The following is a 67,034-nucleotide window of genomic DNA, read 5'->3' as shown; positions in this document are numbered from 1 at the left end:
TGTGTTTCTTTTACTTATAGGTTTTTCCCTGCTGCATCTCAGCGCTGGGTGAGGATCCCTTGTATAACCAGTCCCCACGACCCACCCCAGAGGAGGCGGCACGTCAGCAGCAGGAGAGAGATCCCTGTATAAGCAGCTCGCACTCCCCATCCAAGAGATGGCTGCATCTTAGCACAGGGCGAGTGGTCCCTCTGTAAACAGCCCCCACACTCCACCCCAGACTTAGCTGCATCCCAGCTCTTCAATGGACAGACAGTAGCTCTGGCTGTCCCTGGAATGCAGCTCCCTCTACTGACACCGGCTGAGCCAGTTCCCATCACCAGGGAATCTCCTTTGTGGGCCAGACTCAGGGTTCCTAGTGATTGTGAGGGCGTTTGAGGAACCGAGAGAGAGAAAACAAACGTCTGTGCTCAGTGACCGGCTGCAGTTTGCAGATGTCTCCCCTGCTGAGACACCCAGGTCCCATTCCCACCCCACAGAGCTAGCCTGTGCCCCACCCTGGGGCATATCACAGCCAGCGTCCCCTAGGGGGCAAAGACTCCGTGCTCCATTCCCCACCCCACAGAGCCAGCCAGTCTCCTGCCCTGAGGCAGCTCGGCACTGTCTCCTCCTAGAGGGGAAAGTCTCCATGCCCAATTCCCACCCCCTGACTAAGTCTCTCCTCAGTGGGGTCGGAAGCCGGCTCTGCATGGGGCATGGCCAGTATCTGTGTGACAATCTCTCTTCTTGGCCACAGAGATTTCCAGCGAACGGAACCGGGGTGGGCAACATGTTCTAGGGCGATATTCACACACTGACTTCCCCTTCCTGTCTTGAAATCTCTCATCTCACCCCAGCCCTCACCCTGATGCTCACGCCCATTCCCTGCCAGGCACGTCTCCTCACACCCAGTACTTGCCATTGGAGCCAGCATTCATCGTCCATCCTAACCGGGCACATGCTGTTCCAGTGCGCTGTTCCCAGCCCACCCGCACCAGAGGGGGACGCATCTCAGCTCCGGGTAAATGTTTAGTGTCTGCAGCTCGTACAAGACGTTCAGAGGTGCCAGTTGCTGGCATTAAAACGTTATCTTGTTACTGGAAGAAGCAGTAGTAAAGGGTTACAGGAGGAGAGGGGAGGAGAGCAGGACTCCTGGGTTCTATCCCAGCTCTGGAAGGGAAGTGGGGTGTAGAGGGGCTCAGAGCCAGGGACTTTGGTTCTGTCCCTGGTTCTGGGTGGGGAGGAGAGTCTACTGGGTTAGAGCTGGGGATGGGGGTGGGAAGCCAGGACTCCTGGGTTCTATATCTAGCCCCAAAAGCAATGTGCCGCCTGCCCGTTTCAGGGATGCCGCGGGCAGCCCCGGGCAGAGGGAGGGGAAGTCGGCAGGAGGCTAGTGCTGAATTTCATTGAGAGCATCTCCCCTCTCAGAGCCCCCACCAGCACCACTTCTGCTTTTGGGTTCCTGTGCACGCCGCTTCTCTGGCTCTGAGTCACAGAGCCAGGGGAGCCAGGGGTGCAGGGGCCGGTGCTGGGTGGCTCTCTGCAGGTCTAGGGGTGAGTAGAACTGGGAGGGAAGGAACTGGATGGTCTGAGAAGACAAGTTTGTGCTCCTCAATCCTGACTCACAGCCCCCCGCACTCCAGCTCTGAGATCCCCACCCCCACAGCTCAGCCAGGGCCCCTTCACGCCCGAGAGGGTCCTACCCCAGGGCTCCCCCACCACTGGGTCACACTGGAGGTGTCAGTTCAGGTGGGGAGGAGGCGTAGAACAGTGAATTCCCCAGCTCTCATCTCTGAGTGTCCTTCCCAAAAACACCTGAGGGCAGCCAGAGATGGTGGGAAATGCAGCTGCTGGGTTCCCTTCCCCAGGAGGCAGGTCTGGAGCGGGGGAGGTGCAGGCAATGTGGAGGGGACAGCTATAGGTACCCCATGGGGAGCACATAGGTGTAAACACCCCGTTGATGTGGGTCAGTTCAAAGGGGGGACTGTTACCATATTTGCCTGTCACCTTGGGGTATGCTCATTTATTAGGGTTACTTTCCTGGAAGGGGGTGTGATTCTAGGGGTGTGATTCTATTAATGTACTGCTTGTGTTACTTGTGTGTTCATATGGCTACAAGTCCCCTCCCAGTGGCGCTATCCTGCAGGACCAAAGGTTTTCAGGGCTTGGTTTCTCCAGTACCAGATTCCACCCCCCCCCCCCCACACACACACACACAGATACACACACACACACTCCAGATTATCCGAGTGCGTCTGAGCAGACCGGGCTATCAGCACTCTCAGCTGATCCCTTATATGTCCCTGCACTCAGCAGGCTGGTGACACAGCACTTTCACTGGCCACCCTTATTTGCCCCTTTGCAACGCACCAGAATAGAGCGCACTTCTGAGCAGGCTGGGTCCAAACAGCACTTTTCGGCTTCTCCCCTTATTTGCCCCTGGACTCAATCAGGCTGGATCAAACAGCACTTTGAGCCACCACCCTTATTTGCCCCTGGACTCTGTAGGCAAGGCAGAGCAGCACTTCTCAGCTGTCCCCTTCCTATGCCCCTTTACACTACAATTCTTCTAGCAGTAACCCCCTTGATGAGCAAACCCCATAGAAGTTTTAGGCACTCCAGGGATCTTTGGCTTAGGTAAGAGAAGCGTTACTGCAGAGCAAGATAGGGACCAAGAACACAAAGGAGTAAATGCAGTTTGGAGAGAGAGAGAAAGTGGCAACCAGCTTGATTATAACAGTTATTTTATTGCTAGGTGTATAAAACTTATGATACTAATAGTAATACCCTACCAGCAGAGAAACACAATCAAATGCTTACAGTACTACACAATTACAGGTGGGTATTGGAGAAAGCTAGCCCAGGTTTGATTACAAAAGTAGAAAGTTACACCTGGACTGAGAGAGAGAGAGAGAGAGTGTTGGGGGAAGAGGAAATGGGGGGTGGGGTGTCTCACCACTCATTGCAGCTCAGAGGTTCCCAAGAGGCAGGCTTGTCACCTTAGGGTCTGGAGCACTTTGAGACAGGAAGAGTCCCCAACGCAATCAGTCACGAAGAAGGGAAGTTACAGTGGAATTGATGCAGAATTTGGATCCAAGCATCAGAAAAGAGGTTTGAACTTTGATAGGGGTTTTTGTAGACACCAGGTTTGTTTATGGATAAACAATGTCTGGACAAAAGGAGCTGATCATTCCTGGCTATGGGCAGTTTTCCTTGAGAGAGCTCACAATACAACCAGGATATAGTATTTTGCATATCAATACCTGGAATGGTCTGATAACTGCGGAGCTGGATGTGTACAGGTGTGAGTTTATTTACATCAAGAGCAGAGATTTCCCAACAGGCAGTGCTTCCCTGCTTCAGCAATCCCAGAGTTCAGTGCGTTCCCTGCTGTACCAATCCCAGAATTCCGTGCATGTTCCATCTTCCATGTAGATGAGGCTTCTCTTCTCCATTCATGTGCTAACTGATATGCCTCCGTGTTACATCTTTGATATAGATAAGGCATGGGGAGCTGTATGGGATGGTTTTAGTTGTGTCCACTGCCTTTTCATATCGAGATGCCTTTGGTTTCTGGTTCAAGCAGGGACTGCGAGGGGAGGTATTCAGGTGAGCCAGAGTGAGTCGGGGGTTATGCCCTGGTTCCCCAAGAGCACAGAGCTGGCAGATAACAGGGACCATACCAGATACAAATCCCTGGGGATCCCAGACCCCACTCAGGGGCAGGGCAGCCCCCCCAGTACAGGGATGGGGGTTGGGTCTCTTGGGGCCACCTGTCCCCTCCTACCCCCAGCCCCAGTCAGAGGGACCCGTCCCACCCTGCTCTGGGCTGCGGGCAAAGCATGGGCCTTTGGGGGAATCCGGGCTGAGACCCGTCCAGCTCGCTGCACCAGTGACCAGCTACAAGGCTGCAGAACTCCAGCCTTGCCCAGAGGAGGAACCCCCTCTGACTGGCTGCCCTGCCCGCTTGCCCCACCTCCTTGGGAAAAGCAGCCAACCAGAATTGTTCCAGGAGGGAAGCTGCTCCTCCTCCACTCAGGAGCTGGGAGGACTTTTCAGGTAGGGGAGAGAAAGCAGAAAGCAGCCTGTACCATTCTCACGGGGGTGCAAGGAGCGATTGCCCTGTACCATTCTCACAGGCGGGGAGTGAAGAGACAGGGAGCAGCCCGTACCATTTTAAGAGGTGAGGAGGGGAGGAGGAAGAACTCGCCCATACCATTCTCAAAGGAGCAAGGTGAGATGTGGCCCTTGCCATTATCACAAGAGCGGGGAGGATGGATTGGCCTGTACCATTTTCACAGGGGAGGAGAGTCCCGGCTGGGAGCAGCAGGCTGTGGGTGGGGCAGTGTGGGGTGGGGGAAGCAACATTATTGCCCAGCCCAGCCTGCAGGGCGTGGGGGCCGTGAGCTCTTTACCACCACCTGCCCTCCGGGGCCACTTTCCCCACACCCAGGCCACCCAGCGCCGCTGGCTCCCTGCAGAACCGAGCCCCTTGCCATGGGGGCGACACCAGCGCCGGGCGGGGAGGAGCCGACGGGCCGCACACAACAGGGTGTCGGAGACGAAGCCCAAACCTGGTGATTGTCACAGCCGATCTCGGGAGTTTCCAGCCTTTTTTAGCCACTCGCACGATTCTCGAGCCAATCTCGGGCGTTTTCAGACAATGTCACGACGTTTAGAGTAAATCTGAGGGTTTTCAGTGAATTTCAGGGGATTTTCTGCCAGTGCTGTGCTGCTCCCTGACATCTCGGGAGTTTTAGCGGACCCCAGAATCCTGGCACCACAGAACCACAGGGCTGGAGGGGACCTCGAGGGGCGTCTGGTCTGAGCCCTGCCTGGATGCAGGGTTTGTTGTGTACAACCCGCCCCAGACAGACGCTGTCCAGCCTCCTCTCCACACCTCCAGTGAAGGAGCTGCCACCATCGCCGAGGCCTCTGCTCTGCTGTCCTGCTGCTCTTACCATCAGGACGTTTTTCCTGAGGTTTCCTCTAACTCTGCTCTGCTCTAGTGTGCTGAGGTTGTGACCCACCCCGACGCCCAGGTCCTTCTCCGCAGGGCTGCTGCCAAACTGTATCTGCGCATTTGGTTTTTCTTCCCTAACTGCAGGACCTTACATTGGAATTTGTTCAATTTCATTTTGTTACCTATAGCCCAGTTCTCCCATTTATCAAGATCCCTCTGAATTTTGGCTCCCTCCTCCAAAGTGCTGGCAGCCCTCCCTGCTTTGTGTCATCAGCAAATGTGATCAGTCTGTTCTCTATGCCTGTGTCCAGGGCAGTAATAAAGCACCAGACCCAGAGCAGATCCCTGTGGAATCCCACTCGAGACCTCCCTCCAATCAGACATCGTTCCACTACTCATTACCCTTTCTTTGCGGTTGTTTAATTATCTGTGTATACACTTAACGGTCGTTCTGCCGAGCCCACATTTCTCCAGCTCACTTAGCGCAATGTCACGTGGGAATGTGTCAAAGCCTTGCTGAAGTCCAGGTATATTATGTCCCCCGCATTCCCCCGTCCACCAAACCAGGTGTCCTGCCAAGGAAGGAAATCAAGCTGGTTCGGCAGGACTTGTTCTTGGTCAGTCCACGCTGGCTGCTAGTGATCACCCGTCACCCTCCAGCTATTGGCAAATCGAATGTTTTATACTTTGCTCTAGCAGCTCCCCAGGTATCAAGAACAGGCTGACTGGTCTGTAGTTCCCGGGATCCTCCTTTACCCTGTCATACATCGGCCCTACACTAGCCCTTCTCCAGTTTTCTGGGACTTCTCCTGTCATCCAGGAGTTTGTAAATATTATTTCCATTGGCTCTGAGATTTCTTCAGCTAATTCCTTCAATGCCCTCGCGTGAATACCACCAAGCCCCGCTGATTTGAATTTGTTCACATTGCTCATAAGATCTCTGACGTGTTTTTTGGTTGTCCCAATCTGCTTCCCTTCCCCTCATTCCCTGCGGTAACTTCGCCGTCCGTCCGGTCACAGGCTGTTTTTGTGAGAAGACTGAAGCAAGGCAGGCACTGAGCAGCTCTGCTGCCGATCAGCTCCCGTTACCAGCTCGTGATTTTCTGCCCAATCACATGATTCCTACACAACATCTCAGGATTTTCATCCAGTTTAAGGATTTCTTTGGCCCAAAATGTCAGGACCGTCTGGTGATTTGGGGATTTTGGGGGGTGACCCAGCTGCCAGCAGCTCCAGGATCAGCCCCTGCAGAGTCCGGCACCACTGATGGCCCCAAGGCCAGATCTGTCCCCCCCAGACAGCCTCTGCTCTGACATTCCCACCACCCGTCTGTCTCTAGGTCTGTCCCAGCTAGATGCCCCAGCCATGGGCCGAGTCCTGCCGCTGTGTCTGGATGCCGGGGAACAAGAGATCGTGGCTCAGGGACCCCCTCAAAGAACAGGGGGTGTGAACCCCGCTGCAGCCATGATGAGGGCCCTGCTCCTCGCCCTGCTCTGGAGGGGTAAGTAAGTGGCGCCTGCAGCCCCAGCGCAGGGAGGAGCAGAGCCCGTGCTGAGCAGGGCCGGGTCTGTGCCACGGCTTGGAAGGGAGACTGGCCAGAGGGGGAGGGGAACCAGTGCCCCAGTGTGGCGCTAGGGGGCTCTGAGCGGCAGGAGGGGGCTTGTTGTATGGAGGGAAACTAAATGTCGTGACATTTGGTGGAGGACCCGTCACCCCGGGCTGGGCTCGCTGGGGCTGCGGGTCGGGAGTGAGGGGCACCGGCAGGGCGGGGCGGGGGGAGCTCAGGGTTGGTCTGTTCTCTCCATCGGTCCCAGTTCGGTCTCTCCGTCCCTGCAGGGTCCCTGGCCCAGGAACCTGGTTATTCCCTGACGGTGCCGCCGTCGGTGTCGGTGCAGGAGGGTCTCTGCGTTCTCGTCCCCTGCACCTTCACGTACCCAGCCCAGTACAACACCGAGAATCCCCAGGACAAACTCTATGGACACTGGTTCAAGGGTTCTGCTAATGTGGGCTGGGATCCACCCGTGGCCAGCAGTGACCCCAGGCGGGGGGTGTCGCAGGAGACCCGGGGCCGGTTCCGGCTGGTGGGGGATCCAGCGCATGGCGACTGCTCCCTGCAAATCGACGACGCCCGACAGACGGACGCAGGGAGCTATTTCCTTAGAGTCGAGAGAGGATCTTTTAAAATCAGCTACCGCATCTTTTCCGGTTTCAATGAGCTTTGGATCTCCGTGCTGAGTAAGTGGAGCCGCACCCACCTCTCCTCACAGCCCCTGAGCCAGCCTTGCCTGGAGCCCGGTTGGGGCCATCCCTGCTGGAGGTGAAGGCCCCGTGCCCCATGGTAATTCTCTCCCCGTGTCTCAGAGCTGACAGAGAAGCCAGAGATCCAGATCTCGCTGGCAGGGGGGCTGCCAGAGATGCTGGTGGCCGGGGAGCCGGTGACTGTGACCTGCACGGCCCCCGGGCGCTGCTCCGGGACCCCTCCCCGAATCAGCTGGACGGGGCCATTCAGCGACACAGCCAGGGACGTCTCGGTCTCACTGGCGAATGTCACCAGGACCCACAGCTCCGAGCTGCGCTTCACACCCACCCTGGGCGATGATGGGAAGAATCTCACCTGCACCGTCACTTACAGCCCAGCACCGGGACCTTCCACCAGCAGAGCCGTCAGCCTCCAAGTCTGCTGTGAGTGACCCCGGCCCCTCCACCCCGGCCGGCCCAGCCCCCTCTGCTGGGATCCCCACCTTTGCGCTACCCCAGACCTGCCCCCAGGCTCCTCCCAACTCACCCTCTGCTGGGATCCCCACCTCCCACCATGCACCCCCAGCTAATTTTACCCCAGCCCCTTCCACTGATATCTTGGAGCCCCTCCTGTCTTGGGGTTATCACCCCTTCCCTCCCCACCCGGCTGTGGCAACCCCCTCCCAGATGCACCCCCAGATCCCTGTCCCTCCCCAGCCCCGGCCTCCCCATCTCCCAGAATCCTCCTCTGCTGGGATCCACCCCCCATTCCAGCCCCCTCTTGCTGGGATTCCCCCCCACACAGACCAGCCACCCCAGTTCCCCTGAGATCCCCCTGGGCTATCCCACCGCGTCTCCTCCACCACCACCACCCGCTGCCAGGAGCTGTGGATGCTCTGTGTGGGGCAGAGTTGTCTGGCACTAACCAGCGTTAAACCCGCGCCGGGCTCCGTGTCCAGAGACCTCAGCCGGCCCCGCCCCAGGCACAGCCCCACTGACGGCCTGTGAGCCCCACGTTGCAGATGCAGGGCAGAGGGAAATGCAGCGGCCGCCCTTGTGATGAGAAGGATCAAGTCTGGCATCGTAGCCACGTCCCTTGTTCCCGTCAGCCCCAGACAGATTTCACAGGGACCCCGTGTGGGAGCCCGGACCCCGTGTGGGAGCCCAGACCCCAGACCCAGCCCGCATGTCTGCACCCGCCTCGCACGACACGCCCAGGCTCCCAGCACAGACCCGCAGCCCGACCCCCACCCAACTGACCCAGGCCCCGGGACTTGGCGCCGTGGGTCTCTGATGGCCGTGCAGACCTGCCCGCCCAGGCCTGGCCCCTGGGTACCAGCTCGGCTATTCCGGGCGTGGCTTTTAGCCGCCCCTCTGGGCGCAGGCTCGCGGCAGTGTTACAAAATACACGGCCTGGCCGGCCACGCCAGGCTCCTGGCAAAAGCCGTGGGACGGGAGAGAGACGAACCAGGGGAGACAGGGGACGCACAAAGGGGTGAGTCTGACACCCCAGGTGGGGGCAGGGATTCAGCCAGAGCCGGCGGGGGGGCCGCAGTCGTTCAGATCTGTCTCTGCTGCCCTCGGGAGGACGTGTTTGGGGAACGGGACGCTGAGCGCCCGGCTCCCAGCAGACGGTGGCACCGAGACGGTGACGCTCGCCCCAGCACCAGGTATTTTTTTCAGGACCCAACAGCGAGCGACAGGCAGAGCAGCCCGGCCCCTCGTTACTGCGTCTGCCAATTAGGCCTCATTTTCGACCCCCTGATTTTGGCCCGTTGAGTTTCGGCCCCACACGGTTCTGGTTCCCAGGCGTGACCCTAACTCGGCCCTGGGGCTACGTCAGGCGCCTTTCGGGCTGGACTCACTTGGGCTTCTCACTTCCGTGTCCCACCCACGGTTCCTGCCCAGGGGATTGTGACACTTCAGGGACGTTCCCGTCTCCCCGCTGGTCTCACAAGGAGGGTCAATGTCCAGGCTCAGTGATGACAAGAGATCCCCCCGCTGCTGTCCAGTCCCCCTGACCTCTCGTCTGGTTTGTGTTGCAGACCCGCCCGGGCCCCCCAACATCACCTGGACCCTGACTAGGAACAAACACCCCGGTGAGAGGCCGTGCTGCGGGTCCCGGGCATGCGGACATGCGTTCTAAGTTCTGCTCTGTTCGCACTCAGGGCCAGGGGCCAGGCTCAGCCGGGCCAGGCTGGTTCGTGCCCAGAGGGGGACCCCGGGGAAAGCCACAGGGCTGCAGGGAGGGTGGTGGGAGGCGCAGGCCTAGACACCTCTGTCTCCAGACCCCAGTGCGGTGCTTGGGGCTTCTAGCCAGAGGGAGGAGATGGGTTAGGAAGCGATCTCTGCAACAGATCGGCTGCTGTGGCGAGGCACCGAGATTGTGTGCCCCACCGCAGAGGGTCTGTGTCTCTGCACCGGGAAAGCGTCCCTGTAGAACCCACACCCCAACCCAGAGATGGCTGCATCTTCACGCTGGGTGAGGGTTTGCTGTATAAACATCCGTCATGCTCCACCCCAGAGGTGGCTGCATCTTGGCTCCTTGACAGGGGATGCCTGGAGAGACCTAACACGCCTGCTGATCTCTTCCAGTGCTGGGCCCGGTCATGTGGAGAGCTGAGGGCGATGGTCTGTCTCTGAAGGCCCAGGAGGGCGACTCGCTGACCCTGATCTGTGAGGCTGGGAGCAAACCCGTGGCCACCCTGAGCTGGACCAAAACCAACGAGTCCCTGAGTCCCGGCCCGGGAGGGGTCGGGCACCTGGAGCTGTGGAATCTCAGCAGAGGGGACGCTGGGGAGTATCGTTGCTGGGCGAAGAATCCCTACGGGTCGGCCAGCCGGGCCCTGCGTGTGCACGTGCAGGGTGAGGTGCTGGGGGGCCGGGCTGAAGGAGTGGGGCGGGAGGGAGGGTCAATAGGGGTGCTTGGCTGCAGGAGTAGGGTCTGCGGTCCCTGGGGAGTGTTGGGCTGCTGGGGCCCACGGTGGCCAGTAGGGGGTGCCATGCTGCCAGGAGCAGGCTGATGTTCATTGGGGAGCCCTGGGCTGCAGACAGTGGGGCAGGGGTCTGTAAAGGGAGTCTGGCTGCAGGGAACAGGGCAGGGCTCCAGGGGACAGGGTGGGGGGTCCGTCGGGGTGTGGGGCTGGGGTAAGTGGGGGTCGCTCTCCAATCTAATACGTTGCCGTGGGTATTTCAGCCCCAGAGAGCACTCTGCAAATCACCATCTCCAGAGCTGACAGGAGCGACCCCCAGCTATTCCCAGGTATTGCTAGAGGGCAGGGTGTGGGGCTAGGGGCCTTTCCCCTCCAAGGGCTGGCTGGCTCAGAGGGGTGCGAGTGGCTCCGTGTTATTCCTGTCCCCAGAGCTCTCCACCCCGGTGGCGAACGGCTCGCAGCTCACGGCCCGGGAGGGCGACTCCCTGCGGTTCCTCTGCTCCATCGCAAGCAGGTCCCCGGCCACGCTGGCCTGGGTGTGGGGGAGCCGAGCCATCAAGGACACGCCCTCAGTGGGGGAGAATCGGCTGCAGCTGGAGCTGCGCAACGTGACGGCCGAGGACGGGGGGCTGTACGGGTGCCAGGCCCGGAGCCAGGAGAGCTCTGCCCAGGGGACGTTCCAGCTGCTCATCGAGTGTGAGTGGGGTTAACCCGCACGACTCCCTGATCCAGGGTATTAGCAGGTTAATCTGTGGGACTCTCTGCCCCTGGGTATCAGCTGGATCAGCTCACAGCATTGCCCCAACTGGGCATTAGCGGGGTTACCCCGTGGGACTCCTCACGATTGGGTGTGAGTAGAGCTAACACCTGAGACGCTGACGCTGGAGAGCAGTGGTGTTAACCCATGGGACTTCTCGCCCCTGAGTACTAGCAGGTGTCAAACGGTGCCTGAGCCCTTTAAATGGAGGCAGGGCCAGCCTTGCCGAGCCCATAAATAGTTAGCTGAGGGGAAGCTAGGGACTATCTGTACTGAGCGAAAAATCCCTATGGGTCAGCCAGCCAGGCCCTGAGTGTGTGTGTGCAGTGTAAGGTGCTAGGAGGTCGTGGGGGGCCGTGCTGCAAGGGAACTAGAGAGCACTGTGCAAATCACTGTCTGCAGAGCTAGCAGGAGCGACCCCCAGCTATTCCAGGTATCACTACAGGGCAGGGAGTGGGGCACGGGGCCTTTCTCCTCTAAGGGACAAAAACTCTGACCCGGCCCCAGGGTGGAGCTGGCTGGGTCGGGGCAGGGGTTGCAGGATCTATCCCAGGCTCTTGCTCTGTTCCAGCTCCCAGAGGCGGCCGCACTCGAGCATTTATTGAAATCAGCTGCAAACTCGTGTTCGTTGCAACTGGATTCTTGCTGGCCTATTACCTCACCCTGCTCTATTACAGACGGTAAATCAGCCAGCGACCCCCACCATCCATCCACCCACCAACCCACCCATCTACCCATGGATCTATCCATCCCCATACACCCCAGCGATCCATCTATCTATCTATCTATCTATGTATCTATCTATCTACATAGCCCAGTATCTGTTTCTCTTCCAGGATTCCCTGCTGCTGTCCTGGAAGGAGAAAGAAGGACAGGCCAGAGACCTTGGTGGCAACCGCCTGCCTCCCAGCCAGCCCTACTCCCGGCTGGGAGGTGGACTGAAGCCACCTGCATCCCAGTCAGTCCTGGCGCGAAGCACGGGGCCCCCCATAAGCCGGGGCCCAGAACAGTCACCCCAAATTACTGTACTCTGGAGACCCACCGTACCCCACTGCCGGCTGTGACAGGTTGTGGCAGGTGTAAAGAAGGAGGGGTGGCCATTCTGCGCCAGGATCCTGACAACGAATGAACCCTTCTGCCTCCCACACGGGCCGTGAATCGCTTCTGACTGCAGGGCGGGCGCTCGGCCCCTTTGGGGGCGTGTCACAGCTCTCCAGGGCCCCGTCCAGGAGCACTCACTGCGGGGAGCTCACGGCGGAGCAGGGGGCCAAACGCTCCGAGGGCAGATTCAGGAGCTTCCCGACAGCTTCCCCAGCAGCGTCCCCGTGGGACTCCGGCACAGCTGAGCCATGTCTTTTGCCTCCCTTCCTGCTTCCCCACACCCCGCTCACAGCTGTCCTTGGTTCGTTATGGCCTAGGGCTCGGGGGTGCCTCTGAGTCAGTTCCCCTCCCGCCGTGCTGGGCTGGGGGAGACACCTTACTTGGCCTGCCAGCCTCACCGGCTGCCCCTCTGTTGGCCGTGCTCTGCCTGCCGGCCGCTTCACCAGCCGCCCGACCACACACCGTCACCTCCCACGGCCCCTGCTCCTGCTATGACCCCGGCGGGTCGCTCTGTCGAGGTCCCACCCAGCTCTCTGATTCCCAGCTCGCAGTGATTGTCGCTGGTGCAGGGCGGTTGAAGAGAGATCGAGCCGGGTGCCGTGATAAGCAGCGTTTGTTCGGTTACAGCTTCTCATTCCCTCGTTCCCTTTGCCTCACGCCCAACGACGTGAGCCCCGAGTTCAGGACTTCACAGCTTGTTACCTACAATACCATGTAAACACACCCGCCTACAGCGCCCCAGAACATCCCTGTGGGTGATATAAATGGTGATAAAATGAATATTAAAGGCTCGGGAAGGCGAATCATTAAACCTGCCCCTGTTTGTTAGTTCCCACGCGACCTGCGGAGCAGATACATTGATCTGAACAGCAGGAATGACCATGAAGCCCCTTAACAAACTAGCAACCAGGGAAGCACTAGGGGGAGATCCCGAGCCGTCCCTAACAGACACGCTGCCTGGAAAGAAGAGAGAACAGCCTTTTACCCCAGTCTTTGTCCAGGTGGTGGGGGGAGGAATGGTCGGGGGTGGGGGGGACATAGCCTGCCCCTGTTACGATCCCGTTACCATGGTGCCATTGGGCAGGTTTGCCCTGGTCTGGACACGGCTGGACAGTTGCTCTGATTCGCTCCCTCCTTCCCTAACTTCAGGGCTAGAAAATTGCTGTGGTTTGCACATGGTTATTGCTTGTGTCGGATGTGGCCTTTTTAGCCCAGGTCAGGGGTCCCGCGGAGGACAATTTGTGTCCAAAGCCTGGGCCCAACTTCCAGCCCCCCAGGACTGTGACCCAGCGCTGACACCCTTTGTCCCCGCACCCACATTCCCCCCTTTTTACTCTGCTAGACCTAGGGCTGCACGGCACATACCGCACACTGCAGGGCCGTGACCTGGGGTCGCAGAGCCCTACTGGCAGCACCTTGCACGACCCAAGAAAGCATCCACAGCCCAGCACAAGCAATGGAATTGCTGCAGTAATTCCTAACCCTGAGAAGACGTCCTTTGTCACTCCTTCCAAGGCGTCCATTACCCCTAAATGACAAAGCAAGTCCCAGGTGGAGCATTCTTTTTGACCGATGTTTAAATGGCATAATAGGTTATACCAGGTGTGACCCGTCCGTGTCTAGGGCAGCCACCTGAAAATGCCAAGGTCAGGGCAGGCTGTATAAAGAGAGCAGATTCTCCCAGCATTGGTGGGTGACACTGAAGTCAGGCTTCCCAACCAGCCACAAACAGAGCTTCTGATTCCGATCACCGGTTATCAAGAAGCCAGTACACAAATGCACACAGCCCCTTTACTGCATTCCAGTCTCTGGCTCCCAATCGGCCACTAGGTCCAGTAAAGGGACCAGTTATTTAACTCTCTGCTCTTTACTAAAAAGGTTTCTCCTGATCCCAAAGTGTCAGGCACAGCACCAGATCAATATATGTTCGGATCTTACCCAAAATATCACGCTGCCAGCCAATCCTTTAGTAACTAAAACTAAAGGTTTATTATAAAAAGAAAGGAATAAACCATAAGAGAAATGTTAAAGGATTAAAGCAATCAGATACATACAAATGATTTGAAAGTCCATAGACATCAGGTTTCTAGAAGAATTGTGGAGTTGCAAGCTTGCACAGTTCCTCTGGTCTCCATAAGACCTGAGACATAGGTAGAGGGGAGAAAATTACCGCATTACACAGAGCCCTTCCCTCCCAGGGTGGGCCAGTACTGATCCAGCCCCAGGGCTCTGGGTATGGTGATGAAGACTATGTGGAGCACAGGATCTGACCCTAAAGGTGAATATAGCTGAACTGCTTGGTAATAGTGACCATAAAATAATAACATATAACATCGCTGTGGGAGGGGAAAACACAAAAGCAGCCCACCAGAGCATTTAATTTAGAAAAGGGGAATGACACAAAAATGAGGAAGTTAGTTAAATAGAAATTAAAAGGTACAGTGCCAAAAGAGAAATCCCTGCAAACTGCACAGAAACTTTTTAAAGACACCATAATAGAGGCTCAATTTAAATGTATACCCCAAATTAAAAGAACAGAGTAAGAAGACCAAAAAAGTGCCACCGTGTCTAAACAACAAAGTGAAAGAAGCAGTTAGCGGTAAAAAGGCATCCTTTAAAAAGTGGAAGTTAAATCCTATTGAGGGAAATAGAAAGGAGCATAAACTCTGACAGGTGAAATGTAAACATATGTAAGCAAGGTCTGAGTGTCTGAGTAAAGGGGGGCATTTTATCTGCATGGGCTTTGTATCTGCAGGAGTACAATGAAGTATTTAGCATAATTTACCCAGGTGCTGAGCATGATGGGAAATGGTTGGCAGGGCTGGTTTTGGGCTACAAACCACTTTTGTGTTAACTGCTGGGGTAATGAAATGTTGTCCTTCGATTGTATGAACAGATATCAGCAAAACTGTGCTTAGTCTGTTATGATAGAATCTGCACCCTCAACTAACCAGAGCTCCACAAGGGTGGCAGACAGATGTTTCAGCAGGATAAAGTGGGAGAAGTCTCTTGCTGGGGTTGCAGTGGACTGGACGAAGGTACAGAAAAGGGTAACACAAATGAATAGGGATATGGAATAGTTTCTATATGAGGAGAGATTAAAAAGACTGGGGCTTTTCAGCTTGGGAAAGAGATGAGTAAGAGAAAACATGAAATTGGTCTATAAAATTGTGACTGGTGTGGAGAAAGTAAATTAGGAAGTGTTATTTACTCCTTCTCATAACACTAGAACTAGGGGTCACCATGTGAAATTAGTAGGCAGCAGGTTGAAAGCAAACAAAAGGAAGTATTTCCTCACACAACGCACAGCCAACCTGTGGAACTCCTTGCCAGAGGATGTTGTGAAGGTCAAGACCATAGCGGCGTTCAAAAAAGAACTAGGTCAGTTCATGGCAGATAAGTCCATCAGTGGCTATTAGCCAGCATGAGCAGGGAGGCAAAACCATGCTTTGAGTGTCCCTGGCCTTTTTTTGCCAGAAGCTGGGAATGGCCGACGGGATGGATCACTTGATAATTGCTCTGGACTGTTCATTCCCTCTGAGGCACATGGCACTGGCCACTGGCGGCAGACAGGACGCTGGGCTAGAGGGACCATTGCTCTGGCCCCGTCTGGCCATTCTTATGAAGGGAGGGGAAATAACCGGGATTGTGGTGAAAGGTGGGCAGCGGCATGGTGCACCGTGGGTCTCGGGCGCCTGGGGTCCGTACTTACATTGGCGGGGCGGCAGTGCACCACGGGGGGGAGGGGGTCTGTGGGTCTGTGTCCTGCTCCTCTCTTCCCCCCCGTTGGCAGCAGCGTTGACAGCACCCCGTGGGAGGGGTCTGCGGGCCCGTTTCCTGCTCTCCCCCCACTGTGGGGATGGTGGGGGCTGCCTGGCCCTCCCCGGTACTGCATGGCTCTCCCCGGTACGCCCCTGGAGGTGAGCACCACTGCTCTTACATGGCATGGAGCTCTCCAGCTGAGGCTGCGTGTGATGGTGACTGGAGCGGGAGCTGTATTTCAATGTTCCTCTTTCAACTCCAAGGAAATAGCTCCCTCCAGCCGTCCGTCGGGCGTCGTCAATTTGCAGGGAGCAGACGCTACGCACCGGATCTCCCGCCAGTCGGAACCGGCCCCGGGTCTCCTGCGACACCCCCCGGCTGGGGTCACTGCTGGCCGTGGGCAAATCCTGGCCCAGATGAGCAGGATCCTTGCAGCAGTGTCCATGGAGCTGGGCCTGGGGAGTCTGGATGTCGTAGCGGGCTGGGTACGTGAAGGTGCAGGGGACGAGAACGCAGAGACCCTCCTGCACCGACACCGACCGCGGCACCGTCAGGGTAAATCCGGGAGGATGGGCCAGGGACCCTGCGGGGGATGGAGAGAAATCGAACCAGGACAGATAAAGAGTGGAGACCAACCCTGAACTCCTCCCACCTCCAGCTGTGCCGATGCCCCTCACTCCCGACCCACAGTCCCCTGCTCTCCCCACCCTGGATCATCCAGCAAAACTCATTTAGCCCTCCCCGCCCCTCCCCACACACCACAGCACCCCTGGGCCCTGCTGGAGCATTTGTGCCAGCACCGCCAGGGAGGGCAGAGCACCCCCTACTGCCCCCCACCTTCTGGCTGCACGCCCCTCCAAGCCCTGGGCTAGCCCTGCTTAGCGTGGGTTCCGCCCTCCCCCCAGCTGGCGCTCCCCCACTTACCCTTCCAGAGAAAGGTGCGGATCAGGGTTTTCAGCATCACCATAGGTGAGGCCAGACTCCCTGCCGTTTCGGGGGACCCCTGAGCCGCGGGTTCCCCTTCCCCAGCATCCTGCTCTAGTGTCAGACCTCTGCCCGTGGCTGGGGGGTCTGGCTGGGAGAGACCTGGCAGCCACTGTCCCAGCAGGTGTCTGCCCCGGGCTCCCTCCCTCCAGCACTCATTGGGGACAGGCTTTCAAGTGGCTGCACCCCAGTGTTGGATGGGACCCGCTCACCTGCTCTCCGCGGCTCTCGCCCAGCCCCAGCTGGGGCTCTCAGGCTGGAAGTGGAACAAACTCCCCTGTTGTGCAGGAACAGCTCAGCAACCAGCTCCCAGCACCGCCGCGGTGCCCACACGCAGAGTGTTAGAGCTGATGTGCCGATGGCGGGGGGCAGAGTGGGCCGGGGACTGGCTGGGAGGACAAGCTGGGCTGGGATATTTTTCCGGGCCTGGCCTTCAGGGCTGGCCACAGTACCCGGAGGGGGCTGTGTTTCTTTTAGGTATAGGTTTTTCTCTAATGCATCTCAGCGCTGGGTGAGGGGCCCTTGTATAACCAGTCCCCATGCCCCACCCCAGAGGTGGCTGCACGTCAGCAGTGGGAGAGGGATCCCTGTATAAGCAGCTCCCACTCCCCATCCAAGCGATGTCTACATCTTAACACAGGGTGAGTGGTCCCTCTGTAAACAGCCCCCACACTCCACCCCAGACTCAGCTGCATCCCAGCTCTTCAATCGAAGGACAGTAGCTGTGGCTGTCCCTGGAATGCAGCTCCCTCTATTGACACCGGCTGAGCCGGATCCCATCACCAGGGAATCTCCTTTGTGGGGCGGCCCCAGACTCAGGGTTCCTAGTCGCTGTGAGGGCGTTTGAGGAACCGAGAGAGAGAAAACAAACGTCTGTGCTCAGTGACCGGCTGCGGTTTGCAGATGTCTCCACTGCTGAGACACCCAGGTCCCATTCCCACCCCACAGAGCCAGCCTGTCCCCCACCCTGGGGCATATCACAGCCAGCATCACCTAGGGGGCAAAGGCTCCGTGCTCCATTCCCCGCCCCATGATTAAGTCCACCCTCAGTGGGGCCGGAAGCCGGCTCTGCTGGGGACATGGCCAGTATCTGTGTGACAATCTCTCTTCTTGGCCACAGAGATTTCCAGCGACTGCAAGCGGGTTGGATAAGACGTTCTAGGGCAATATTCAGACACTGACTTCCCCTTCCTGTCTTGAAATCTCTCATCTCACCCCAGCCCTCGCCCTGATGCTCACACCCGCTCCCTGCCAGGCACGTCTCCTCACACCCAGTACTGGCCATTGGAGCCGGGATTCACCGTCCATCCTAACCGGGCACCTGCTGTTCCAGTGCGCTGTTCCCAGCCCACCCACACCAGAGGCAGACGCATCTCAGCTCCGGGTAAGTGTTTAGTGTCTGCAGCTCGTACAATACGTTCAGAGGTGCCAGTTGCTGATGTTAAAACATTATCTTGTTACTGGAAGAAGCAGTAATAAAGGGTCACAGGGGGAGAGGGGAGGAGAGCAGGACTCCTGGGTTCTATCCCAGCTCTGGGAGGGGAGAGGGGTTCAGAGGGGCTCAGAGCCAGGAACCTTGCTTCTATCGCTGAATCTGGGAGGGGAGGAGAGTCTACTGGGTTAGAGCTGGGGATGGGGGCGGGGAGCCAGGACTCCTGGGTTCTCTATCCAGCCCCAAAAAGAATATGACACCTGCCCCTGTTGCAGGGAGGCCATGGGCAGCCCCGGGCAGCGGGAGGGCAAATCATCTGGAGGCTGGTGCTGAATTTTTGTGAGAGAATCTCCCCCACACCTGCCCCACGGTCCCCACCAGAGCCACTTCTGCTTTTGGGCTCCTGTGCATGACACTTCCCTGGCTCCGAGTCCCAGACCAAGGGGAACCAGGGCTGCAGGGGCAGGCGCTGGGCCCCTCTCTGCAGGTCTAGGGGGCAACTGAACTGGTGGGAGGGAACTGGATGGTCTGCGGAGACCCCTCCTACCCCAGCTCTGAGATCCCCCGCGCACAGCTCCACCAGGGTCCCTCATGCCCGAGAGGGTCCTATCCCAGGGCTCCCCCACCGCAGGGGTCACACTGGAGCCGTCAGCATGGGCGGGGGGAAGGGGAGCATGTAGAGCAGAGACTTCCCCAGCTCTCATCTCTGAGCGTTCTTCCCCAAAACGCCTGAGGGCAGCCGGGGACAGTGGGAAATGAGGGGCCTAGGTGCCGTATTTTGATAAGGTTACCAGGGATAAACGGCCCCCCGAATTACGGGAGTGGTTTGAAGGGTGCTGTGAGACACTAAGCCGGTTCGTGTATATATTCCCTTTCAAGACAGAGTGTGGGGCTTGGAAAAACGGTAACTTAGAAAACCTTGGCAAACTTCCTAGAAAAATTTGGCAAACTACTAAATTCTTAACCACTTAATAGTCTTTATTCAACAACTTACTAATACAACAACTTGGATCAACCTTTTCTCTTACTGATTTACTTCTTTATATATAACTACAAAGAACAAAAATTGATTACAATGATTAAATATTAGATACAAACTTACTAATACAATGACTAAAAACTGAAGCAATTTGTTTTACCACAAATCTTGTTCCCGTATTCTGTTACAAATTCTTAAAACACAAACAAAACTAGAAAAAAGAACTAACAAGTACAAAACAAATACAAAAAACAAAAATTTCAACAGTTACAGTCACAATCACTCCTGGAATACAAGTAGAATTATTGCTAGTTTTACTTTCACTTTCACTACTCACCACATACAGAGACGAACTCAGCTGCAGCAAAGTTAACAGATGTTTTATGACCTGGTCTTTCTATTTAGGGCTCTATTTTTTTATCCAGGTGGGACCTCTATCGTATCCGCACCTAGGGTATTTTCCTCCAGGCAGAACCTCTATCGTATTCACGCCCAGGGTATTTTCCTTCACAGGACAAGTCCCAACGGTTATCAGCTCAGTTACCTGACTATTCTAAGGTAATGTAGGCAACGAGCTGGAGAGAGGCCGGAGGGGTGATCAGACCCTCTCGCAGGCACGATTCAGGTGTACCCCTTGGGGAGGCTCGGTGGTCCTCACGACAAGGCTGTCTGATTTTTGCTTTGTCTGATAACCCTTTTATCTTCACTCCAGCCTATACGTCCATCAAACAAATTATGGGCATTTTCTACGTCACTTTGTCGGTCCCTCCTTGGGAAGTCCCCAGGCCAGAAGTTTATCCTTCACCAGGTGTAACTCACCAAATAAAAGTTGCAGCAACTGTAAACTTCCAAATTTGGACCTAGGAACTGCTGTGCTCACAAGTTACCCCTATTTCAAGTTCAACTGGTTACTTTTAGTTAGGGTTTTTGCTGCCTCTGAGCTCCTCTCCCATGGGGTTACAACTTGTATCTCTTTGTCCATTCTCAAGGCCAACAACTTCTCCTTATCTCCTACAAAAAATAACTAGGAACAATTATAAGAACAGATGGTTACTAAACCTTGAAATATAATGAACAATCTTCAATGAACTTTTCCATTCATCACATATAAATCAATTACTTGTTCCTTTCTCAACATGGACTCGGGGCACACACGCAGTTCGATGGATTTAACCCGTTATGACAGGAAATGCAGCTGCTGGGTTTCCCTTCCCCTGGAGGTGGGTCTGGAGTGGGGGAGGTGCAGGCACTGTGGAGGGGGCAGGTATAGGTACCCCACGGGGATCACGTAGGTGTAAACACCCCATTGCCCCTGGGGATGTGGGTCTGTTCAAAGGGGGGCCATACCGGACACAAACCCCTGGGGATCCCAGACCCCGCTCAGGGCAGGGTAGCCCCCTCAGGACAGGGATGGGGGTTGGGTCTGTTGGGGCCACCAATCCCCTGCTCCCCCCAGAGGGACCCATCCCACCCTGCTCTGGGTGGGGGGCAGGGCATGGGCCATTGGAGGAATCCGGGCTGAGACCCGCCCAGCTCGCTGCACCAATGACCAGCCTTGCCCAGAGGGGAAAACTCCCTCTGATTGGCTGCCCTGCCCGCTTGTCCCACCTCCTGGGAAATAGCAGCCAATCAGGATTGTTGCAGGAGGGAAGCTGGGAGGAGTTTTCAGGTAGGGGAGGGAAATCGGGGAGCGGCCTGTACCATTATCCTGGGGGTGCAATGAGCTATTGCCCTGTACCATTGTCACAGGAGGGCAGGGGTGGCTCCTTGCTCCTCTGAATGCCGCTCTTTGTGGCTCTTTGCTCTGAAATCGACAAGTAGCTGCGGAGGGGAAAGTGCCAGTTGTCTGCGGAGGGGAAGGAAAATGTGGCTCTTGGTCTCTGACTGGTTGGCCACCACTGTACCATTGTCATAGGAGGGGATCGAAGAGACAGGGATCAGCCCGTACCATTTCAAGAGGGGAGGAGGAGGAGGAACTGGCCCATACCATTGTCACAGGAGGAGGGTGAGAAGTGGACCCCTGCCATTCTCACAAGAGGAGGGAGGAGGGATTGGCCAGTACCACTTTTTTGGGGGGAGGAGACTCCTGGCTGGGAGGGTGCGGGCAGGGCAATGTGGGGTGCAAAGAGCAGCATTACAGCCCAGCCCAGCCTGCTGCGGGAGCCGTAAGCTCTTTACTCCCCCTGCCCTCCGGGGTTACTTTCCCCACATCCAGCCCACCCAGCCCCGCTGGTTCCCTGCAGAACCAAGCCACTCGCCGCGGGGGCAACACCAGCGCTGGGCGGGCAGGAGCCCACGCACCGCACACAACAGGGTGTCGGAGACGAAGCCCAAACCTGGCGATTGTCACAGCCGATCTCGGGAGTTTCCAGCCTTTTTTAGCCACTCGCGTGATTCTCGAGCCATTCTCGGGCGTTTTCAGACAATGTCACGACGTTTACAGTAAATCTGAGGGTTTTCAATGAATTTCAGGGGATTTTCTGCCAGTGCCGTGCTGCTCCCTGACATCTCGGGAGTTTTAGCGGATCCCAGAATCCTGGCACCACAGAACCACAGGGCTGGAGGGGACCTCGAGGGGCGTCTGGTCTGAGCCCTGCCTGGATGCAGGGTTTGTTGTGTTTGTTGTGTTTGTTCTGACATCCTTCCATGAATCGTTACTCTTCGTTTGTGGTTCTTTAACCATCCGTGTATCCACTTAACGGTCATTCTGCCGAGCCCACATTTCTCCAGCTCTCTTAACGCAATGTCAGGTGGGAATGTGTCAAAGCCTTGCTGAAGTCCAGGTATATTATGTCCCCCGCATTCCCCCGTCCACCAAACCAGGTGTCCTGCCAAGGAAGGAAGTCAGGCTGGTTTGGCAGGACTTGTTCTTGGTCAGTCCTTGCTGGCTGCTAGTGATCACACGTCACCCTCCAGCTATTGGCAAATCGAGTGTTTTATACTTTGCTCTAGCAGCTCCCCAGGTATCTAGAACAGGCTGACTGGTCTGTAGTTCCCTGCATCCTCCTTTACCCTGTCATACATCGGCCCTACACTAACCCTTCTCCAGTTTTCTGGGACTTCTCCTGTCATCCAGGAGTTTGTAAAGATTATTTCCAGTGGCTCTGAGATTTCTTCAGCTAACTCCTTCAGCACCCTCGTGTGAATAGCACCCGGCCCCGCTGATTTGAATTTATTCAAATTGCTCAGAAGGTCTCTGACGTGTTTTTTGCCTGTCCCGCTCTGCTTCCCTTCCCCCCATTGCCTGCGGTAACTTCGCCGTCCCTCCGGTCACGGGCTGTTTTTTGTGAGAAGACTGAAGCAAGGCCGGCACTGAGCAGCTCTGCTGCCGATCAGCTCCTGTTACCAGCTCGTGATTGTCTGCCCAATCACATGATTCCTAGAGAAAATCTCAGGATTTTTACCCAATTTAAGGATATCTTTGGCCCAACATGTCAGAACCGTCTGGTGATTTAGGGATTTTGGGGGTGACCCAGCTGCCAGCAGCTCCAGGATCAGCCCCTGCAGAGCCTGGCAACACTGATGGACCCAAGGCCAGATCTGTCCCCTCCAGACTGCCTCTGCTCTGACATTCCCACCACCCGTCTGTCTCTAGGTCTGTCCCAGCTGGACGCCCCAGCCATGGGCCGAGCCCTTCTGCCATGTCTGGATGCCGGGGAAGAGGAGATGGTGACTCAAGGGCCCCCTCATAGAACAGGGGACGTGAACCCCGCTGCAGCCATGCTGAGGGCCCTGCTCCTCGCCCTGCTCTGGAGGGGTAAGTAAGCGGCGCCTGCAGCCCCAGCGCAGGGAGGAGCAGAGCCCGTGCTGAGCAGGGCCGGGTCTGTGCCACGGCTTGGAAGGGAGACTGGCCAGAGGGGGAGGGGAACCAGTGCCCCAGTGCGGCGCTAGGGGCTCTGAGCGGCAGGAGGGGACTTGTTGTATGGATGGAAACTAAATGTCGTGACATTTGGTGGAGGACCCGTCACCCCGGGCTGGGCTCGCTGGGGCTGCGGGTCGGGAGTGAGGGGCACCGGCAGGGCGGGGCGGGGGGAGCTCAGGGTTGGTCTGTTCTCTCCATCGGTCCCAGTTCGGTCTCTCCGTCCCTGCAGGGTCCCTGGCCCAGGAACCTGGTTATTCCCTGACGGTGCCGCAGTCGGTGTCGGTGCAGGAGGGTCTCTGCGTTCTCATCCCCTGCAACTTCACGTACCCAGCCCGGTACAAGAGGGAGAAACCCAAGGCCAAACTCTATGGACACTGGTACAAGGACCCTGCTAATGTGGACTGGAGTTGGCTCGTGGCCAGCAGTGACCCCAGCCGGGGGGTGTCGCAGGAGACCCGGGGCCGGTTCCGGCTGGTGGGGGATCCAGCGCGTGGCGACTGCTCCCTGCAAATCGACAACGCCCGACAGACGGATACAGGGAGCTATTTCCTTAGAGTCGAGAGAGGAACATTTAAATACAGCTACCTCGTCCGTTCCGGTTACACTGAGCCTTGGATCTCCGTGCTGGGTAAGTGCAGCCGCATCCACCTCTCCTCACAGCCCCTGAGCCAGCCCTGCCTGGGGCCCGGTCAGTGCCAGCCCCACTGGAGGCAAAGGCCCCGTGCCCCATGGTAATTCTCTCCCCATGTCTCAGGGCTGACGGAGAAGCCAGAGATGCAGACCTCGCCGGCACTGATGCTGCCAGAGACGCTGGTGGCCGGGGAGCCGGTGACCATGACCTGCATGGTCCCTGGGCTCTGCTCCAGGACCCCTCCCCGAATCAGCTGGACGGGGCCATTCAGCGACACAGCCAGGGATGTCTGGGTCTCACCGGCGAATGGCACCAGGGCCCACAGCTCTGAGCTGCGCTTCACACCCGCCCTGGGCGATGATGGGAAGAATCTCACATGCACCGTCACTTACAGCCGAGCACCGGGACCTTCCACCAGCAGAGCCGTCAGCCTCCAAGTCTTCTGTGAGTGACCCCGGCCCCTCCACCCCGACCGCCCCAGCCCCCTCTGCTGGGATCCCCACCCCTGCGCTACCCCCGGCCTGCCTCCAGCCTCCTCCCAACTCACCCTCTGCTGGGATCCCCACCCCCCACCATGCACCCCCAGCCAATTTTACCCCAGCACCTCCCCCTGATATCATGGAACCCCTCCTCTCTTGGGATTATCACCCCTTCCCTCCGCACTTGGCTGTGACAACCCCCTCCCAGACCCATCCCCAGATCCCTGTTCCTCTTCTGCTGGGATCCACCCCCCATTCCAGCCCCCTCTTGCTGGGATTCCCCCCCACACAGACCAGCCACCCCAGTTCCCCTGAGATCCCCCTGGGCTATCCCACCGCGTCTCCTTCACCACCACCACCCGCTGCCAGGATCTATGAATGTTCTGTGTGGGGCAGAGTGTGAACGCGACCCCGTCGCTGTCCGGCACTAACCAGTGTTAAACCCGCGCTGGGCTCCATGTCCAGAGACCTCAGCCGGCCCCGCCCCAGGCACAGCCCCACTGACGGCCTGTGAGCCCCACGTTGCAGACCCAGGGCAGAGGGAAACGCAGCGGCCGCCCTTGTGATGAGAAGGATCAAGTCTGGCATCGTAGCCACGTCCCTTGTTCCCGTCAGCCCCAGACAGATTTCACAGGGACCCCGTGTGGGAGCCCAGACCCCAGCCCCAGCCCGCACGTCTGCACCCACCTCGCACGACACGTCCAGGCTGCCAGTACAGACCCGCAGCCTGACCCCCACCCAACTGACTCAGGCCCCGGGACTTGGCACCGTGGGTCTCTGATGGCCGTGCGGACCTGCCCGCCCAGGCCTGGCCCACAGGTATCAGCTCGGCTGTTCCAGGCGTGGCTTTTAGCCGCCCCTCTGGGCGCAGGCTCGCGGCAGCGTTACAAAATACACGGCCTGGCCGGCCACGCCAGGCTCCTGGCAAAAGCCGAGGGACGGGAGAGAGTCGAACCGGGGGAGGCAGGGGACCCACAAAGGGGCAAGTCTGACGTCCCGGGTGGGGGCGGGGATTCAGCCGGAGCCGGCGGAGGGGCCGGAGTGGTTCAGATCTGTCTCTGCCGCCCTCGGGAGGACGTGTTTGGGGACCGGGACGCTGAGCGCCCGGCTCCAGCAGACGGTGGCACCGAGACGGTGAAGCTCGCCCCAGCACCAGGTATTTTTTTCAGGACCCAACAGTGAGCGACAGGCAGAGCAGCCCGGCCCCTCGTTACTGCGTCCGCCAATTAGGCCTCATTTTGGACCCCCCAATTTTGGCCCGTTGGGTTTCGACCCCACATGGTTCTGGTTCCCAGGAGTGACCCTAACTCGGCCCTGGGGCTACGTCAGGCGCCTTTTGGGCTGGATTCACTTGGGCCTCTCGCTTCCGTGTCCCACCCACGGTTCCTGCCCAGGGGATTATGACACTTCAGGGACGTTCCCATTTCCCCGCTGGTCTCACAAGGAGGGTCAATGTCCAGGCTCAGTGATGACGAGATCCCCCCGCTGCTGTCCAGCCCCCTGACCTCACGTCTGGTTTGTGTTGCAGACCCGCCCGGGCCCCCCAACATCACCTGGACCCTGACCAGGAACAAACACCCCGGTGAGAGGCCGCGCTGCGAGTCCCGGGCGTCAGCGAGCGCGTCCTAGGTCCTGCTCTGCCCGCGCTCAGGGCCAGGGGCCAGGCTCAGCCGGGCTAGGCCGTTTCGGGCCCAGAGGGGGTCCCCGGGGAAAGCCGCAGGGCTGCAGGGAGGGTGGTGGGGGGCGCGGGCCCGGGTCCCTCTGTCTCTGAACCCCAATGCAGTCCTAGGGGCCACTGGCCAGTGGAAGGAGATGGGTTAGGAAGTGATCTCTGCAACGGAGACCTGCTGCCATGGAGAGGCACCGGGATTGTGGGCCCCACCGCAGAGGGGTCGTGCCTCTACAACGAGGGAGAGTCCCTTTATAACTCGCATCCCACCCCAGATGTGGCTGCATCTTGGCTCTTTCATAGGGGATGCCTGGCGGGACCTAACCTGCCTGCTTATCTCCTCCAGTACCAGGTCCGGTCGTGCGGGGAGCTGAGGGCGATGACCTGTCTCTGGAAACCCAGGAGGGTGACTCGCTGACCCTGATCTGTGAGGCTGGGAGCAAACCCATGGCCACCCTGCGCTGGGCGAAAGACAACGAGTCCCTGAGTCCAGGCCCGGGAGGGGTCGGGCGCCTGGAGCTGTCGAATCTCAGCAGAGGGGACGCTGGGGAGTATCGGTGCTGGGCGAAGAATCCCTACGGGTCGGCCAGCCGGGCCCTGCGTGTGCACGTGCAGGGTGAGGTGCTGGGGGGCCGTGCTGCAGGGAGTGGGGTTAGGGGGGAAATCCTGGGTTCTGTACCGGGCTCAGGAAGAGGAGTGGTGGCTAGTGGTTAGAGCAGGGGGCTGGGGTCCAGGACTCCTGGGTTCTCTCCCCAGCCGTGCCTCATGCTGTGTGATTTTTGCAGTTGCGGAGGAGCCTGCCAGCCTGCTGGGCCTTGGGGTGGCCTGTGGGCTGCTGGTCGCTGTCAGCTGCTGCCTTCTCGGGTGCTGTGTGATCAAGTGAGTCTGACGCCTCCCTCCCCGACCCCCAGCTGCTCCCCCGCGATCCCTCGGAGATCCCCTGCCATCCCCCCGGGCTATGCCAGCCCTCTCCCACAGTGAGACCCCCCCAGCCCCTCTCCCAGGCTATCCCAGTCCTTCCCTCTAGCTTCCCCCAGTGGGTGCCTCCCCCCCATAGCTATTCTACCCCTCCCCTTCCCGCTTGCACCTCATGGGTCCATCCTTGATCCATTTCCTTGTAGGCTGCGGAGCCGGGGGCCGGCACCCCCCAGCACAGCGGCTACAGAGACAGCTAACGGGACCCAGGGGGAGCACCCGGCTGACGACGCCGGCCTGATCTATAGTAACATCAGCAGCCTCCCCATGGTAGGTACCTGGGACTCCCCTTCCCACCCCGCCCCATCTCTGCCCCCCACTTCTTCTCTTCCCCCCTGCTTCCAACCCTCTTCACTAATGCACAAATATCAACCAGCCTTTCACCGGAGAATCCAACCCTTCAGGCCTGTCCGGTGCAAGAAATGCACAAATTCTCCCCTCACCAACGTGGGTTCCCCAAACTGCGTGGGATCCGCTCCGACGTGCAGCCTGCAGAAAATGCATCTCATCCCAGGGGTCTTGCTCAGACAGGCGGAAAGGTAGCGAATGCATTCATGTGCTTGCATGACGTGCACGGGACTAGATTGTGGCTGAAATGCTGCGAACTCCTGGGCATCACCCGAATGCACCAACTGGGCAAGAAATGCATTTCTGCAGCTGTCTGCTACGATGTGAGGTGCCTGTGATCAGCCAATGCATGCACAGTGCATTGGGCATGTTGCAAATACATGCAACATGCAGGAATTGCAATGGATGCATCAGAGTAGATTATGCAGCTACAAGATGCATGGGATGAAATACTCCATTCACGGTGCATAAAATGCACAGACTCATGCAACTTGCTAATGCATGGCGCATGCAGGCAATGCAGAGAATGCAATAACTGAACTGGTGCTGACATAGGGTGCAGGGGATCAGCTCGTGCCTGCAGCGTGTGTAAAACACACTCAATCCTGTGTGTCGTGCTAGTCCACTCCAGGGGTAGGAAATATATTTGCATAGAGGGAGGGGGAAATAATGCTCAGGGAACCCCGTGCAATCAGCTCATCAGGATGGATCCAAGTCTCCTGCACTGCCTGGTGTCTCTACCTTGCTTCTCGCTCAGGATGGCACGACTCTGGCAGCTTGCCGGACCAAAGGCATCCAGGACGGGGCCGCAGCAGCGCAGGGCCCGTCAGGCCCCGGGGAGCTGGCGGATCTGCACTACGCCTCCGTCGACTTCTCCAAGGAGCAGCACAAAGGGGGGCAACCCCCGGAGGAACCTGCCACGGAATACTCCGAGATCCGGCTGAAATAGCCCCGTTGCGCCATAAGCCCAGACTGGGATGTCCGGCCCAGTGTGTGCGGGGGGCAGATGGTCACAGCGAGGAGGGAAGGGGGACGGGATCGGGTTCGGGATGTGAGAAACCTGGGTGCAAATCCCTGCTCCTTCCGGGACTCAGGGCAGACTAGGACTTGGAGGTGCTGGAGCGCTGCACTGTTGGGAGGCATCCCAGAGTCCTCTGCAGCTGGGTCCGAAAAGTCTGCTCCCAACGCACAATATCCAACCCTCCAAAACCCCACCAGGGGGAAAGAGACCCTCTCACCCTCAGCCACAGAGCGTCTCCCGTATACCCTGCCTGAGCCCTCACCAACTCATTTCATGGATGGACAGGATTTTCAAGCTCGGGGCAGCAACTGGCTGGAGCGCAGGGTTGGGTTCGTGGCTAAGGTGCTGGCCTGGAACTCAGGCTTCCTGCTTCTAGTACCTGCGCCACCAAAGACGCCATAGACAAGGTTAGGCCTGTCACTGCATCTGTCTGGCCTCAGTTTCCCCCCTTGAATATGGGGATAATAATCCCGCCCTGGCCTACTTAGGTTATAAACTCTTCGGGGCAGGGACGGTCTCTCGCTGTGTGTCCATGCAGCTCCCGGCACAACGGGACCCTGATCTCAGTGGCAGGGTGGGTGCAGCAGGCAATTGGCTGGAGATCCAATCTCAGCCAGGGTTTCGAAAGCACGATAGCAGCACAAATACCAAGCAGGCCTAGGACCTTGCAGGTCGTCCGTCCAGGTTTTCACACTGTTGATAAAGGTAATAGCGGTGATGCAATATACGTTGCCGTCTGTGAGACGTTTGACTTGGTACCGCACGTCACTGAGATTAAAAAGCTAGATGGATATAAAACTACCGTGGCCAGATTCAACGGCTTCAAAACTGGCTAACTGATAGATCTCAGCATGTAATTGTAAATGAGGGATCACCATCGAGGGAGGGTGTTTCCAGTTGTATCCCGCAAGGGGTCTGTTCTTGACCCTGCTCTGTTTAACACCTTTATTAAAGACCTGGAAGGCAACATCAAATCATCCGTGATCAAGTTTGTAGATGACACAAAAACTGGGGGATGGTAAATAAGGAAGAGGACAGGTCGGTGATATTTGCAGGCTGGGGGACTCTCCTGGGGTGGCAGCGACTGAAAACGATTTGGGGGATAATCGGCTGAACACGAGCTGAAAATGACTCTGCCAATCACTGTCTGCAGAGCTAACAGGAGCGACCCCCAGCTATTCCAGGTATTGCGACAGGGCAGGGAGTGGGGCACGGGGCCTTTCCCCTCTAGGGGGCGCTAGCTCCGACCCGGCCCCAGGGTGGGGCTGGCTGGGTCAGGGCAGGGGTTGCAGGATCTATCCCAGGCTCTTGCTGTTTTCCAGCTCCCAGAGGCGGCCGCACTCGAGCACTTATTGAAATCAGCTGCAAACTCGTGTTCGTGGCGACTGGATTCTTGCTGGCCTATTACCTCACCCTGCTCTATCACAGACGGTAAATCAGCCATATGTCTTGGTCCACCAGTCATGCTACAGGGAGACGAGGGAGGCGGGTTGCTGACTGGACAATACGCCTAAAAAAAACAGGAATGGCTTTTAGGGGGAGGCTAGGACGGTGCAAAGTTTTAAACATCCCATAAACATAATTAAAAAAACAACGAATACAACACGAGTAATACGACCGAGGAGCAAAGGAGAGTCTGTTAAGCCTGTTCGAACGGCACAGGCTGCATCAGTCCAAGCACAGTCAGTGGGCAGTTCGGTAGCTAGTTGGAACGCAGTGGTTCCTCGGAGGGCCTGGGTTTCAAAAAGAAGCATTCTGCGTTGCTCGACTCGGAGTTGTTTTAAAAGCTGTGTCAGGCGGTCCCGATTGACCCAGGAGGGTTCTGGTACAGCCTCAGTCCAGTTCATTGGGATTGCTGGGTGTCCTGTTATATTGAGCTGTTTTATGGCTGGTATGCGGATTTGATAGGTGGAGTTTCCTAGTTGCAGGGAAGTGTTTCCTGGTCCAAACCCCACCCGTTCCACACACCTTCCATCCTTTATCTCCTGGCCATTGAGCATGGCTGATCCCTCCCAGCAGATTTTATTTCCCTGTTCCACCCAATGCTGAGGGGACACCGGTTCTATACATCGTGAGGGTGGTGGTTCTTGTGACCATCCCTCCCATGTGTTACCTTGTCCTGCCCATATTAGTCCCATCCGTGGATAGTATACCTCTGGCCCAACCAGAAACCGTGTGTCATTTGTTCCAACCCGCACCTGACACACCGGATCTCAGGACCATCCCCATTTACACCCACCCCCGAAACCTGCTTGCAATAGGGTGGCAGAGGTCCAACTCCCTCTAGCCACTCCTTTGACAGACAGTGTGCACTGGGCTGGTGTACATCCCCGAGGGTTGTTCACCAGGTAGCTGTGAAAGGCCAGTAGCATTGAATTGCTTTGCTACATTGGTACCCTCTAGTCCAGAAGGCCATACCCCCAGACAGGCATCCCGTAAGAGGTTTACAAAATGACCCCTTCGAGTTTGCTGGACCTGGACACAAGCTTCTCCCCAAATCTGTCATAAGGCTTTCGATGAGGTTTCCAAGGGTTAAAATAACCATTCCCAACAGGTGGTCCGTGGAGCTCAGGGCAGATCCCTGCCATATCCCCCTTTGTCCAGCAATCCCAGGGCAAGTTCCAGGTGTTGGACTCGAGCTGCTGAGTCAGATTCCTGTACAGAGTTCCACCCTTCCCACAAATACTTAACAACATCGCCTTGTGTGCGGAGATTAACCCCTGCTGAGTTTGTAATTGCCCACAGCAGCATTTGCTCCCCTACTTTGGTAAACTGGGCACAATTAGCACAGGTGTTACCCAGAAACCAATCAGTGGGGAACAAGGTGATAGATACTGGCAGTCCCGATGCATTAAAAGAACTATTGCCCTTTGGAGGGGTGCAGACCACCAGGGGGATGGTTTGGTAACTGATATTTTGGAAGCAGGGGGAGATGCAGGGGAAGGGAGAGGGCCAATCATGGTGCATTTTCTTTTCATCTGGGAGTGGGTCGTACAACAGATCCAGTTAAAGGCTGGTACCTGCCTGAGGAGTTTAATGGAATCCAAAGGGGGGTGACCCTCCTGTCAGATGCCCAGACACCCCAGACCATGGAATCATTTGTGTGCTTGGTTAGAGCAGGGGAAAGGTACATTGTCCAGCAGAAATGATGGCTCGGACTGTCTGTGTCAAACGCTCTGACTGAATACTTGGCCCCCCCCACTTGAACTGTCCGTATTATTCCTTTGCCTGCTACAGTATAATGAGTGACATTATGCATTTCTAAGCAGCCATTACTGAACCACTCAGTGATTCGATGAGTCAGCTCACATCTGTTCCATGTGTAGATCTGACACCATTTTCCGAGGATCTCTGGGTCTGGGAATGGTGGGCTGCGAGGGGAAGAGAGGAATGCAGCTTGGCCAGGGACGTTGGTGGATAACCTGAAGCTGAGGTACTTTGCTGCTCCAGGAACCTGTGTTCAGGGTTGGGCCATTCGGGTAAGGGCGAACACCCCCACGCCCGCCCGAATCTACAGCCCCGGGAACAGGGAACAAATCCCAGATAAACTCCCACGTCGTAGCCTGCAGTTCCACAGGTTCCTCCCTGCCACCAGGGAATGGATCGCCTCCAGTACCAAGGCCACTGGCAGACTTCCTCTGGGGTGTAGTATTTTGGCTCCTGCTTTATCTCTGGCCTTGGTTCCAGTTTTGGTTTCTGCTTCGGTTCTTGCTGCTCCCCAAGGTCCACTGGATCGAGCAGTGGATAGTGAGGTCAGTCGTATCCCACCCAAGCAGCCATGGAATGCACCCACAGGAACATCCACAGTTCTGAAAAACAAACACACGTCATTCCTTTTGGCCTTTGGCTAATGAACTGTAACGCTTCACCTGAGAAATGTGAGCCCACCAGTGCTGGCCTTCATCGGATAAGCAAACCAGAGATGGCCAGATCATGTCAGCAACCAAATAGGAGCCCTTCCATAGAGGCACTGGGAAGGGATGGCCAGGAAGGGAGGAAAAGAAGAGAGATAACAGACTCTACCTAGAATTCACACCAATTTAGCAGAAACAAGGTTTCCCCGTGCCTTCACCCCGTTCCCTCTAATTTAGGCCTGACCATTTGTCCAACTCTTAACTCTTTACTCTCCTACAAAGATCTCTTGGTTTTTAAAAACGTTTCACAGAGATGTTGGCTATTTAAAACAAAGGGTCACAGGAAAAAATTTCAGTTCCCCTGCCTCACACCCATCTGTCATGCTCTGAAATATCTTCAGGATACAGAAAACACTGGACTTTTTCATTATTAACATTACATAGAGAGATAGTGACTGGGGATAATGACTGGTAATTAACTCTTGCCCTCCCAGAGCAGTAAGTGACAGACCCCAGTCACCAGGATCCCATGTCACCAGCCATGTCTGGTTCCGATCTCAACCTTGGGGCTCCAAGTTTTCCAAGCAAATCTAATTTCTCCACAGTCTGAACCTGGTGATTCCCCAGACCAGGAAAAACACACGAGTCAAACGCTGAGCTCAATACAACACACAGGGATCCCTCGGCCAGCACTGAGATGCGGCCACCTCTGGGGTGGGGAGTCTGTTTAACAGCAACCCAGGGACACCTCACAGGCAGATAATTAAAAAAGAGTCCGAAACCAAGTGGGGATTAACCAGAGGCAGAATGTAACTCACCAAACCAGGGGCCAGCCCCAGTGGCCCAGACACCAGGGTTCCTGCCCTGGATCTCAGCCAACGACCAGGGGACTGCCCTGGCCTACATGGCTCCAACGCGGCAAGTTATAACCACTACACCTGGCAGCCATCGGCCCAGCAGGAGTTTGCCCCAGGCTCCCTCCCTGCACAGCCGGCTGGGGACAGGAGTTCAAGTGGCCGCACCCCAGCCTTGGATGGGACCCGCTCACCTGCTCTCTGCGGCTCTCGCCCGGCCCCAGCTGGGGCTCTCAGGCTGGAAGTGGAACAAACTCCCCGACTGGAAACTTTCTGTTGTGGAAGAACAGCTCAGCAACCAGCTCCCAGCACAGCCGCGGCACCCACACGCAGAGGGGCAGAGCTGACGTGACAGTAGCGGGGGGCAGAGTGGGCCGGGGTCTGATTGGGAGGACAAGATGGGCTGGGAGATTTGTTTGGGCCCAGCCATCGGTGCTAGCCCCAATACCCCTGGGATGCTCTGTTTCTTTTCAGTGTTTTCTTTTCTTCTCAGTGCTAGGTGAGGTGCCTTTCTATAAGCAGCCCCAACGCCCATATAAGAGATGGCTGCATCTTAGCACAGGACGAGTGGTCCCTCTGTAAAGAGCCCCCACACTCCACCCCAGACTCAGCTGCATCCCAGCTCTTCAATGGACAGACAGTAGCTCTGGCTATCCCTGGAATGCAGCTTCCTCTACTGACACCGGCTGAGCCGGTTCCCATCACCAGGGAATCTCCTGGGGCTGGGGCTGCCAGAGACGCTGGTGGCCGGGGAGCCGGTGACTATGACCTGCACGGCCCCCGGGCGCTGCTCCGGGACCCCTCCCCAAATCAGCTGGACGGGGCCATTCAGCGACACAGCCAGGGACGTCTCGGTCTCACTGGCGAATGGCACCAGGGCCCACAGCTCCGAGCTGCGCTTCACACCCGCCCGGGGCGATGATGGGAAGAATCTCACCTGCACCGTCACTTACAGCCCAGCACCGGGACCTTCCACCAGCAGAGCCGTCAGCCTCCAAGTCGGCTGTGAGTGACCCCGGCCCCTCCACCCCGGCCGCCCCAGCCCCCTCTGCTGGGATCCCCACCCCTGCGCTACCCCAGACCTGCCCCCATCCCCCTCCAACCTCACCCTCTGCTGGGATCCCCACCCCACCCTTCACCAGTCCTACCCAGCCCACATCTACACAAACCCGCAGGTCCCCAGTACCGTCCTCTGCTGGGATCCCTGCGAACCCACCTCACCTGCACCCCCCCATATCACCCCCGTGGGGGTTGCTGCATTAATAATGATGCAGCATGGGGGGGCACAGTGTGAACGTGACCCTGTCGCTGTCCGGCACTAATCAGCGTTAAATCCGCGCCAGGCTCTGTGTTCAGAGACCTCAGCTGGTCCCGCCCCAGGCACAGCCCCACTGACAGCCCGTGAGCCCCACGTTGCCCGCCCAGGCCTGGCCTCTGGGTACCAGCTATTCCTGGTATCACTACAGGGCAGGGAGTGGGGAATGGGCCTTTCCCCTCTAGGGGGCGCTAGCTCCGACCTGGCCCCAGGGTGGAGCTGGCTGGGTCGGGGCAGGGGTTGCAGGATCTATCCCAGGCTCTTGCTGTGTTCCAGCTCCCAGAGGCGGCCGCACTCGAGCATTTATTGAAATCAGCTGCAAATTTGTGTTCATGGCGACTGGATTCTTGCTGGCCTATTACCTCACCCTGCTCTATTACAGACGGTAAATCAGCCAGCGACCCCCCTAACATCCCACCCACCTACCCACCCATGGATCTATCCATTCCCATAAACCCCAGCGATCGAGCTATCTATCTGTCTATCTATCTGTCTATCCAGCCGCCTCCATAGCCCACTATCTGTTTCTCTCCCAGGACTCCCTGCTGCTGTCCTGGAAGCAGAAGGAAGGACAGACCAGAGACCCTGGCAGCAGCTGCCCGCCTCCCGGCCAGCCCCACTCTCGACTGGGAGGTGGACTGAAGCCACCCGCCTCCCAGCCAGTCCTGGGGCGAGGCGTGAGGCCCCCCCATAAGCCGGGGCCCGGGGCAGTCGCCCCAATTCACCGTACCCTAGGGATGGCTCTGCTGGAGACCCACCGTACCCACTGCCAGCTGTGACAGGTTGCAGGAGGTGGATACAAGTAGGGGTGGCCACTGGGGGGTCGAGGGGGCATGGCTGGGGGTGGCCGGCCGGAAGGGCCAGTCCCCTGGGGGATCTGAGGGGGCTGAGCCGTGTCTTCCCCACACCCCACTCACAGCTGTCCTTGGTTCGTGATGGCCTAGGGCTCAGGGGTGCCTCTGAGTCAGTTCCCCTCCCGCCGTGCTGGGCTGGGGGAGACACCTTGCCTGGCCTGCCAGCCTCACCGGCTGCCCCTCTGTCGGCCATGCTCCGCCGGCCGCTTCACCAGCCGCCCCATCACACACCGTCACCTCCCACAGCCCCTGCTCCTGCTATGACCCCGGCGGGTCGCTCTGTCGAGGTCCCACCCAGCTCTCTGATTCCCAGCTCGCAGTGATTGTCGCTGGTGCAGGGGCGGTTGAAGAGAGATCGAGCCGGGTGCCGTGATAAGCAGCGTTTGTTCGGTTACAGCTTCTCGTTCCCTCGTTCCCTTTGCCTCGCGCCCAACGACGTGAGCCCCGAGTTCAGGACTTCACAGCTTGTTACCTACAATAACATGTAAACACACCCGCCTACAGCGCCCCAGAACATCCCTATGGGTGATATAAATGGTGATAAAATGAATATTGAAGGCTCGGGAAGGCGTATAATTAAACCTGCCCCTGTCTGTTAGTTCCCACGCGACCTGCGGAGCAGATACATTGATCTGAACAGCAGGAATGACCATGAAGCCCCTTAACAAACTAGCAACCAGGGAAGCACTAGGGGGAGATCCCGAGCCGTCCCTAACCGACACGCTGCCTGGAAAAAAGAGAGAACAGCCTTTTACCCCAGTCTTTGTCCAGGTGGTGGGGGGAGGAATGGTCGGGTGTGGGGGGGGCATAGCCTGCCCCTGTTACGATCCCGTTACCATGGTGCCATTGGGCAGGTTTGCCCTGGTCTGGACACGGCTGGACAGTTGCTCTGATTCACTCCCTCCTTCCCTAACTTCAGGGCTAGAAAGTTGCTGTGGTTTGCACATGGTTATTGCTTGTGTCGGACGTGGCCTTTTTAGCCCAGGTCAGGGGTCCCGCGGAGGACAACTTGTGTCCAGAGCCTGGGCCCAACTCCCAGCCTCCCAGGACTGTGGCCCAGCACTGACACCCTTTGTCCCCGCGCCCACATTCCCCCCTTTTTACTCTGCTAGACCTAGGGCTGCACGGCACATACCTCACACTGCAGGGCCGTGACCTGGGATCGCAGAGTCCTACTGGCAGCACCTTGCACGACCCAAGAAAGCATCCACAGCCCAGCACAAGCAATGGAATTGCTGCAGTAATTCCTAACCCTGACAAGACGTCCTTTGTCACTCCTGCCAAGGCGTCCATTACCCCTAAACGACAAAGCAAGTCCCAGGTGGAGCATGCTTTTTGACCAATATTTACATGGCATAATAGGGTGTACCAGGCACATGAGCTCTCCCATTGGGTGCTCGCTTGCTGCCTATTCGCTCCCGGGAGAAAGGAGATATTCTTAGACCAAAGTGAAATGTGTGTGGCTAGGCTGTGGCCATCTTGGAGCAGGTCACGCACTCGGCTGTTGTTACCGAAGGCTATTACAGCCGCTTTAAGGGCATCCTGTATTTTGTTTACAGTCCGAACTGTAGCTGCAATTTGTTGGGCCGGGTGCCCCAGAGATCCCACTGGGATATATACGTGTTTTTGACAATTTGTCCCAAAATACTGAGGGTCTCCCGGGTTCCTGTGCACCACCTGTTATCTATAGCAGCGGCTCTCAACCTTTCTTTTCCCAAGTACCAGTCCGGTCAGGTAAAGTACTGCTGGTCCTGACCCAAGTGGTACTCGAGTAAAAAAAGGGGGGGACTACCCTCCGCCGAATCCTACTGACCGTTGACCACATTTCGGCGGCAAGGTTTCTAGCATGTGGAGCCGGCAGGGTTGCTTTTCGGCGGCAGGGTTTGTGGCGGGACGGATTTCGGCAGCAGCACGGGGGGAAGCTGGCGGTAGGCTGCGAGGCTTCGGTGGCGGGGATGGATTTAGGCGGCAGCAGGGGTGCAGCCGGCGATAGGCTGCACTTCTTCGGCGGGGGGAGGGGTTTCGGCGGTGGCAGGGGGAATTCGGCGGCGACAGCAGGGTACGTCTCGCGTACCACCAAGCCGTCCTCCGCGTACCACCTGTGGTACGCGTACCACTGGTTGAGAACCCCTGATCTATAGTCCCTTGGTCCCTGGATCCAGGATCCAACACGTGTCACTTCCCACTTCTGGCTTTTCCCTTTAACAATGGTTATGTTGCACCCTCCCCTTACACATCATACCCCTCCCTGCTGCAGCCATATGCCCTGTGGGGCTTTATACTTTATTTTTGAGGGGTTGGAGAGCAGCATTTGGGTAACCCCTCCCCTTAACCACCACTGCCCCCCACTTCTGTGGAACTGTGATTCCCAACACCAAGCAAAACCGAGTGTATTATTACCTGAATTACCACCCCCAGCCTGCCCGATGATTTCCAATGTCCTCACCAGCCCTTTCCTTCCACGGCAATAACTGGGCAAATAGACACCTTCGCCCCTCCAACAACTTGTGAGAATTTCCATCACAAACAGACATATCACATCCCCTGCCACATGGTGCATTTTGTTCCGTGTGAGTCTGTGATAGTTAGTCCATGGGAAGCTGAGTTCATGCGTATGAGAAAAGCATTCAATGTGGCCTGCACCAAGTGACAGTGGGAAGTGTTTGTGCCGTCACAGCGAGCTGTCCCACTCCGATGACTCCGCGTGGGTTTCCACGGTCAGGCTGAAGATTGCTTGGTGAAGTTGGTTGGCCGTGTTGGTAGTACTCTGAACAGCTTTACCTTGGAGATACAGCGATGAGTTTAGTGCTTGCATCAGAATCGGGGGTAGAAATCCAGACACACGGACACTGAGCGCTTGGTACGAAACGGGGTGTTTACAATAAACGTCCAAAGGCCTTCAGAGTATTGGGGTTCCCAGGGTGCACAGAGCAGCACGGTACGACCCACGTTCCAGTCCTGGAGATCTGAGCAGAAATTTGTTACTTGCTCCCTTCCCTCCATCTTCCCAGGTTCACATTGTGAGCGCTCAATTACCTAGGGACCATTCCCATTCCCGGGTTGTGTAACCACAGACGACTATTAGCCATATTAATTGTACAGCCCTGGAGGATCATAGAATATTGGAGTTGGAAGGGACCCAGGAGGTATCTAGTCTAACCCCCTGCTAAAAGCAGGACTAACCTCAGCTAAATTATTCCCAACCAGGGCTTTGTGAAGCCACAGCTTAAAAACTTCTGAAGATGGAGACTCCACCACCTCCCTAGGTAACCCATTCCAGTGCTTCACCACCCTCCTAGGGAAAAACTTTTTGCTAATATCCAACCTAGACCTCCCCTACTGCAACCTGAGACCGTTGCTCCTTGTTCTGTCATCTGCTATCATTGAGAACAGCCTAGCCCCATCCTCCCTGGAACCCCCTTTCAGGTAGTTGAAGGCTGCTATCAAATCCCCCCTCACTCTTCTCTTTTACAGACTAAACAAGCCTAGTTCCCTCAGCCTCTCCTCATAAGTCCTGTGCTCCAGCCTCCTCATCATTTTTGTTGCCCTCCACTGGACTCTCTCCAACTTGTCCACATCCTTTTTGTAGTGGGGGGCCCAAAACTGGACACAATACTCCAAATGCGGCCTCACGAAAGCCAAATAGAGGGGAATGATCACTTCCCTCGATCTGCTGCAATGCTTCCCACAATGTTAATAGTTAAATGGGGACCCACTGCCCAGGTACCATGGACACGGTGGCCCGAGAAAGCCGCCTTGAACCATGCCGGTATTAGCGTAGCACTTTGAGAAGACCCTGCTAAAATTATGTCCTATTGTCATTGAGGTACCCAGAAAAATTGAATATTTAATAACAAAGCCATGCACCCCTAGCTGTCCGTGTTCGCTTCACATCCCTTACACTACTTGAATTTTTTTTTTACACACCTGGACCCAGATTCCCATCTCGTACATTTAGAGACAGTCGAGTTTTAATGGAAACCCCTTATTTCCTTTTGTACATTTGACCAACGGTTTAGTAATCAAATGAGTTAAATCAGATTGTTCCTTTGCCGGCTGCGTACAGCAGCTATTTACAATTCATTGTTTACAGACGATTCCTTCAGTAAAGGGCCCATTTCCCTTCAGAATAGCTGTAAAGGCTCCTGGGGACAAAAACATGGTAGTAGCCACTACCTGACCCCTTTGTGTCATTTGTTTAACTGTCAGGTGTGACTGTACCAAATTATACATAGATTTACCATACTGAACATTATTAAACCAAAGAGTTTTTATAACACTGTTTCCCTTATACCAGTGCCATGACTATCACCCTCCAGCAATTCCACAACTTCCAACTCTTCAATTGTCCTCAACCCTTGTAGGATCCAGTTTTACAAAAACAACCTTTAACCCCTCTCCTTTCCCTAAAACACCTACCCCTGCATTCATCTAACCATATTTCAGCTTCATTTCATTCGTTTTTGCTGCCACAGCTTTAACACTTCACCGGCAACAGAGTCCTGTGACTTCAAACTTGCCATTTCTTCACTTAGAGTGCTGGGCTTTTTTTTTTTACTCAGCCACCATTTTTACTGAGCTGCAGTTTTAAGGTGGCGTATTGTGGCTTGTAAAAACCGGAACCACCAAATAAAATCTTTACAACACAGATCCCTGAGATTGTGCTTTGTCAAAAACATTTCACAGCCAAAGTGTATCCAAATTTCCCTCCATTCAAATGTCAGAAGTGGGGCGCCTTGGAAACTCGCACCCCTAAGCCTTCATCCTGGCTCTGAGAGAAGAGTGGGAGTTGCTGCCACAGCCACCGCAGTGACACGGGGGTGTCAGCAATCCTTGCCAGCCATCCCAAGGCTGCGCTCCAGGATTTTTCTGCTAACATTCTTGGCTGATTCACTAGCTCCTGCAGATGAGATTGGCTGTCCCCGTTTTGACGGACAGTGGGGCCCTCTTCTCCGTCCGATTGGGGACCAGTGGGAATTTGGATACCAGACCAGCGGAGAAGATCCGCGTTAGCGGGGGGCATTGGGAACAGCCACGATAGGACAAACAGGGTTACTGTGACTGAGTTTATCCCCATAGGATGGGGGGCAGAGGGACTAGACGGAAGGGCAGGATAAAAAGGTGACGGGGTAACAGAAGTTTGCTTTAAGGTGTCTGCTTGACCCTTCAGGACCAGATTCTCTAATTTAACACAGTTTAAATCTTCCATATGGCTCTCAGACATGCTAACCGCAAGCACACTGTGATGATTAACTGTGCGCTGCTCCTCCGTGATTTCTGAAAGATTTTAACCGGGCTTCTAGGACTTATAACTTCGTTCCATAGCCCAGACAAGCTCTCCCAGAGAGCTGGTACCAAAATAATCTTTTCCTTATCCTGGGAAAACCTGAACATGAGGAAGGCTTCCACCCACCCCTGGATGGCTGACCAGTCCTGACATCCCCCGCGAAGCACCCCATCCGGCCCCCCAAACTTCCCTACCAACTTAATATATTCCCTAACCATGGTTACTATAAAGGGCCCGTCCAAAATACCCATATGCATGGTGAGTAGTGGTGATCAGGCATTTCTCTACCGTGGGATCCTGTTCGTGATGCCAGATAATAGAAATAACCAAACAGCTTGTCCCGGGGGTGGATTGGGGAGACAGAACCCTTTATTGCCTGCTTGTTCCACCTCGACGCTGTGAGTGAGCAACAAGGGGGTTACTTTACAATTCTTTTATCCATACCGGTCTGTACATGTATACATTTCCAGCAACGCCCCGTAGACCCTGATTTGGTTACACTGACCCTATAAAATGAATATTAACAACTACACGATGAATACAATTATACCACCCCTGTTTGTTGTTTGCAGGATCATTGCACAGAGCGCAGGCACATCAGCTTGAAACTTACTAACATTCTTTAAAATATACAAGATGCCAGGGAGGGAAAGAAGATAATGCTCTGTTCCCACCAAAGACCTTGAGCGGGAGGCAGAACAGTTATTTGTTAGCCTCATCCCCTGCGCAGATGGCCAGGAAGGGAGGGAAAGAAAGAGAGAACAGACTCTAGCTAGAATTCACAGCAAGTAACACAAACAAGGTCTGCCTGTGCCATGACCCCACTCCCTGTAATTTAAGCCTGATCACCTGTCCAGCTTTTAACTCTTTACTCTCCTACACTCCCCCACTCACTCCAGCTCTCGGGAGGAGACCCTCTCTCCCGGCTGAAACGCTTCCCGAGTTCCCACGTTGTCCTTGTGCAGGTGCCAGCCTGATCGGCTCCGTCTCCTTCCCCTTTCAGTCACTGTGCGGCCGAAGCGCGGCGGGAGCAGGTCGCAGCCTCCCTCTGCCATGAGAGTCGATGTCAGCATCTGGAAAACACGTAACAAAACAAAACACTGCTCCTGGCATCTTGCTTGGCTGCACAGCTCAGTCTGAGCAGTGGGAGGAGATGGTTAAACCACAGCTGGGACTCTGGAGCCCTCTCTATTGTTCCCTGCCCCCCACCCACCCCATTGTCCCCACACACACACCTTCATGGTGCTCTGGCATCTCATCTCCTTACGTAGCCAGTTCTGTTCAGATGACAGCGACCCTTCCCACAGCTCAGGCTAGGCACGGTTCTGCTGCCATTTGTTCATACAGAAGGCAGAAACATTTAGGTACCCTGCACTGAAGGGATTTGTAACCCAGCACCAGAAAAGGGGATTGATTGGGGCAAAGAAGCCAGTCACGCTGCGCACCTAGGCAGGGGTCTGCTCATGCCAATACAGGACGGTCCTGAAGCCCCCCCTGGCCACACCCAGCCAGTTCAGCGGGGCAGAGCTCATTCAGACCCTGCTTACAAAGATGTTTGGTTGGTGGTATTAACATTACAGCACTGCATTTTGGTTGTGTTTTAAAAGAAAGGTTTTTTGCAAATCTTCCATTTCCTAATAAACAATCACAACAAGATCTTTTGTTTTAAAAAATGTTTCACAGAGATGTTGGCTATTTAAAGCAAATGGTCACTGGAAAACATTCACTGGACAGGAATTTTTCACAAAAAAAAGCACAAGTTCCCCAGATTCATGCCCATTTCTCGTGCATTAAAATAACTTGAAGATACAAAATGTTTTGTTTCATTATTAACATTTGAGAGATAGATAGATAGTGACTGGGGATAATGACTGGTAACTAACTCTTGCCCTCCCAGAGCAGTAAGAGACGGACCCAGTCACCAGGATCCCATGTCACCAGCCATGTCTGGTTCCGATCTCAACCTTGGGGCTCCAAGTTTTCCGAGCGAATCTTGTTTTTTCCACAGTCTGAACCTGGAGATTCCCCAGACCAGGAAAAACACACGAGTCAAATGCTGAGCTCAATACAACACACAGGGATCCCTCGGCCAGCACTGAGATGTGGCCACCTCTGGGGTGGAGCGTCTGTTTAACAGCAACCCAGGGACACCTCACAGGCAGATAATTAAAAAAGAGTCTGAAACCAAGTGGGGATTAACCAGAGGCAGAATATAACTCACCAAACTAGGGACCATCCCCTGTGGCCTGGACACCAGGATTCCTGCCCTGGATCTCACCCAGCGACCAGGGGACTGCCCTGGCTTACAAGGCTCCAATGCGCCAAGTTATAACCACTACACCTGGCAGCCACCGTCCCAGCTGGAGTTTGCCCCGCGCTCCCTCCCTGGCAGGACAAGCTGGGATGGGAGATTTGTTCGGGCCCAAACATCAGGGCTGCCCCAATGCCCTGAGGGGGCTGTGTTTCTTTTACTTTTAGGTTTTTCCTTTCTGAATCTCAGCACTGGATGAGGAGCTGTAGTGTTTGGTATTTTTACCTCGGTGGCGGAATGGAAGCACACTGGCAAAAGGATGTCAAAAGTGCTTATTTATTACCTGAGATAGCATAAGAAAGACAGACAGGAGCGGGCAATATACTCCTGGGGGCCCATCGATGTAAAAAGCTAGCCTTATTTAAGCATGTGCAGGGACGCTTATCACCAAGAACGAGGGAGACCCATACTTCGCTCTGATAAGCGGGTGACGTACGGGAACCGTCCTGGCCGAGGCATCCGCTGTGGCTTCCACGGAGTCTCGGGGAGTCTCCCCTTGGGAAGGCTCTCGGGGGATTGATATACCCTTTCCCCCCTCACCTTGCAGCAAGCTTTACCCAGTAATACATGACGTATATCTCAATCCCAGTAGGAATTGGGCCTTAACACTTAGTCGCTAGTAGTCTATTGGTAGTTAGCTAGGGACCTTCTGGAATAAGGTGACGTTAGTTGTTTACTTCAAAGAGAACTCAGCCATAGTCTTACTTCTCCTTTATTATTACTAAAATAGGGACCTTTTAGCTTATCAAGCATTAGCAAATGTCTGTGGCCGTCTCAGGATGCTCCAGACCCCAAGGCACTTCCTCCTCTGGCCTAAGGCCGGGCAGAGGGCAGCGTCTGGGCTTTGCTCCTGAGAGATCTTAACTCCTGCTTTTCTGGCTTAGCATTGCTTTTAGGGCCTTGCTCTTGTCAAACTATACTGATTTCGCGTTACAAAATCTTGCGCGCCCTAACAGGAGCCCTTCTATAACCAGCCCCCATGCCCCACCCCAGAGGTGGCTGCACGTCATCAGCGGGAGAGGGATGCCTCTATAAGTAGCTCGCACTCCCCATCCAAGAGATGCTGCATCTTAGCACAGGGCAAGTGGTCCCTCTGTAAACAAGCCCCACACTCCAGCCCAGACTCAGCTGCATCCCAGCTCTTCAATCGACAGACAGTAGCTGTGGCTGTCGCTGGAATGCAGCTCCCTCTACTGACACCGGCTGAGCCGGATCCTATCACCAGGGATTCTCCTTTGTGGGGCAACCCCAGACTCAGGGTTCCTAGTCGCTGTGAGGGCATTTGAGGAACCGAGAGAGAGAAAACAAACGTCTGTGCTCATTGGACCAGCTGAGGTTTGCAGATGTCTCCTCTGCTGAGATGCCCAGGTCCCATTCCCACCCCACAGAGCCAGCCTGTCCCCCACCTTGGGGCGTATCACAGCCAGCGTCCCCTATGGGGCAAATGCTCCGTGCTCCATTCCCTGCCCCACAGACCCAGCCAGTCCCCTGCCCTGAGGCAGATCGGCGCTGTCTCCTCCTAGAGGGAAAAGTCCCTGTGCCCCATTCCCACCCCCTGACTAAGTCCCCCTTGGTGGGGCCGGAAGCCGGCTCTGCGTGGAGCATGGCCTGTATCTGTGTGACAATCTCTCTTCTTGCCCACAGAGATTTCCAGCGACTGGAACCGGGTTGGACAAGACGTTCTAGGGTCAGATTCACACACAGACTTCCCCTTCCTGCCTTGAAATCTCTCATCTCACCCCAGCCCTCGCCCTGACACTCGCACCCGCTCCATGCCAGGCACGTCTCCTCACACCCAGTACTGGCCATTGGAGCCGGGATTCACCGTCCATCCTATCTGGGCACCTGCTGTTCCAGTGCGCTGTTCCCAGCCCACCCGCACCAGAGACAGACGCATCTCAGCTCCGGGTAAGTGTTTAGTGTCTGCAGCACGTACAATGCGTTCAGAGGTGTGAGTTGCTAGCGTTAAAACATTATCTTGTTACTGGAAGAAGCAGTAATAAAGGGTTACAGGGGGAGAGGGGAGGAGAGCAGGACTCCTGGGTTCTATCCCAGCTCTGGGAGTGGAGTGGAGTGTAGAGGGGCTCAGAGCCAGGAACCTTGCTCCTGTCCCTGGCTCTGGGAGGGGAGGAGAGTCTACTGGGTTAGGGCTGGGGATGGGGGCTGGGAACCAGGACTCCTGGGTTCTATATTGAACCCCAAAAGCAATGTGCCGCCTGCCCCTGTTGCAGGGAGGCCACGGGCAGCCCTGGGCAGAGGGAGGGGAAGTCGGCAGGAGGCTGGTGCTGACTTTCTGTGAGAGCAACCCCACCAGTGCCACTTCTGCTTTTGGGTTCCTGTGCACGCCGCTTCTCCGGCTCCAAGTCACAGACCCAGAGGAGCCAGGGCTGCAGTTGTGTCATCTGTAAATGTGATCAGTCAGTTCCTATGCCTGTATCCAGGGCATTAATAAAGCACCGGGCCCAGAGCAGATCCCTGTGGAATCCCACTCGAGACCTCCGTCCAATCTGACATCCTTCCATGAATCGTTACTCTTCGTTTGCGGTTCTTTAACCATCCATGTATCCACTTAACGGTCGTTCTGCCGAGCCCACATTTCTCCAGCTCACGTAGCGCAATGTCACGTGGGAATGTGTCAAAGCCTTGCTGAAGTCCAGGTATATTATGTCCCCCGCATTCCCCCATCCACCAAACCAGGTGTCCTGCCGAGGAAGGAAGTCAGGCTGGTTCGGCAGGACTTGTTCTTGGTCAGTCCATGCTGGCTGCTAGTGATCACCCGTCACCCTCCAGGAATTGGCAAATCGAATGTTTTATACTTTTCTTTAGCAGCTCCCCAGGTATCAAGAACAGGCTGACTGGTCTGTAGTTCCCTGCATCCTCCTTTACCCTGTCATACATCGGCCCTACACTAGCCCTTCTCCAGTTTTCTGGGACTTCTCCTGTCATCCAGGAGTTTGTAAATCTTATTTCCAGTGGCTCTGAGATTTCTTCAGCTAATTCCTTCAGTGCCCTCACGTGAATAGCACCCGGCCCCGCTGATTTGAATTTATTCACATTGCTCAGAAGGTCTCTGACGTATTCTTTGCCTGTCCCGATCTGCTTCCCTTCCCCCCATTCCCTGCGGTAACTTCGCCGTCCCTCCGGTCACGGGCTTTTTTTGTGAGAAGACTGAAGCAAGGCCGGCACTGAGCAGCTCTGCTGCCAATCAGTTCCCGTTACCAGCTCGTGATTGTCTGCCCAATCGCATGATTCCTAGAGAAAATCTCAGGATTTTTACCCAATTTAAGGATTTCTTTGGCCCAACATGTCAGAACCATCTGGTGATTTGGGGATTTTGGGGGTGACCCAGCTGCCAGCAGCTCCAGGATCAGCCCCTGCAGAGCAAGGCAACACTGATGGACCCAAGTCCAGATCTGTCCGCCCCAGACGGCCTCTGCTCTCACATTCCCACCACCCGTCTGTCTCTAGGTCTGTCCCAGCCGGACACCCCAGCCAGGGGCCGAGCCCTGCCGCCGTGTCAGGACGCCGGGGAACAGGAGATCGTGGCTCAGGGGCCCTCGCACGGGACAGGGGGTGTGAACCCCGCTGCAGCCATGCTGAGGGCCCTGCTCCTCGCCCTGCTCTGGAGGGGTAAGTAAGCGGCACCTGCAGCCCCAGCGCAGGGAGAAGCAGAGCCCGTGCTGAGCAGGGCCGGGTCTGTGCCACGGCTTGGAAGGGAGACAGCCAGAGGGGGAAGGGAACCAGTGCCCCAGTGCGGCGCTAGGGGCTCTGAGCGGCAGGAGGGGGCTTGTTGTATGGATGGAAACTAAATGTGGTGACATTTGGTGGAGGACCCGTCACCCCGGGCTGGGCTCGCTGGGGCTGCAGCTCGGGAGTGAGGGGCACCGGCAGGACGGGGAGGGGGGAGCTCAGGGTTGGTCTGTTCTCTCCATCGGTCCCAGTTCGGTCTCTCCGTCCCTGCAGGGTCCCTGGCCCAGGAACCTGGTTATTCCCTGACGGTGCCGCGGTCGGTGTCGGTGCAGGAGGGTCTCTGTGTTCTCGTCCCCTGCACCTTCACGTACCCAGCCCGGTACGACAGCGAGAATCCCCAGGACAAACTCTATGTACGCTGGTTCAAGGGTTCTGCTGATATTTACCGGGATCTGCCCATGGCCAGCAGTGATCCCAGCCGGGGGGTGTCACAGGAGACCCGGGGCCGGTTCCGGCTGGTGGGGGATCCAGCGCGTGGTGACTGCTCCCTGCAAATCGAGAACGCCCGACAGACGGACGCAGGGAGCTATTTCCTTAAAGTCGAGAGAGGAACTTTTAAATACACCTACCGCGTCTCTACCGGTTACACTGAGCCTTGGATCTCCGTGCTGAGTAAGTGGAGCCGCATCCACCTCTCCTCACAGCCCCTGAGCCAGCACTACCTGGGGCCCGGTTGGCACCAGCCTCACTGGAGGTGAAGGCCCCGTGCCCCATGGTCATTCTCTCCCCGTGTCTTAGGGCTGACGGAGAAGCCAGAGATCCAGATCTCGCTGGCGCAGGGGCTGCCAGAGACGCTGGTGACCGGGGAGCCGGTGACTGTGACCTGCACGGCCCCTGGGCTTTGTTCCGGGACCTCACCCAAAATCACCTGGACGGTGCCGTTCAGCGACACAGCCAGGGACGTCTCGGTCTCACCGGCGAATGGCACCAGGGCCCACAGCTCCGAGCTGCGCTTCACACCCACCCGGGGCGATGATGGGAAGAATCTCACTTGCACCGTCACTTACAGCCCAGCACCGGGACCTTCCACCAGCAGAGCCGTCAGCCTCCAAGTCGGCTGTGAGTGACCCCGGCCCCTCCACCCCAGCCGGCCCAGCCCCCTCTGCTGGGATCCCCACCCCTGCGCTACCCCAGACCTGCCTCCAGCCCCCTCCCAACTCACCCTCTGCTGGGATCCTCACCCCCCACCATACACCCCCAGCCAATATTACCCCGGCCCCTCCCCCTGATATCTTGGAGCCCCTCCTCTCTTGGGATTATCACCCCTTCCCTCCCCACTTGGCTGTGGCAACCCCCTCCCAGCTGCACCCCCAGATCCCCGTCCCTCCTCTGCTGGGATCCTCCCCATCCCCGGCCTCCCCATCTCCCAGAATCCTCCTCTGCATGGATCCACCCCCCATTCCAGCCCCCTCTTGCTGGGATTCCACCCACACAGACCAGCCACCCCAGTTCCCCTGAGATCCCCCTGGGCTATCCCACCGCGTCTCCTTCATCATCACCACCCGCTGCCAGGAGCTGTGGATGTTCTGTGTGGGGCAGAGTGTGAACGTGACCCCGTCGCTGTCCGGCACTAACCAGCGTTAAACCCGCTCCGGGCTCCGTGTCCAGAGACCTCAGCCGGCCCCGCCCCAGGCACAGCCCCACTGACGGCCTGTGAGCCCCACGTTGCAGATCCAGGGCAGAGGGAAACGCAGCAACTGCCCTTGTGATGAGAAGGATCAAGTCTGGCATTGTAGCCACGTCCCTTGTTCCCGTCAGCCCCAGACAGATTTCACAGGGACCCCATGTGGGAGCCCAGACCCCAGCCCCAGCCCGCACGTCTGCACCCGCCTCACACGACACGCCCAGGCTGCCAGCACAGACCCGCAGCCTGACCCCCACCCAACCGACCCAGACCCAGGGACTCGGCGCCGTGGGTCTCTGATGGCCGTGTGAACCTGCCCGCCCAGGCCTGGCCCCTGGGTACCAGGTCGGCTGTCCCGGGCGTGGCTTTTAGCCGCCCCTCTGGGCGCAGACACGCGGCAGGGTTACAAAATACACGGCCTGGCCGGCCACGCCAGGCTCCTGGCAAAAGCCAAGGGACAGGAGAGAGGCGAACTGGGGGGAGGCCGGGGGCACACCAAGCGGTGAGTCTGACACCCCAGGTGGGGGCAAGGATTCAGCCAGAGCCGGCGGAGGGGCCGGAGTGGTTCAGATCTGTCTCTGCCACCCTCGGGAGGACGTGTTTGGGGACCGGGACACTGAGCGCCTGGCTCCCAGCAGACGGTGGCACCGAGACGGTGACGCTCGCCCCAGCACCAGGTATTTTTTTCAGGACCCAACAGCGAGCGACGGGCAGAGCAGCCCGGCCCCTCGTTACTGCGTCTGCCAATTAGGCCTCTTTTTGGACCCCCCAATTTTGGCCCGTTGGGTTTCAACCCCACACGGTTCTGGTTCCCAGGCGTGACCCTAACTCGGCCCTGGGGCTACGTCAGGCACCTTTCGGGCCGGATTCACTTGGGCCTCGCACTTCCATGTCCCACCCACGGTTCCTGCCCAGGGGATTGTGACACTTCAGGGACGTTCCCGTCTCCCCGCTGGTCTCACAAGGAGAGTCAATGTCCAGGCTCAGTGATGACGAGATCCCCCCGCTGCTGTCCAGCCCCCTGACCCCACGTCTGGTTTGTGTTGCAGACCCGCCCGGGCCCCCCAACATCACCTGGACCCTGACCAGGAACAAACTCCCCGGTGAGAGGCCGCGCTGCGAGTCCCAGGTGTCAGCGAGCGCGTCCTAGGTCCTGCTCTGCCTGCGCTCAGGGCCAGGGGCCAGGCTCAGCCGGGCCAGGCCGGTTCGTGCCCAGAGCGGGACCCCGGGGAAAGCTGCAGGGCTGCAGGGAGGGTGATGGGAGGCACAGGCCTGGGTCCCTCTGTCTCCGGACCCCAGTGCGGTGCTAGGAGTCACTGACCAGCAGGAGAAGATGGGTTAGGAAGTGATCTCTGCAACGGAGACCTGCTGCCATGGAGAGACACCGTATTGTGGGCCCCACTGCAAGGAGCTGTGTCTCTGCACCGGTGGAGAGTCCATGGATAACTTGCACCCCACCCCAGAGTTGGCTGCATCTTGGCTCCTCGACAGGGGATAACTGGAGAGACCTAACCCACTTGCTGATCTCTTCCAGTGCTGGGCCCGGTCGTGCAGGGAGCTGAGGGCAATGGCCTGTCTCTGGAGACCCAGGAGGGTGACTCGCTGACACTGATCTGTGTGGCTGGGAGCAAACCCGTGGCCACCCTACGCTGGGCGAAAGACAACGAGTCCCTGAGTCCCGGCCCGGGAGGGGTCGGGCGCCTGGAGCTGTTGAATCTCAGCAGAGGGGATGCTGGGGAGTATCGGTGCTGGGCGGAGAATCCCTACGGGTCGGCCAGCCAGGCCCTGCGTGTGCACGTGCAGGGTGAGTTGCTGGAGTCGTGGGGGGCTGTGCTGCAAGGGGCAGGGCGGGGGCTCCGGCACGGATACGGGACAGAGGGTCTATGGGGGCGCTCTCCAATCTAATACGTTGCCGTGGGTATTTCAGCCCCAGAGAGCACTCTGCAAATCACTGTCTGCAGAGCTGACAGGAGCGACCCCCAGCTATTCCTGGTATCACTACAGGGCAGGGAGTGGGGAATGGGCCTTTCCCCTCTAGGGGGCGCTAGCTCTGACCCGGCCCCAGGGTGGAGCTGGCTGGGTCAGGGCAGGCGTTGCAGGATCTATCCCCGGCTCTTGCTGTGTTCCAGCTCCCAGAGGCGGCCGCACTCGAGCATTTATTGAAATCAGCTGCAAACTCGTGTTCATGGCAACTGGATTCGTGCTGGCCTATTACCTCACCCTGCTCTATTACAGACGGTAAATCAGCCACCGACCCCCCTAACATCCCACCCACCGACCCACCCATCTACCCATGGATCTATCCATCCCCATAAACCCCAGCGATCCATCTATCTATCTGTCTATCTGTCTATCCAGCCAGCTGCCTCCATAGCCCAGTATCTGTTTCTCTCCCAGGACTCCCTGCTGCTGTTGCGGAAGGAGAAGGAAGGACACGCCAGAGACCCTGGTGGCAGCCGCCTGCCTCCCGGCCAGCCCCTCCCGGCTGGAATAGGACTGAACCACCCGCCTCCCGGGCAGTATTGGCACAAAGCGCGGGGCCCCCCATGGGCCAGGGCCTGGGGCAATCACCCCAATTCACTATACCCTAGGGGCGGCTCTGCTGGAGACCCACCGTACCCCACTGCCAGCTGCAACAGGTGGAAACAAGGAGGGGTGGCCACTCTGCCTGGGAAAGAGACAAAGGACGGGGGAGGGGTGAGGAGGCGTGGCTGGGGGTGGCCGGCTGGAAGGGCCAGTCCTCTGGGGGATCTCAGGGGGCAGAGCAGAATCCGAGAAAGGGGCTCTGGGGCTGCCCAGTTGGTCGTTGGTGTCACTTTCTGATCCATCTGCTAACAAAGTCATTCTGCGCCGGGATCCTGACAACGAATGAACCCTTCTGTCCCTCACGCGGGCTGTGAATCGCTTCTGACTGCAGGGCGGGTGCTCGGCCCCTTCGGGGGGTGTCACAGCTCCCCAGGGCCCTGTCCAGGGGCACTCACTGCAGGGAGCTCACGGCAGAGCAGGGGGGGTCGAACGCTCCGAGGCAGATTCAGGAGGCGGCTGCCCTGGTGAGCAGGGACCCGAGGGGAGACCCCGTCCACAGGGGTCCGGCCTGGCTTCACCCCGACAGCTTCCCCAGCAGCGTCCCCGTGGGACTCCAGCACAGCTGAGCCGTGTCCTTTGCCTCCCTTCTGCTTCCCCACACCCCACTCACAGCTGTCCTGGATTCGTGATGGCCTGGGGCTCGGGGGTGCCTCTGAGTCAGTTCTCCTCCCGCCGGGCTGGGCTGGGGGAGACACTTTACTTGGCCTGCCAGCCTCACCGGCTGCCCCTCTGTCGGCCGTGCTCTGCCGGCCACCCTGCCGACCACTTCACCAGCCGCCCTGCTGCACGCCGTCACCTCCCACAGCCCCTGCTCCTACTGAGACCCTGGCCGGTCGCTCTCTCAAGGTCTCACTTGTGACCTGTCTGTACCCAGGGTAGCCAACTGAGAATGCCAAGGTCAGGGCAGGCTGCAAAAGAAGACCAGATTCTCCCAGCACTGGCGGGTGATACTGAAGCCCGGCTTCCCAACCAGCCACGAACTGCTTCTGCTTTCCCCCACACTGGATATCAAGAAGCCAGTCCACAAATACACACAGCCCCTTTACTGCATTCCAGTTCCTGGCTCCCAAATTAGCACCAGGTCCAGTGAAGAGACCAGCTGTTTAAACTCTCTGCTCTTTACTGAAAAGGTTCCCTCTGACCCCACAGCACCAGACCAATAAGTTTGGATCTTACCTAAAATACCACGCTGCTGGCCAATCCTTTAGTAACTAAAACTGAAGGTTTATTGTAAAAAGAAAGAAATAAACCATAAGAGAAATGTTAAAGGGTTAGAGTAAATCAAATACATACACATTATTGAAAGTACATCAGGTTTCTGGAAGAAATATGGAGTTGCAGCTTGTATACTTCCCCCTGGTTCACATCCAGTACCTGGATGGGTCTAAGTCTTTGGTTCAGTTGGAAGATGAATTGATCCAGAGGTAGGTGTGTGTCTGAAGCTGTACAGGAACACAGATAAAGTGGTTTTTGTGGTTTGATTTTATAGACCCTCTGTCCCTGGCCATGATGCCTGTGGAAATTCACAAGAACTAAAATGGAGTCCAGAGTCACATGGGCCAATCCTGGTAACTCTTCAGGTGTGCCTGGGGTCTCTTCCTGGGCCCCTTGCATCTGTGAGTTTCTTAATGGGCCATTAAGTAGCCTATTGTCCTGCTGCCTCTGTGTCTGGGGTGTGTCCCAGCCAGCCCAAACTGACATGCAGAAATATCAAATACATCCGTAACTTTCATTTCACATATACTACATGAACATGAGTATTGTTATCTTACTCATTGCGATATATCCCTCCTATCAGTCCCTGACATGATGTATCACACACGCATTATCATGATTCTGCCTTACTGATGTCACACAATATACTAAATGCCCCCCTCCCCACTCAAGCCAGCCCGCGTGACACCACCCAGCTCTCTGATTCCCAGCTCTCAGTGATTGCCGCCAGCTCTCGGGAGGAGACCCTCTCTCCCGGCTGAAACGCTTCCCGAGTTCCCACCTCCTCCTTGCGCAGGTGCTAGGCTGATCGGCTCCGTCTCCTTCCCCTTCAGTCACTGTGAGGCCGAAGCGCGGCGGGAGCAGGTCGCAGCCGCCCTCTGCCACGAGAGACGATGTCGGCATCTGGAAAACACGTAACAAAACAAAACACTGCTCCTGGCATCTTGCTTGGCTGCACAGCTCAGTCTGAGCAGTGGGAGGAGATGGTTAAACCACAGCTGGGGCTCTGAAGCCCTCCCTGTTGTTCCCTGCCCACAACCCACCCCATTGTCCCCCCACACACACCTTCATGGTGCTCTGGCATCTCATCCCCTTGCATAGCCAGTTCTGTTCAGATGACAGTGACCCTTCCCACAGCCCAGGCTAGGCACGGTTCTGCTGCCATTTGTTCATACAGAAGGCGGAAACATTTTGGTACCCTGCACTGAAGGGATTTGTAACCCAGCATCAGCAAAGGGGATCATTGGGGCAAAGAAGCCAGTCATGCTGTGCACCTAGGCAGGGGTCTGCTCATGCCAATACAGCACGGTCCTGAAGCCCTCCCCGGCCACACCCAGCCAGTTCAGCAGGGCAGAGCTCATTCAGACCCTGCTTACAATGAGGTTTGGTTGGTGGTATTAACATCACAGCACTGCATTTTGGTTGTGTTTTAAAAGAAAGGTTTTTTGCAAATCTTCCATTTCCTAATAAACAATCACAACAAGATCTTTTGTTTTAAAAAATCTTTCACAGCGATGTTGGCTATTTAAAGCAGATGGTCACTGGAAAAAAATCACTGGACAGGAATTTTTCACAGAAAAAAGCACAAGTTCCCCAGATTCACGCCCATTTCTTGTGCATTAAAATAATTTGAAGATACGGAGTGTTTTGTTTCATTATTAACATTAGAGAGATAGTGACTGGGGATAATGACTGGTAATTAACTCTTGCCCTCCCAGAGCAGTAAGAGACGGACCAAAGTCACCAGGATCCCATGTCACCAGCCGTGTCTGGTTCTGATCACAACCTTGGGACTCCAAATTTTCCGAGTGAATCTCGTTTTTTCCACATTCTGAACCTGGTGATTCCCAAGACCAGGAAAAACACACGAGTCAAATGCTGAGCTCAATACAACACACAGGGATCCCTCAGCCAGCGCTGAGATGGACAGCTTTTCAATGGACAGATAGCAGCTGTGGCTGTCCCTGGAATGCCGCTCCCTCTACTGACACCAGCTGAGCCGGATCCCATCACCAGAAAATCTCCTTTATGGGGCAGCCCCAGACTCAGGGTTCCTAGTCGCTGTGAGGGCATTTGAGGAACCGAGAGAGAGAAAACAAACGTCTGTGCTCAGTGACCGGCTGCGGTTTGCAGATGTCTCCCCTTCTGAGACACCCAGGTCCCATTCCCACCTAACAGAGCCAGCCTGTCCCCCACCCTGGGGCATATCACAGCCAGCATCCCCTGCCCTGAGGCAGATCGGCGCTGTCTCCTCCTAGAGGGAAAAGTCCCTGTGCCCCATTTCCACCCCCTGAGTAAGTCCCCCTCGGTGGGGCCGGAAGCCGGCTCTGCGTGAGACATGGCCAGTATCTGTGTGACAATCTCTCTTCGTGGCCACAGAGATTTCCAGCGACTGGAACCGGGTTGGACAAGACATTCTAGGGTCAGATTCACATGCTGACTTCCCCTTCCTGCCTTGAAATCTCTCATCTCACCCAGCCCTAGCCCTGACACTCGCACCCGCTCCCTGCCAGGCACGTCTCCTCACACCCAGCACTGGCCATTGGAGCCGGGATTCACCGTCCATCCTAACCGGGCACCTGCTGTTCTAGTGCGCTGTTCCCAGCCCACCCGCACCAGAGACGGACGCATCTCAGCTCCGGGTAAGTGTTTAGTGTCTGCAGCACGTACAATACGTTCAGAGGTGCCAGTTGCTGACATTAAAACATTATCTTGTTACTGGAAGAAGCAGTAATAAAGGGTCACAGGGGGAGAGGGGAGGAGAGCAGGACTCCTGGGTTCTATCCCAGCTCTGGGGGGGAGTGGGGTGCAGAGGGGCTCAGAGCCAGGAACCTTGCATCTGTCCCTGGCTCTGGGAGGGGAGGAGAGTCTACTGGGTTAGTGCTGGGGATGGGGGCGGGGAGCCAGGATTGCTGGGTTCTATATCGAACCCCAAAAGCAATGTGCCGCCTGCCCCTGTTGCAGGGAGGCGACGGGCAGCCCCAGGCAGAGGGAGGGGAAGTCGGCAGGAAGCTGGTGCTGAATTTCTATGAAAAAGTCTCTCCACTACTTCCCCCACCAGCCCCACTTCTGCTTTTGGGTTCCTGTGCACACCGCTTCCCTGGCTCCAAGTCACAGACCCAGACGAGCCAGGGCTGCAGGTGTGTCATCAGCAAATGTGATCAGTCTGTTCTCTATGCCTGCGTCCAGGGCAGTAATAAAGCACCGGACCCAGAGCAGATCCCTGTGGAATTCCACTCGAGACCTCCCTCCAATCTGACATCCTTCCATGAATCGTTACTCTTCGTTTGTGGTTCTTTAACCATCCGTGTATCCACTTAACGGTCGTTCTGCCCAGCCCACATTTCTCCAGCTCTCTTAGCGCAATGTCAGGTGGGAATGTGTCAAAGCCTTGCTGAAGTCCAGGTATATTATGTCCCCCGCATTCCCCCGTCCACCAAACCAGGTGTCCAGCCAAGGAAGGAAATCAGGCTGGTTCGGCAGGACGTGGTCTTGGTCAGTCCACGGTGGCTGCTGGTGATCACCCATCACCCTCCAGCTATTGGCAAATCGAATGTTTTATACTTTGCTCTACTAGCTCCCCAGGTATCAAGAACAGGCTGACTGGTCTGTAGTTCCCTGCATCCTCCTTTACCCTGTCATACATCGGCCCTACACTAGCCCTTCTCCAGTTTTCTGCGACTTCTCCTGTCATCCAGGAGTTTGTAAATATTATTTCCAGTGGCTCTGAGATTTCTTCAGCTAATTCCTTCAGTGCCCTCGTGTGAATAGCACCCGGCCCCACTGATTTGAATTTATTCACATTGCTCAGAAGGTCTCTGACGTGTTTTTTGGTTGTCCCAATCTGCTTCCCTTCCCCCCATTGCCTGCGGTAACTTCGCCGTCCGTCCGGTCACGGGCTGTTTTTGTGAGAAGACTGAAGCAAGGCCGGCACTGAGCAGCTCTGCTGCCGATCAGCTCCCGTTACCAGCTCGTCATTGTCTGCCCAATCGCAGGATTCCTACACAAAATCTCAGGATTTTTACCCAATTTAAGGATTTCTTTGGCCCAACATGTCAGGACCGTCTGGTGATTTGGGGATTTTGGGGGGTGACCCAGCTGCCAGCAGCTCCAGTATCAGCCCCTGCAGAGCCCAGCAAGACTGATATCCCCAAGGCCAGATCTGTCCCCTCCAAACTGCCTCTGCTCTGACATTCCCACCACCCGTCTGTCTCTAGGTCTGTCCCAGACGGACACCCCAGCCATGGGCCGAGCCCTGCCGCTGTGTCAGGATGCCGGGGAACAGGAGATCGTGGCTCAGGGGCCATCCAACGGGACAGGGGGTGCGGCTCCTCCGGGAGCCATGCTGAGGGCCCTGCTCCTCGCCCTGCTCTGGAGGGGTAAGTAAGCGGCGCCTGCAGCCCCAGCGCAGGGAGGAGAAGAGCCCGTGCTGAGCAGGGCCGGGTCTGTGCCACGGCTTGGAAGGGAGACTGGCCAGAGGGGGAAGGGAACCAGTGCCCAGTGCGGCGCTAGGGGGCTCTGAGCGGCAGGAGGGGGCTTGTTGTAGGGATGGAAACTAAATGTCGTGACATTTGGTGGAGGACCCGTCACCCCGGGCTGGGCTCGCTGGGGCTGCGGGTCGGGAGTGAGGGGCACCGGCAGGGCGGGGCGGGGGGAGCTCAGGGTTGGTCTGTTCTCTCCATCGGTCCCAGTTCGGTCTCTCCGTCCCTGCAGGGTCCCTGGCCCAGGAACCTGGTTATTCTCTGGCGGTGCCGCCGTCGGTGTCGGTGCAGGAGGGTCTCTGCGTTCTCGTCCCCTGCAACTTCACGTACCCAGCCCGCTACGACACCGAGAATCCCCAGGACAAACTCTATGGACACTGGTTCAAGGGTTCTGCTAATGTGCACTTGGATCTGCCTGTGGCCAGCAGTGACCCCAGCCGGGGGGTGTCACAGGAGACCCGGGGCCGGTTCCGGCTGGTGGGGGATCCAGCGCGTGGCGACTGCTCCCTGCAAATTGACAACGCCCGAAAGACGGACGCAGGGAGCTATTTCCTTAGAGTCGAGAGAGGATCTTTTAAATACAGTTATGTTAAAAATCCCGGTTACAATGAGCCTCGGATCTCTGTGCCAAGTAAGTGGAGCCGCATCCACCTCTCCTCACAGCCCCTGAGCCAGCCCTGCCTGGGGCCCGGTCGGGGCCAGCCCCGCTGGAGGTGAAGGCCCCGTGCCCCATGGTAATTCTCTCCCCGTGTCTCAGGGCTGACGGAGAAGCCAGAGATCCAGATCTCACCAGCTCTGATGCTGCCAGAGATGCTGGTGGCCGGGGAGCCGGTGACTGTGACCTGCATGGTCCCCGGGCACTGCTCCGGGACCCCTCCCCAAATCAGCTGGACGGGGCCGTTCAGCGACACAGCCAGGGACGTCTCGGTCTCACTGGCGAATGGCACCAGGGCTCACAGCTCCGAGCTGCGCTTCACACCCGCCCGGGGCGATGATGGGAAGAATCTCACCTGCACCGTCACTTACAGCCCAGCACCGGGACCTTCCACCAGCAGAGCCGTCAGCCTCCAAGTCAGCTGTGAGTGACCCCGGCCTCTCCACCCTGGCAGCCCCAGCCCCCTCTGCTGGAATCCCCACCCCTGCGCTACCCCAGACCTGCCCCCAGCCCCCTCCCAACTCACCCTCTGCTGGGATCTCCACCCTCCACCATGCACCCCCAGCCAATATTATCCCGGCCCCTCCCCCTGATATCTTGCAGCCCCTCCTCTCTTGGGATTATCACCCCTTCCCTCCCCACTTCGCTGTGGAAACCCCTCCCAGTTGCACCCCCAGATCCCTGTCCCTCCTCTGCTGGGATCCCCTCGAGCCCCGGCCTCCCCGTCTCCCAGAATCCTCCTCTGCTGGGATCCACCCGACATTCCAGCCCCCTCTTGCTGGGATTCCCCCCCACACAGTCCAGCCACCCCAGTTCCCCTGAGCTCCTCCTGGGTTATCCCACCGCGTCTCCTCCACCCCCACCACCGCTGCCGGGATCTGTGGATGCTCTGTGTGGGGCAGAGTGTGAACGTGACCCCGTCACTGTCCGGCACTAACCAGTGTTAAACCCGCGCCGGGCTCCATGTCCAGAGACCTCAGCCGGCCCCGCCCCAGGCACAGTCCCACTGACGGCCTGTGAGCCCCATGTTGCAGATCCAGGGCAGAGGGAAACACAGCAACTGCCCTTGTGAGGAGAAGGATCAAGTCTGGCATCGTAGCCAGGTCCCTTGTTCCCGTCAGCCCCAAACAGATTTCACAGGGACCCCGTGTGGGAGCCCAGCCCCCAACCCCAGCCCGCACGTCTGCACCCGCCTCGCACGATACGTCCAGGCTGCCAGCACAGACCCGCAGCCTGACCCCCACCCAACTGACCCAGGCCCCGGGACTCGGCGCTGTGGGTCTCTGGTGACCGTGCGGACCTGCCCGCCCAGACCTGGCCCCTGGGTACCAGCTCAGCTGTTCCGGGCATCGCTTCTAGCCGCCCCTCTGGGTGCAGACACGCGGCAGCGTTACAAAATACTCGGCCTGGCCGGCCACGCCAGGCTCCTGGCAAAAGCCGAGGGACGGGAGAGAGACGAACCGGGGGGAGGCAGGGGACCCACAAAGGGGTGAGTCTGATGTCCCGGGTGGGGGCGGGGATTCAGCCAGAGCCGGCGGAGGGGCCAGAGTCGTTCAGATCTGTCTCTGCCGCCCTCGGGAGGACGTGTTTGGGGACCGGGACGCTGAGCGCCCGGCTCCAGCAGACGGTGGCACTGAGACGGAGACGCTCGCCCCAGCACCAGGTATTTTTTTCAGGACCCAACAGCGAGCGACAGGCAGAGCAGCCCAGCCCTCATTACTGTGTTCGCCAGTTAGGCTTCATTTTGGACCCCCCAATTATGGCCCATTGGGTTTCGACCCCACACGGTTCTGGTTCCCAGGCGTGACCCTTACTCGACCCTGGGGCTACATCAGGCACCTTTCGAGCCGGACTCACTTCAGCCTCTTGCTTCCGTGTTCCACCCACGGTTCCTGCCCAGGGGATTGTGACACTTCAGGGACGTTCCCGTCTCCCCGCTGGGCTCACAAGGAGGGTCAATGTCCAGGCTCAGTGACGACGAGATCCCCCCGCTGCTGTCCAGCCCCCTGACCCCACGTCTGGTTTGTGTTGCAGACCCGCCCGGGCCCCCCAACATCACCTGGACCCTGACCAGGAACAAACACCCCGGTGAGAGGCCGCGCTGCGAGTCCCGGGCGTCAGCGAGCGCGTCCTAGGTCCTGCTCTGCCCACGCTCAGGGCCAGGGGCCAGGCTCAGCCGGGCCAGGCCGGTTCATGCCCAGAGCAGGACCCCGGGGAAAGCTGCAGGGCTGCAGGGAGGGGGTGGCAGACACAGGCCCGGGTCCTTCTGTCTCCGGACCCCTGTGCGGCGCTAGGGGCCGCTGACCAGCGGGAGGAGTTGGGTAAGGAAGTGATCTCTGCAACAGAGACCTGCTGCCATGGAGAGGCACCGGGATTATGGGCCCCACCCCAGAGGGGCCGTTTCTCTGCACCGGTGGAGAGTCTGTGGATAACTTGCACCCCACCCCAGAGGTAGCTGCCTCTTCACACTGGGTGAGGGTTCCCGGTAGAAACATCTGCCATGCTCCACCTCAGAGGTGGCTGCCTCTTCGCTTCTTCACAGGGGATGCCTGGCGGGACCTAACCTGCCTGCTCATCTTGTCCAGTGCTTGGCCGGGTCGTGCGGGGAGCTCATGGCGATGGTCTGTCTCTGGAGACCCAGGAGGGCGACTTGCTGACCCTGATCTGTGAGGCTGGGAGCAAACCCATGGCTACTCTGAGCTGGACCAAAGCCAACGAGTCCCTGAGTCCCAGCCCGGGAGGGGTCGGGCGCCTGGAGCTGTCGAATCTCAGCAGAGGGGACGCTGGGGAGTATCGGTGCTGGGCGAAGAATCGCTACGGGTCGGCCAGCCGGGCCCTGCGTGTGCACGTGCAGAGTGAGGTGCTGGGGGGCCGTGCTGCAGGGAGTGGGGTTGGTGGGGGGACTCCTGGGTTCTGCCGAGGACTCAGGGAGAGGAGTGGGGGCTAGTGGTTAGAGCAGGAGTGCTGGGGTCCAGGGTTCTCTCTCCAGCCGTGCCTCACGCTGTGTGATTTTTGCAGTTGCGGAGGAGTCTGCCAGTCTCCTGGGCCTCGGGGTGGCCTGTGGGCTGGGGGTCGCCGTCGGCTGCTGCCTTCTCGGGTTCTGTGTGGTCAAGTGAGTCTGACGCCTCCCGCACCAACCCCCAGCTGCTTCCCCGCGATCCCTTGGAGATCCCCTGCCATGCCCCCGGGCTATGCCAGCCCTCCCCTACAGTGAGACCCCCCCAGCCCCTCTCCTGGGCTACCCCAGTCCCCTTCTCTCTAGCTTCCCCCAGTGGGTGCTCCCCCCAATGGCTATTCTACCCCTCCTCTCCCCGCTCACACCTCATGGGTCCATCCTTGATCCGTTTTCCTGCAGATTGCGGAGCCGGGGGCCGGCACCACCAAGCGCAGCAGCTACAGAGACAGCTAATGGGACCCAGGGGGAGCACCCGGCTGACGACGCCGGCCTGATCTATAGTAACATCAGCAGCCTCCCCATGGTAGGTACCTGGGACTGCCCTTCCCACCCGCCCCATCTCTGCCCCCCACTTCTTCTCTTCCCCCCTGCTTCCGACCCTCTTCACTAATGCATTAATATCAGCCAGCCTTTCCCCGGGAAATCCAACCCTTCAGACGTCCCGGTGCAAGAAATGCACAAACCCCGAAAGCACCAACCGGGCAAGAAATGCATTTCTGTGGCTGCCTGCTATGGTGTGAGGTGCCTGTGATCAGCCAATGCGTGCACAGTGCCCTAGGCATGTTACAAATATACGCAGCATGCAGAAAATGCAATAGATGCATCAGAGTAGATTACGTAGTTACAAAATGTGTGGGATGAAATACTCCATTCACAGTGCATAAAATGCACAGATTCATGCAACTTGCCAATGTGTGGCCCGTGCAGGTAATGCAGAGAATGCGTTAACTGAGCTGGTGCTGACATAGGGTACAGGGGATCAGCTCATGCCTGCAGCATGTGTAAAACGCACCCAAGCCCGTTTGTCGTGCTAGTCCACGCCCGGTGTAGGAAATGCATTTGCATAGAGGGAGGGGGAAGAAAGGTCCAGGGAACCCCATGCAATCAGCTCAGCAGGGTGGATGCAAGTCTCCTGCACTGCCTGGTGTCTCTGCCTTGCTTCTCGCTCAGGATGGCACGACTCTGGCAGCTCGCCGGACCAAAGGCATCCAGGACGGGGCCGCAGCAGCGCAGGATCCGTCAGGCCCCAAGAAGCTGGCAGAGCCGCACTACGCCTCCATCAACTTCTCCAAGGAGCAGCACAAAGGGCAGCAACCCCTGCAGGAACCTGCCACGGAATACTCCGAGATCCGGCTGAAATAGCCCCATCGCGCCGTGGCCCGGGCTGGGCATCTCCGACCCGGCCCATGCAGGCGGCAAATGGTCACAGCGAGGAGGGAAGGTGGTTGGGGTTGGGCCTGGGATGTGGGAAACATGGGTGCAAATCCCTGCTCCTCCCCGGGACTCAGGGCAGAGTCAGCTAGGCCTTGGAGGTGCTGGAGTGCTGCATTGTGGGGAGGCATTTCAGAGTCCTCTGCAGCTGGGTCCCAAAAGCCTGCCCCCCATGCACAACCCCCAATCCCCCAAAACCCCACTGCCCCAGGGGGAAAGAGACCCGCCCCCCCCTCAGCCACAGAGTGTCTCCTGTCTACCCTGCCTGAGCCCTCACCAACTCGTTTCATGGATGGACAGGATTTTCAAGCTTGTGGCAGCAGCTGGCTGGAGCGCAGGGTTGGGCTCCTGGCTAAGGTGCTGGCCTGGAACTCAGGCTTCCTGGCTTCTAGTACCTGCGCCACGAGAGACACAAGTTTGGGCCTGTCACTGCATTTGTCTGGCCTCATTTCCCCCCCCCTTGAATATGGGGATAATAATCCCGCCCTGGCCTACTTAGGTTAAAAACTCTTTGGGGCAGGGACAGTCTCTCGCTGTGTGTCCGTGCAGCTCCCGGCACAACGGGGCCCTGATCTCAGTGGCAGGGTCGGTGCAGCAGGCAATTGGCTGGAGACCCAATCTCAGCCAGGGTTTCCAAAGCAACGATAGCAGCACAAATACCAGGCAGGCCTAGGACCTTGCAGGTCGTCCCTCCAGGTTTTCAGCATGTAATTGTAAATGAGGGATCACCATCGAGGGAGGGCGTTTCCAGTGGGATCCCGCAGGGGTCTGTTCTTGGCCTGCGCTGTTTAACACCTTTATTAATGACCTGGGAGGCAACATCAAATCATCCGTGATCAAGTTTGTAGATGACACAAAAACCAGGGGAGTGGTAAATTAGCAAGAGGACAGGTCGGTGATATTTGCAGGCTGGGGGACTCTCTCCTGGGGAGGCAGCTGTCACCCAGACTGACTTGAGTGGGGGGGCATTTAGTATATTGTGTGACATCAGTACGTCAGAATCGTAATAATTCGTGTGAGATATGCCATGTCAGGTACTGTTAGAAAGGATATATTGTGCTGAGTGAGATAATAATACTCATGTTCATGTAGTATATGTGAAATGCAAGTTATGGATGTATTTGATATTTCTGTATGTCATTTTGGGCTGGCTGGGACACACCCCAGACAGAGGCGGCAGGTGAATCGCCCGCTTAATGGCCCATCAAAACCTTTACAGAAGCAAAGGGCCCAGGAAGAAGCTGAAGGCATACCTGAAGAGTTACCAGGATTGGCCCATGGGACTCTGGACTCCATTTTAGTTCTTGTAATATTCCACAGGCCGCATGGCCAGGGACAGAGGGTCTATAAGATCAAACCACAAAAACCATTTTGTCTTTGTTCCTGTCCAGCTGCAGACACACACCTACCTCTGGATCAGTTCATCTTGCAACTGAACCAAAGGACTTAAACCCATCCAGGTACTGGATATGTACCAGAGGGAACAATACAAGCCTGTAACTGCGCATTTTTTCCAGAAACCCAATGTATATGGACTTTCAAATCATTTGTATGTATCTGATTGCTTTAATCCTTTAACACTTCTCTTATGGTTTGTTTCTTTCTTTTTACAATAAACCTTTAGTTTTAGTTACTAAAGGACTGGCTGGCAGCGTGGTATTTTGGGTAAGATCCAGACTTGTACTGATCTGATGCTGTGGCTGATCCTGTGGGGTCAGGAGGAATCTTTTTAGTAAAGAGCAGAGAGCTTAAATAACTGGTCTCTTTACTGGACCCAGAGGCTGATGGGGGGCTGGAGACTAAAATGCAGTAAAGGGGCTGTGTGTATTTGTGTACTGGCTTCTTGATAACTGGTTTGGGGAATCAGAAGCACTGTTTGTGGCTGGTTGGGAAGCCTGGGTTCAGCGCCTCCCACCAGCGCTGGGAGAATCTGCTCTCTTTTTACAGTCTGCCCTGACCTTGGCATTATCAGGTGGCTGCCCTAGGCATGGAAGGGTCACAACAGGCTGCGTCAGTCCAAGCACAGTCAGCGGGCAGTTCAGCGGCTAGTTGGAATGCAGTGGTGCCTCAGAGGACCTGGGGTTATAAAACCTGCATTTTGCATTGCTCAATTTGGAGTTGTTTCAAAAGCTGTGTTCTGCAGTCCCAACTGATCCAGGAAGGTTCTGGTACAGCCTCAGTCCAGTACATTGGAATTGGTGGGTGTCCTGTTATATTGAGCTGTTTTATGGCTGGTATGCGGATTCGATAGGTGGAGTTTCCTTGTTGCAGGGAAAAGTTTCCTGGTCCAAACCACACCTGTTCCACACACCTTCCATCCTTTAGCCCCTGCGCATTGAGCATGGCTGATCCTTCCCAGCAGATTTTGTTTCCCTGTTCCACCCAGTGCTGAGGGGATACCGGTTCTATACATCGTAATGGTGGTGGTTCTTGTGACCATCCCTGCCATGTGTTACCTTGTCCTGCCCATATTAGTCCCATCCGTGGATAGTATACCTCTGGCCCAAGCAGAAACCGTGTGTCGTTTGTTCCAACCCGCACCTGCCACACCGCCTCTCGGGACCATCCCCATTTACACCCACCCTTGAAACCTGCTTGCAATAGGGTGGCAGAGGTCCAACTCCCTCTAGCTACTCCGTTGACAGTGAGCGTGCACTGGGCTGGTGTACATCCCCGAGCGTTGTTCACCAGGTAGCTGTGAAAGGCCAATAGCATTGAATTGCTTTGCTACATCGGTACCCTCTAGTCCAGAAGGCCATACGCCCAGACGGGCATCCCATAAGAGGTTTACAAAATGACCCCTTCGAGTTTGCTGGACCTGGACACAAGCTATTCCCCATAAAATACTTTTGACCCATCCCACCAAATCTGTCATAAGGCTTTCAGTGAGGTTTCCAGGGGATAAAATAACCATTCCCAGCAGGTGGTCGGTGGAGCTCAGTGCAGATCCCTGCCATATCCCCCCTTTGTCCAGCAACCTCAGGGCAAGTTCCAGGCATTGGACTCGAGCTGCTGAGTCAGATTCCTGTACAGAGTTCCACCCTTCCCACAAATAGTTAACAGCATCGTGTCGTGTTCGGACATTAACCGCTGCTGAATTTGTAATTGCCCACAGCAGCATTTTCTCCCTTATTTTGGTAAAATTGGGAATGATTAGCAAAGATGTTTCCCAGTGGGTAATACCAATCCGTGGGGAACAAGGTGATAGATAGTTGCAGTCCCGATGCATTAAGAACTATTGCCCTTTGGAGGGGTGTAGACCACCAGGGGGATGGTTTGGTAACTGATATTTTGGAAGCAGGGGGAGCTGCAGGGGGAGGGAGAGGGCCAATCATGGTGCATTTTCTTTCAATCTGGGAGTGGGTCGTACGACAGATCCAGTTAAAGGCTGGTACCTGCCTGAGGAGTTTAATGGAATCCAAAGGGGGGTGACCCTCCTGTCAGATGCCCAGACACCCCAGACCATTGAATCATTTGTTTGCTTGGTTAAAGCGGTGGGAAAGGTACATTGTCCAGCAGAAATGATGGCTCAGACTTGTAGGAGAGTGTAGGAAGCCGCAGTGGCCTTCCCTGGAGAGAGAGCCCGAGGATAGCGCGAGCCGCCTGAATGGACCAAACCAGGCCCAGCCGCTAAGTCTGCCCGGCAACGAGGGAACCAGGCCGCGATAGGACCGCCCGGCCAGTCCAATCAGCAGCAGTGGGGCGGAGCCCCCACAGGAAGGGGCGGTATAAAGGCCCAGCCCCTGAGCTCAGTCAGAGGAAGACCGCCACCGGAGACAGATGTGCTGCCCCGCCAGCAGCAGTCTAGGCCGGAGCAGAGCTGCCAACCAATCCCGGCCCCACCTGGGCCTGGAGACTGGGTAGGGCCTTCCCGGAGTTGGACCAGGCAACCCGGCCAGAAAGACTGGGCCGAGGTACCCCGACCTCGGGACTGGACCAGGTCACCGGAACCCCAGGACTAGGCAGAGGCCCCAGAGCAACCTGGGTGGAGGATACCCCCCGAGGCCGGACAGGACCTGGAGGAGCTGCCGGAAGCCGATCCCCTCCCCACGCCCAATGACCTAGAGGAGCTGCCCCTCGAGGAGGCGCTCCCCGCATTGCCGCCTGTGGATGAGGAGGGACTGACGGGCCTACCCTGGACCGAGTACCCCCATGATACCGAGGAGACAGGTACTGGGCCAGCGGGGAGGAAGTAGCCCAGGGCAGCCAAAGCCTGTGGCTGAATCTGAGGCCTGGTCGGTGTGTTGCGGGGGGAACCCCGCCGACATGGTGGCAACCGCTTTTACCACTGCTAGGGCCCTGGGCTGGGATGCAGTGGAGACGGGTGGGCCTGAGTCCCCCTCCCTTCCCCTTCCCTAGCCACCCCGGGGAGAGCCTTCTGCTCCCTACCTCTCCACAGAGCACCAGACTGCTTGCTCACCCTGCCTGAGGGTTGGAGCAATTGACTACTTGCTCGCCTAGAGCGAGCTACTTCCCCTTGTGTAGGAAGCCACTGTGGCCTCCCCCGGAGTCAGAGCCCGAGGGAGGACCCCAACAACCGGGCCAGAGAGGGCAGCCCGGTGACAGAGAGTAAAGAGTTAAAAACTGGACAAGTGGTCAGGCCTAAATTACAGAGAACAGGGTCATGGCACGGGCAAACCTTGTTTCTGTTAATTGGTGTGAATTTTAGTTAGAGTTTGTTCTCTCTCTTCTTCTCCTCCCTTCCTGGCCATCTGCGCAGGGCATGAGTCTATCACCACTCCTGTGCAAGGTCTTGGTGGGAAGAAAGCGTTATCTTCCTTCTCTCCCTGACATGCCTTTACTTCAAAGAATGTGAGTGTAAAATTTATAGTTTTTAAGGTGATGTGCCTGCCCTCTGTATGGTAATCCTGTAAACAACAAACAGGGGCGGGTATAATTGTATTCATTATTAGTTGTTAATATTCATTTTATAGGTGTCAATGTAACCAAATGAGGGTCTATGGGGAGTTGCTGGAAATATATACATTTACATACTGGTATGGATAAAAGAATTGTAAAGTAACCCCCTCATTGCTCACTCGTGGCGTCGAGGTGGAACAAGTAGGCAATAAAGGGTTCCATCTCCCCAATCCACCCCCGGGACAACCTGTTTGATTATTTCTAACAGGACTGTCTGTGTCAAATGCTCTGAATAAAATTTGCCTCCCCCCTCCCCCCACTTGAACTGTTCATATTATTCCTTTGCCTGCTACAGTATAATGAGTGACATTATGCATTTTTAAGGAGCCACTATTAAACCATTCAATGATTCGATGAGCTAGGCCACACCTGTTCCACATGTAGGTTTGGCACCATTTTTCGAGGATTTCTGAGTCTGGGAATGGTGGGCTGCGAGGGGAAGAGAGGAATGCAGCTTGGCAGGGGACGTTGGTGGATAACCTGAGGCCGGGGGACTTTGCTGCTCCGGAAACCTGGGTTCAGAATTGGGCCGTTTGGGTAAGGTGAACATCCACACGCCTCCCCGAATCTACAGCCTCGGGAATAGGGAATAAATCCCAGATAACATCCCACGCTGCAGCCTGCAGTTCCACAGGTTCCTCTCTGCCACCGGGGAATGGATCACCTCCAGTACCAAGGCCATTGGCAGACTTCCTCTGGGGTGTAGTATTTTGGCTCCTGCCTTATCTCTGGCCTTGGTTCTGGCTTTGGTTCTGGTTTTGATTTCTCCTTCGGTTCTTGCTGCTCCCTGAGGTCTACTGGATCGAGGGGTGGATAGCAAGGTCGGTC

General features: G+C 56.8%; 2 protein-coding genes across 2 annotated transcripts; both read left to right on the top strand.

Annotated features, from left to right (window-relative positions):
- Positions 1-6,409: 6,409 nt before the first annotated feature.
- On the top strand, positions 6,410-28,041 carry LOC137159329 (hemicentin-2-like). The gene is made up of 16 exons (XM_067557488.1): positions 6,410-6,443; positions 6,779-7,177; positions 7,304-7,624; positions 9,226-9,279; positions 9,776-10,045; positions 10,377-10,442; positions 10,543-10,809; positions 22,724-22,885; positions 23,220-23,618; positions 23,745-24,065; positions 24,972-25,256; positions 25,629-25,682; positions 26,116-26,385; positions 26,555-26,648; positions 26,891-27,014; positions 27,850-28,041. The coding sequence occupies exons 1-16, from the start codon at positions 6,410-6,412 to the stop codon at positions 28,039-28,041; spliced, it is 3,312 nt and encodes a 1,103-aa protein (XP_067413589.1).
- A 4,390-nt stretch (positions 28,042-32,431) lies between these two features.
- On the top strand, positions 32,432-34,778 carry LOC137159328 (myeloid cell surface antigen CD33-like). The gene is made up of 4 exons (XM_067557487.1): positions 32,432-32,438; positions 33,530-33,826; positions 34,413-34,521; positions 34,673-34,778. The coding sequence occupies exons 1-4, from the start codon at positions 32,432-32,434 to the stop codon at positions 34,776-34,778; spliced, it is 519 nt and encodes a 172-aa protein (XP_067413588.1).
- The last annotated feature ends 32,256 nt before the right edge of the window (positions 34,779-67,034 follow it).

Source organism: Emydura macquarii, unplaced genomic scaffold (assembly GCF_026122565.2).
Source record: "Emydura macquarii macquarii isolate MOO-44397 ecotype Brisbane River unplaced genomic scaffold, CSIRO-AGI_Emac_v2 contig_1851, whole genome shotgun sequence".
Taxonomy (NCBI): Eukaryota; Metazoa; Chordata; order Testudines; family Chelidae; genus Emydura; species Emydura macquarii.
This window is presented reverse-complemented; position numbering and strand designations above follow the sequence as displayed.

Excerpts from the sequence above, each read along its gene's own strand:
- LOC137159329 (XM_067557488.1), top strand. The coding sequence starts at position 6,410 with ATGAGGGCCCTGCTCCTCGCCCTGCTCTGGAGGG. Across the intron at positions 25,683-26,115 it reads GACCAGGAACAAACACCCCG|TACCAGGTCCGGTCGTGCGG; the intron begins GTGAGAGGCCGC and ends TATCTCCTCCAG. Across the intron at positions 27,015-27,849 it reads ACATCAGCAGCCTCCCCATG|GATGGCACGACTCTGGCAGC; the intron begins GTAGGTACCTGG and ends CTTCTCGCTCAG.
- LOC137159328 (XM_067557487.1), top strand. Across the intron at positions 33,827-34,412 it reads CGTCAGCCTCCAAGTCGGCT|CTCCCAGAGGCGGCCGCACT; the intron begins GTGAGTGACCCC and ends GCTGTGTTCCAG. Across the intron at positions 34,522-34,672 it reads ACCCTGCTCTATTACAGACG|GACTCCCTGCTGCTGTCCTG; the intron begins GTAAATCAGCCA and ends TTTCTCTCCCAG.